This window comes from Caloenas nicobarica, chromosome 1 (assembly GCF_036013445.1).
Source record: "Caloenas nicobarica isolate bCalNic1 chromosome 1, bCalNic1.hap1, whole genome shotgun sequence".
Taxonomy (NCBI): Eukaryota; Metazoa; Chordata; class Aves; order Columbiformes; family Columbidae; genus Caloenas; species Caloenas nicobarica.
In genome coordinates this window covers 45,577,181-45,649,269 of record NC_088245.1, presented here as the reverse complement: position 1 = coordinate 45,649,269, position 72,089 = coordinate 45,577,181, and positions in this window count along the sequence as shown.

Here is a 72,089-nt window from a genome sequence, read left to right as displayed (position 1 = left end):
AAAGCTCCTGTCTTCAAATGGATAATGTAATATTTAGACTGTAGGGGAGACCCACCACCTGCGTGAGCATCTTCAGATGGGTTTTGCTACTGAAGTAGGGGGTCTTTTACAACACTGCAGTTGTTATTGCTGGATTTGCTTTGATTGCTTTTTTTTTTTACTGGCCTTTAGCTTGTTTTTTTTGGTAGCACTAGAGAATATATAGCTAAGTGGTTGTTTATTTGAATCTTGTGTTTGTCAGTTATTGTGCAAAACAGAATGTATGACACTGGGCATGAGGGCAGAATTTTTCATTAACTGTCTTAAGTCCAGTGAACCTCCCTGGATAATCCCTGTCCTTCCTGACTCTGTGGGGAAGAAAAATAAGATAACTGTGCTTTCAGTGATGTCAGTAGAAATATTTCAGAATTTAGATGAAGAACAATTGAAACTCATTCTGGCTTAGCTCTATGCTTATTTCTTCTAGATTCAATTTTCTGCTTTGTCTTGTGTAGGAAAAAGAATCTTTAAGTTTTTCCCCTGCTCCTCTCTCTTCAACACCTTCATGAGTGTCCTCTTTCCCTCTGGGTATTTTCTTGGTAATACATGTTTTTGTTAATTTTACTTTTGAAATGGGATCATACGTTTGGTGATATTGACTGAGCACATAATTAAAAAACCAACAGTGGCGTGGCTTTGTGTTCTACATTATGCAGGCAGTCTACAAAGATCACCAGTTAGCTAAAGCAACTGTGAAGTATTCCTCTAAGAGATTAAAAGGTTACTTAAAAATACGTTCGTATGATTAAGAATTTTAAATTGATGCAGCCTTCTAGTCACAAATGATAATGGAAACAGGAGTCAGGACTGATCAGTAGATTTCCATGCTCCTCTGCACCTCAACTATTTTTATTTCTAGCCTAACACATTTGAAGATCACTTTAAAGTTACAGTATCAAGATGCATCTTTTTCCACTGGGTAACCTTTGGAATAGGCCATGGCATGAAAAGATAAGCTATAAGCAGGAGTTGCCAAACTTCCGTAGTTGGTACCTTTTTCCCCCCTATTTGAATATTTTCATGGCACTGTCTCAAAATATTAGCTGATTATTCTTTCTCTGTAAACAAGTGGGTAGATACCATTTTATAATATTCTTCATTTTCTATGTAACAACATAAGTAAAAATGTGCATTCAGACAAAATGTACTTGAATTTTAATTAAATTCAAAGGTTTCTGTCTCTCCTCTAATAGCGCTTCTTGTTAATGAGATAGATGAGTCTACTTGGAGTCACAAATCTGTTTAGGAGCAGTGGGAAGTTTCAGACATAAAAGTAGCTTATTCTCAGTACTCAGCAGGTTACTGTACTTGTTTTTAGCAACAGCTTTTCCAGAAAATCCTGCTTCATGCAGATATGAAGTAGGAAAAGCAGCATTGTTGGAAAATGTGGTGAAAGGGTAATGTACATTCTTATTACATAACCAAACCACCTATAGTTGTTTTCTTCCTGTAATTTCAGTAATTCATCACAAGAGCAGCCATGCGTCTTGTACATTTTGCAGCTCTGTGGTTTTTGTTGGTTTATTCTTCAAGAATACGAACATAAATTAATGTCCTTCTAATGTGAGTATTATCCTCAAAGAATAAGGCTTCACATACAATCTGAAGTTTGAACAGCTGTCTGAAAAGTTTTGATTAAGCTGCATGGGTACCAGTATCTTTTAGAACTGTCCTTTCTGGTCATTTGCTGATTCAAGTAAGCATTGTGTCAGTGTGTGCTAGATTCACATTGCCCAAGGTACCTTTATGACTGTCAGAGTGAGGGGAAGTGAGCAGCCTGTTTTGAGGGTAATGGGATTGTTGTTTTCTAGCATGTGCAACTTTTTGCTAATCTCGGGAGAAGAGCTTTAACCCTGGTTTACCAGCAAACGGACACCAAAGCTCAAAGAGGAGGAATGAGGGCCAGAGAAGTACTTAAATGGCAGAATTGTAATGGCCTTTCACACTTTTCCTGGTGGCCCACATCTCAAGTACCTGTAAAGAAACACAGTGCATAAGAAGTAAAACCAAGGAATAAGAACCCTGTGTATCATCACAATACCTTTTCAAGGTCACAGAAATGTGGTGTGGGATAGCTCACACAAATGGTGTGCCGCAGTGGATGAACACAGACTCTTTTTGAGGTACCAGCTGGTATGATGGAACAAAGGCTTGTGCTACACACCTGAACTTGCAGAGACAGATTTGCTTTGGAAGGAGTAATAAGCTGGTCAAGATCAAAGGAGAGCCGAACATGAATGTGTCTCAGTGAGCATCTACTGCAGACTGCTTGATCGAGAAAATGAATTGTATGGAGCCTTCTTTAGAGAACAGGAGGAAGCTTGACTGAAAACAGTGTTTCTTGCAAGCAACTTTGACCTGTCAACATCTCTTTGAAGTGTCACATGGTGTGACACAAGCAATTGAGAACCCTGAATGTGTTGAGGATGTTTTCTGATGGAAATGCTGGCCCCATCAGTCAAAGGAGGTGGTCTGCTTGATCTGGTACTCATGAGTAAAGAGAACCTGGTGAAGATTGTGAAGGTCTGTGGTAGCCCTGGCTACACAACCATGAGTTGAAGGAGCTCAAGATCATGAGGGAAGTGAGGAAGATGAATAGTAAAATTAGAACCCCCAGGCTCCAGGAGAGATGACATGGCCTTCCATGATATCTTGGTGGCTAAACTGCTGAGATACTCTTTGGTTAGGCAGACTATAAGGTAGGTGGAAAACTGGCTTGACTTTTGGGCTCGAAGGCTTAGGTTCAGTGGTCTGAAGTACAGCTGGTCGCCAGCTACTGGTGACCTACTAGTTCCACAGGGCTCGGTGCTGGAGCTGGCACTGCTTAACATCTTCATAATAACCTGTATGATTCTATTGTGTGCAATCTCAGTAAATTTGCCCTATGTTACTCTTTTGAAGGGAAGCAGTCAACTTGCTTGAGCATAGGGCAGCTCTTCAGAGTGGTCTCAACCAGCTGAAGAAATGGGCTCAGAGGAACCTTGCCTTCAGCAAAGGAAAATGTAAATTCCTACAGTTAGGATGGAACAACCCCATGCAACACTACACACTGAGGACTGACCGGCTAAGAAGCAGCTTTGTATGACATCGAGACAAAAAGGGAGCTGAACCATAAGAAGCTAGGGCCTGAATTGGCTCAGTCTAGAGAACAGAAGACTGAAGGGGAAGTCTGAGGGGTGACTAGTTGCTGTCTTCAACTGTCTAAAGGGAGGTTATAGAGAAGATGGAGTAAGACTCTTCTTGGAGATGCTTATTAAAAGGAGGACAAAACAGCCAAAAGCTGCAGCAAGGGAAGTTTGATCAGGAAAAAAAAAAAATGGTAGTCAATGTTGGAAAACGCTGTTAGATTATGGTACCTCCACTTTGGAGACGCTAAAAACTCAGTAAGGGCCTCGGTAAGTTGATCTAGTATCAGAGCTGGCTCTTCTTTGGAGTGAGGAGTTATACCTTCCTTAAGTCCTTTTCAACCCAATTTATTTTATGTTTCTAATATTTTTCAGCTCATCAATCGAGTCGTCTTCATCTAAGAACCAGTTATTTGGGGGTTGGGTTTTTTTTGTCCTTTCTGTTTCTTTTGGGAAATTGGTTCATGCAGATATACTACATTAGGTCAGACCAGAGATGTGATAAACTCAGTCTGTTGGTGGCCTATAGTAGGTGCTTAGAGCAGAGTGAATACACACGTCCGTATTTGTATTTCCCCAGGACAGTCTTTTACCCCTCTGTGATTTGCAGCTCAGGGTTGTCATGTGCTAGAGGAGAATGAGTCTTTATAATACAATTTCATAGAAGTGCTCTACACAGACACTTTCTTCTTGTAGTTCTTAATACTTTGTCAACACCTATAATTTTAGCACACCCAAAGAAAGGCAAAACCAAGTTGTGACAGCAAAGGCATGGATAAAATTTAGGACTGACATTTTTGCAGACACATAGTTCCTTTTAAAAACTGAAATCTGTTAAAGAAATTGAGAACATCATATTTGTTAATCAGCTTTGTGTTGTCACTCTCCATATTTATTCTGAAACACGTTTTTATAACCATGAAATAAATGAGTAAATGAATAAATAAAAAAGAACTTGGCTGTGGATGAGTAATCAAAGCAATTCAGCCAGCTGATCCATACCAGATGTCAGCACATTTTTGTTTTAAACCATAAGTAAGGCATTTTGAACTTTACTTTTCAGATACTCTGGCTGAATATTTCCACTTTTACTGCTTCTGCTTCTTTTGCCAAGGATGTGAATCAATGTTATAAAAAATGTAAAAGGAACACAGAGGATTTCCATTTCTCTTGTGCTAACATATAAGCACGTACTGGAAGTGGGCACAGCCAGGGCTAGTGTTGAATCAGAGTTAAAGGACAGCATTGCCAGCCAACTTATTGCTCATTCCTGCATTGTTTAAAGACTTATGATTTTCTGACATTGGATAATAGGTGTTCAAAAGTAATGATGACACCCTCTTCCAGAAGACATTCTGCTTCAGAAGATGGTTTCGCAGGCAGTCTGTGTTTTGAAGGTATTTGAGATGCTGTTTTGTATGCCTGTACGTCCAATGACAATCATTAAATAAGCAGTATGCTGCAAGTGAGGACCTGCATAGAAAGCCACTTATCTTCTAGTTCTACTATTTTATTCTATATAATATTTATAGTACAAAAAATAATTCTGTAGTCCTCATAATTGTTCATGTGTGACTGTCTTGTTCCTTCATTTGTTACTTGGGCAGGCTTGAAAACAGAATAAGGTAGAGACTTCACTTTCACTCTTGCCTATGCTAAGATATACTGAAAAAGTTGTGCTGTTAGATTTTTTTGGTAGATCCTGTTAGTTGATAATTTTGGGACAATAACACAGTCTCAGTATGTTTCCTGGGGATGCCGTGATTCCTGCTCTATCTCAAAGCACTTCAGGCATGCACAGTGTTCCAAAGACAAAAATGGCAGGTCTTGTGCAAAAGTGTGCACCTCGGTAAGAATGCTTTGTGTGTTTTAGCTCTGGTGATCACAGATGCCCATCTGTAAAGGGGGAAGCCCGCTGCCTGTGTGGTCCTTACCGCTCTACTAATGTTACTGAGGGCTTCAAGGTCTTTCTGCCTGTCTGGGAACAGAGATAACTGATTCAGTGGAGCATAAGAAGAAAAGATAACAATATAAGTCCAGTGGCATTTAGGTGATGTTTAGTTTATCTCCTTTTTATGTGCACTAAACAGGTGAATTTAGCATTCCCCCCCTCCCTGCATTGTTCTGTGTGCTTGGGCATCGCCCTCCTGTGTAAGTTGGCATCTTTGACAGTGCTGGGAAGACTGATGTCATATCTTTTTGAAAGGGTGTTCCAGAAGTTTCTCCTGCCCACTTTATTCTTCCCTCACAGTCCCACAGGGGTTTTGGCTCCCAGGCTCGTGGCAGAAGGGTGCATTCAGGCAGGTGAAGCCACTCTTGAGGGATAATGGACCATAAGAGATGGGAACAGTTACAGAAGAGAGTTAAAGATGGTTACACAATTCTAACAATTCTTTCTGAGTGCTTGTGGAGAGTTGCACCACAGCTTATTTGAAACAGAAGACCTCAATGTTGAATAAAATCAGGAAATTGATTTTTTTAATAAGGAATATCAAGTGATTCAGTCATCACTAAACACTGCAAATTGCAGTAGATCTTTACAAATTGCAGTAGAACTTTGTGGAAAATGTTTGAAATGCCATCGAAGTGAGATTAAATAGGTGCTCTGACAAAATTATTTTAAAATAAAGTTGATACAAGAGAAGGTGGTGAAGACTGCTATATTTTAAGTGTAGCCTTGGAGAATTTGAGTTTTCCAATTTGTTTGCATCTCACAATTTAGATTTAAAGAGAGATTAGTGCCAAACAGGGCTTCACTCAAGCACCCTACCTACTTTCCATCTTGCAGAAAAAATCACTTCCCAAATTGGTTGTGGAAGACCAGATATAAGTTTGACATACTCACAAAGATCTAGGCTCTTGTTCTGCTGATGCAGAACACCAAGGCATCACTTTCTAGGGAGCACAACCTCACTCTGCCTTAGCTGCCAAAACTGGTGACTTAGCATTAATGATGGATAACGTTTTGCAGGTGCTGTCATAGAGTCATAAAATGGTTTGGGCTGGAAGGGACCTTAAAGATCACCTAGTTCCAAGCCCCCTGCCATGGGCAGGGACACCTTTCATGAGACCAGGTTCCTCAAAGCCCCATCCAGCCTGACCTTGGACACTTCTAGGGATGGGACATCCACAGCTTCTCTGGACAGCCTGTTCCAGTGCCTCACCACTCTCTCAGCCTATCTTCATAGGAGAGGTGCTCCAGCCCTCTGACCATCTTCATGGCTCTCCTCTGGACTTGCTCCAACAGGTCCTCATCCTTCTTATGTTGGAGTTCCAAGAGCTAGACACAGTACTCCAGGTGGGGTCTCAAGAAAATGGAGTAGAGTAGGAGAATCACCTCCCTTGACCTGCTGGTCACACTTCCGTGTCTCTTTCCTTCTTTAATAATAAACATTCTCACTTCTTAAATATAAGTATTTTAGAGGGCAATAGTGATTTTTTTTTTCTTCCTAGATTTGTATGTGCTGGCACCTGTAGCTGTAATGGGGAATTACTCAAGTGCCATGAGGCAATGGTATTGCCTCTTGTAAGTGCTTGTGTGTGGGCTGCCCACCTTGACATCCTTTTGGCTCACAACTGGAATACCGAGTGCATGAAAATGAAAATTTTGCCTAAAAATTTGAGGTACCAAAGTTGCATGAACTTCAGCTTGGGGTTAGTGTTTCTTAGTTGCTTACAGTACTGTGTGTGCATTTTTAGCGATGTATGAATAATAATTGGCTTGACTGTGTCCCAAATGAAACATCCCCATTGAGATGGTCTCCCCAGCTCTGTTTAAATTTTATTGTGTTGATTAATTCAATTTTGCTTTAAGTGAGTGTTAGTCCTAACTGTGCTGCTAATTATATTTTGTTTTCAAGAGCAGATTTGTGGTAAAAGTATGCTGAGAACTCCTCTGGTTAAAAGGAGGGCTTTTCTTGCTGAATGTTATTTGCATTTCTATTTAGCTGTTCTGGATCTTGACATATGTTTTTAAGGAGGTAGAAATCAGCATTGCTGGTTCCAAAAAATTTCAGTGAATATTTTTGTCAATCTGCATGCTTTCTGAACAGACACCTGCATTAGTGATTGAGGGCGGGCTGGCTTGTGCATGAATTCAAGTTAATTAGTCAAGTAGAGGCTGCAGTTCGTGTTGTTTGTTTTTTGTTTTTGTTTCTGTTTTTTTTTTTTTTCAGAAAATGATATTTTTTACAAAGGGCAAAAATTTTCTTTTTGAGCAGTAATCAAGGTGTGGATAGGCTTTCTATGTGTGTATGTTTATACACTGCTGTTTATAGGCTACATGCAGCTCTCCCCACTCGAAATCGCAATGTCTTGTCGTGTTAGATGTGAAGCCTTGCAATCCAAATATCCTCTTCTGAAGTCCTTCGTACAGAATTATATTGAGTAGTAAAATTTACTTTTCGTGATACCTTGCAAAACTAATCTTGTAAACATAAATTATCTAAACATTAAATTTTCAACGGCTTTTTTAACAAGAGCTTTTTCGCTTGAATGGTTTGTTAAATTTTGTAGTGGTTCTGAAATAAGGACATCCACTGGATTTTCTTAATTGATTATGAAAATTGACTACGACTTAATGTTATGTTCGAAAGAAAACAAACCTAGAAGCAACAGCTCACCCCAAGCGGTGGTCTGATGGAAACCAAACATTTTGACAACAGCTTAGTGTTATGGGAAGAGAAATTATGCTCAGCACAGTTCCTTTTGCCATGTTGACTGGCATCTGCTCTGTGGGGAGCAATTTGCCTGTCCTGCCAAGGAGAAAAAAGTATGGTAATGCACTGGCAGCTGTTAATGGCAGTGACTCAGCTACCAGTGAGATATGGAGAGAAAGCACATCTATTCTATGAGCAGAATTACATAAAGGCTCCACTCCTTTTACTTAGAGATCTTATCCTTTCCTGTCTTGAAGTGCTCAGAATCAGAAGGCACAGATAGGGATATTCTACTATTGTTTTGTTGGTATCTTCTGTTTCTGAATCTACGTGGTTATTGTGAAGACAGCTGAAGAGCAAGCTAGCTGACATTTAAGCAGAGCATATATTGACCACTGATTTTCCTTCTGTATCGCAGCTTCATGGAAATATTCCTCTGCTGCACTGTCTGGGGGAAAAGATTTAAATATCAATTCACACAGTTCGTGTCTTTGACTGCAAGTTTTTGAAGTCAATTGAATTGATAGTTATTTCTTGCTAACTTTTATCTCTCTGCCTTGTGTTCGAGCACTGCGTGGCCATAATGAGGAGAAGGTGATAAGGCCAGACACCATCTCTGTGCTTTCAGCAGAGCTGAGATTTGATTCTGCTGCTGCTGGCATTATTGTGTCATATTTTTTTTGCCTTCCTCTCTTCCTTGTCGTTCCTCTGTGGCCTGCCATGACTCAGGTGCTGCCAGTTGCTGTTAGCGCTCAGGATTTATGAGCTGGCTTTCATAGTGGGCAGCACATTCCTGACAGGAATTAGATGTATGAAGGGTCCTGGATTATCAGTCAGTGCTGGTGTGGTCATGAAAAGTGTGTGGTTGCATTGTAGGGACTGATTATTTCCTAAGTCCATTCACTAGCAAGTAAGGAGTGAGGAAACGTTATGAAAAGAAAAATATTAACAGTGGTGATTTTTCAGTTATACTTCAGAGAAGGTATTACAGTATGACCCCTCCATCAGAAAACTACCCACAAGAGAAGTCCTGTGTCACAGTAGAAGGAGAATTTTTGACTCTGCACATTTATCCAGTCTGAATTGTTATTAATTTATGCCCAGCTAATCCTGGGGATCACTTGAGCAATGTTGAAGGGAGCTCGACAGAAAACTATTAGTGTGTAGTCCTTAAAGTGACCATATTTTTTTTTAATCAGGTGTTTTAGCTTGTGTCAGACCCTTTAATTCAATTTTGTAAAAAAACCTAAAATATTCTTCTGGCTACTTATTGGTGTGTTTGCATATGTTTTTTATTTTTGTGACACAATAAAATGGACCATTTTCTGAGTATTTTGTATAATGGCAATACAGAATGTTGTGACTCTATCTACTTGGCAAAATGTCTTGCTGAGATATAAATAGATTTCTAATGACTGTCAGACTCTGTGCCTAAGAAATTTCCTTGTAGATATCTCATTACAGACCTAATATTGTTAATAAAATAGCTGAAATATTTTGCAAATGCAGGAATATTTTTACAACAGTAACTGCACAGAAAATACCTACCATATGCGTAATTTGAGGCTGATTTAAAAACTGTAATTTATCATAATTATCTACATGTTATAATGGCAAAACACACTTAATTGCTTTTGACTGGACTGGTATTATGATGAGAAAGAAAGTTAACAGCAGATGGCCCTACTGTCAAAACTGTAGTCTCTTAACCCAAAACGAAGTAGCAGACTAAACATAACGTGTTTCTGGCTCATTTTCCTGATTTTCAGCAGCAAGTATGAACTAGCATTTGGTGGGGTTGTGAATGTTTACAGAGCAATAGAAATAGTCTTACATGGGGACAAAGACAGCAAAGAAGACTTGACTAGATAGGAATCCTCATCACATTATGACTTACATACAAGGATATTAAGTTGTTTAACATATTGAACTGGAGTGGAAGACAAATTATTTCCAAAATATTAGAATCTATTATAACACTGTTTTCTGCACTTTTACCACTGTATGCGCATCTTCTACTTCCATAGAACATTGAAAAAAGTGCTTTATCTGTTATACCTGTCTGACTGTGAACAAATAAATTAGCTGGCAGTCGAAAAAACAGATAATTTTGCTGTGCTTCAAATAAGTTCAGCTTTGCTGCATCAATTGCAATATGCCTGAAGGATTTGTCTTATATTAATCACAATGTGCATGCACAGATGTGGTACTATAAAAATCCCAGCATTTCCACTCACGGAGTGCCTCAGAGAATTGAAGAATTTAAGATTACATTTGTACAAAGTTAAATTACAGAATGAAGGAGAAAGAGGATTTTTTTTTTTTTAAATGTCTAGCCAGAGAGAATCACAATAAGCAGGTGGTACATTATACTGCTGGATGGTCAATGAAAGTAAATTAGCTGCTTCAGTTGATAGAAAAGAAATGCTGATCTGATCAGCTTAAAAAAAGGTGACATGTTATTTGTGAAATAATGCAAATACTGAAACGTGGTTTAACCCCAAAGTTTGTTTGTATGTATGTATGTACATTTTGTGTGTGCTTCATATTATAGATTTGATAACATTTAATCTTCTAGACTGAAATAATAGGTGAATTTATTAGAAAGCAGAACTCATTACAGGGCGAGATTTATTATTTTCTTTGTGTCAGAATAGATCTTGTTCAGATGTGCCCATCAGTGGGACGATGTAATTTGTTCATTGTAGTAACAATGCATAAAAGGAAAACACTAGCACAAAGATATTTTGCACCCAGATGTTTTCCTATTTTATAATGCAAGCATAAGAGAAAAAATTTAGATGATAACCTATTGTTTTAAGGGCTAACTGAAATAAATTAGTAGATTTATTAGATCCAAGTTAAATATTGAGACATGAATGGTCTAGTAACAAACTGGTACAGAATAATTGTTAACAATCAGATAATACATATTTCTATATGATAATGTGTTGGGGTTTTTTTCCAATACATCATCAGTTTGTATCGTTGTTTCTGAAAACTGACAACCAGTTGCCAGTTACAATCTATCTTATGCCTATTTCAGGAGGCAGTTAGTTTTTTATTGTCTACATTTGTCCCTTAGGCTGTATAATCTACACCCTTGTTTCAGCTAAAGTAGGTACGCAGCATAATAACAGCTTTTATGGTGTTATGCATGTATACAGGGAGGAGTTGCTCAGACTTTCTATGCTCTTTCAAAACCTAAAAGAATATACTTTGGATAATTTACTACACATCTTATAAACTGTATGCAATAAGTATATAACTTTTGTCTAGCCTACTGTGTCATAGTAGACACAAAGATAGGTATTCTTGGATATTCTTAAAATCGGTTGTGTGAAAGCTTGTAATAAATTTTCTCTTCTTTATTTTTCCTTGAAATCATCCTTGTATTTGCAGGAGGCTCTCAGGATATGTTTTATTCGAACTTCTAGTAATGTGATATTTTGCTTTTACCCCATGCTGGTCTTCTGAGCATCCTCTAAGAAGGTTTCTGTGATCTGAAGTTCCGAGTTCAAATTAATTAAAATATCTCATTATTTAAGTCTGATTCATGTGTTGTAAAGGTTGTTTTGGAGACTTTAGTGAAAAATCTTCAAATTAAAATGAAAAAATGTAATGATTCACTTATCTCCTGCTAATATTTCCCTAAATTCCCTTACAAAATATTAATGCAGTACACAGAAGTATTGGAAACAGGCTGAAGAGAATAATTTAACAAGAGGTTCTAAATATTTACCTGCTAAGATACACTTTAAAATGGATGCCTTATACAATTCTGGCAGCATTCTAACTGCTGATGGAGAATCTTATTTCTTATTCCTTCTGTGCAGTTTTGCTGCACTCTTTTGCACTCTCCAAAACCTAAGCAAAAAGGTGAAATACATTTGCAAAAGTTCATTGATTTTGTTGGTTGAAAATTTTGCTTATAATGCTACTATTTTTCCTGTGGCTTCATTTTTTGTATTACATTTTTAGCATCTTTTGAACTTCTAATTCACTTTTACTTACTGTTCATCATAACGTTTTGCTCTCTCAAGATAAAGACTATATTCCCTGTATTTTTTATGAGCCAGCAGAGAGGTGAATTGTGGATCATGTGATAACTATCAAGCTTACAGAAACCTTTCTGTAAAAAACCACATTTTTTGTTTGTAGCAGGTTGACAATTGAATGCTTGAGGAATGGAAAAAGAGTAGAAACGCAGGAAAGGAATGGAAGACTAGACATAAAAATATGGAAGCATTCTGAATGTGACAATGAAACAATGAATAGAAGCCTTATAGTAAAATTAAAATAGGAAGTAAGGAAGTCACTAAAATGATGGCTTGACATTTTTAGTCCAGTAAAATGTTCTGGTGTGGGTTAAATGGTTTGATCTTACAATGATAGCTCAAGTGTAGAACAAAAGAGTAGTAATCTCCATTGGCGTCCACTTATGGGAAAGCCTTTCTTCTTCATATAACCAATTAGAATTAAGCATCCTTGTATTTAGCTTCTTCAGGTATGTATAGTCACATTCCCTCTGATTCAGCCCTGAATAGTACTCAGCTCTCTTTCTCTGTAGAATTATTGTTCTTGCTTCAAATATGAAATCATGGTTTAGTTGTGAAAGAACTAACTGGCTGTTTTTCACTGCTGCAAATTTATCAAGTTGGGTATTTTTTTATGTTACTTACACCTGGAAACAAGTGTAGGGGAAAAATGAAAATAATAATAATTAAAAATGAGTTTTAAGTTCTTAATGGCTTGGAGGTCGGCACTGTGGTGTTGCACATGGCAGCAAACCAGCAGATTTTGGCAACGTAGGAACACAATGCCTCTAACATTTTTCTTTTTTCCTGCTGGAACAAGCAGGCTCTGAAGGCCTGTGTTGACAGGTAATGAGATCTAATAAGCAAGGGGGAAAGGGGTGGGTGGGAATGAAAGAATAAGGGGATATCCATATTCATTATTTAATCAAATAAAATTCTCTTGGAGGATTCTGGGAATACTCAATCGGTGCTTCAAAAGCTTCTCTGTGATAGCTGTAAACAAATTACCTTACGAATAACTTCTTAATCAGGGAAGAGTAGAGCTGTTCTCTACTTGATCTCTCCCTTTGGGTGGTCCCAGTCAGAGAGCAGCAGCCTTCCTCCTGATGGCTTGGCTTCAGAGAAGCTATCTGGTATTATGCTGACAGCTGTAGACCTCTTTTTGTTAGGGATAACAAACATCCTGTGCTGAGGACAGCATCAAGCCCAGCTTGCAGTATGCCCAATTAGAGAAGCTAAAATCTCATTTGTTTCACCGTGGGAGACTCCGAAAGCACACCGTTTTGGCCTCATTACAGTATTTTTAACTTTACAAAAACAATTTCATTATGGAAATTAAAGAAGCTCATGTAGTCTTAGCTTTTATGCTGAACTTAATAAATTCCACATCAGCTGCCCTAGTGTGCAGGCTTTTTCTTCTTTATCTCAGTAAAAAGTTGTTTTAAAAACTATTTGCAGAGACTGTTTCATAAAGGAATGTGCAATTTTAATGTACTGGTTATTTATTATTAAAATGTGCAAATTTCTGGACTCCATTGTATTCATAGGTCATTTTCCTCATTGAACATCAGAGCACTGACCAGCATTTCCTGTGCTGACACCCATGTAAAAGGGACAGTCAAGTCTGCAGTTTTTCTCCAGATACTTAGGATATTTTTATATTTGTGATGTTCTAAAATGAAATTTCTCTCATGACTCTTAAAATCTTCAATGGTTCAATACAAATGACAAAAAGCAGGGCAGTGCTTTCCTAGGATTGCACTAAAAGACAAGGATCTCGGTTCAAAGTTGTGCAGGAAAATACTAACAAGGATTTTAAATTAGTTACAGATATATCTTCTGTATGTACCTTGAGAGACTGTACTGGTGAGACCCCACCTTGAATACTGTGTTCAGTTTTGGGCCCCTCATCATAAGAACGACATTGAAATACTAGAGAGAGTGCAGATGAGGTGATGAAGCTGGTGAGTCTGATGATGTTTTCTACTTTTTTCAGACTCAAGAGTGTGGTAATGAAATGTACCCTTTGGAATGGAGAAGTATCTGGAAAAGTTCTTAGAATGACATATTCTACTCTACTACATAAGTCAGTGAAGAGCTGGCATATGATAATGTCTTTTAGTCCCCAGCAATGCAGGCGAGGGATTGGATGTCTTGAAGAACAGCTGAAAACGTTGTTTATCCCATTAACTACATGTGAAATGCTTTAGTCTCACTGAAATGTTTCATAAACGTGAAGTAAATCAATAGAAGGAGATTGCCATAACTGTGCAGTTACTATACAGTTCTGAAAACAAACTAAATTGATTGTAAGCATCTGCTTTTATGTATTTTTTCTCCCTTGGAATATGTCCCAGTGGCTTGTTCTTTGTTAGAATGTTCCCGTTTACTTGATAAGCTATAAATATGTTGAGCTCAAGTCAACAAAGGTGTTTTCAACATTCACAGCGTTATAAATAAACCAAATCTTTTCTTATGTTTCTTAGGGGCAGCAGTAGGAGAAAGGTAATCAGTATCAGTGGGGCACCTGAGGCTTTTCTGGTCTCAGGTGCCAAATTCTTTTTTCTTGCTGCCGGTGCTGGCACTGTCGCTACCGCTCCATTTTTTTCTTGCCTTTGTAGGCAGCAGCTGGAAGGAAACAGGAGCGAATGAGACAGAGGCAACCTCATTCCACTACTCTTCATCTTTCCTCTACTGTCACTGGAGCTATCCCATCAGCTTCCTCAAATTCCCTATCTTAAGATTTATTTAGACTGGTGAGAGGTGTCTGCATCCAGCTTAACTAGCTGAGGCATTTTTCAGAGAAGTATTTGTCTAGCTTGCTTCAAAAGTGGGTGATGTTTAGCAGCCATAATAATTTGTTTCTCCTGTAGCTTGCTTTTCCAGTGAAGCTATGGCATTTTCTGTAGTTAGAATGAGTGCCATCTTTATTTGGTTTTTTTTAACTAAGGTGAAGTGATGCAAAAAAATGTGAGGATGATCCGTTTCCCTTGAAATGATTGCATTTCAGTTCTTCAAAGGTGTGTTTTTTTCCTCCTGAAACCCCAAATCTTTATGTTATCGAGAGCTGAGGAGGTGATTTCATCATTTTCCTCTCTATTTTTGGTTCTTCAGCAATGTGATGTGAAGTAGAAGCTGTTGCTTCTACTGGCTCTTTAAATAAGTGAGCATAAATGAACAATATTAAAACAGAGGATTGGTGCGAATGGTTAGCCTGCAGTTGGCATGCACCAGGTATTCTCTTAAATTACAGATGCAGAGTCTCAATCTCTCTTTGGTTCTGCTTTGGAGATATTAAAAACTTGACTGAACATGGCCTTAAGTGACTTGATGCAGCATAAAAACTGGCTTGGCTTCGAGTGAGGACTTGGTCAAGATGACCTCTACAGGTCCCATCCAAGCCAAATTACGCTGTGATTCAAAGTCTCAGCAAGGAAGGAGTAGCAAATGCTGGACATCCAGTTCCAGAGGCTAGTTTTATTAGAAGCATAATTCTTTAGCAAAACTCGCTTTTAACAGCTGGGAGAAACAGGGCTACAAATAAGCAGTGACTTGAAATTAATTCTATGAACTCCTCATGGTCCTGAGCTGGCACTGCCACCACACAGCAGTGTGCTATTCCTTTCCCTTTCCCTCTCTAGTTTTTTCTTTTGCTTTCTCCTGCTCTTCCGCTTTTCTGGGCAAACATCCCATATCCCTACCTGGCTGACGCACCAACCATTGTGTAGCTTCATTGTGAACAGATCAGGGGACTGATCTAGCTGAAAAATGTATTCGTAATGGGATGACTTTTAGTTGGACTGTAGGTTTTTTTTTTTTAACTTCTAAGGCATGTCTGAACTGCAAAAGTGTGTGATGGCATGGATGTCTTAGGGACAAACTGGACTAGGAAATTTGTAATATTTTAATTTTTTACTAAATGTGTAGTATAACAAGTAATAAAAGATGATGGTAGTCTTGGAGATCTTTATTTATTCATACAAATCTAAAAAAAGAGAATGGGATTCCTGTTGAGCCTGAATAATGGCAGTCTTCAGTCATTTGGTGTCCTCTGAGACTTACTTTTGTTCACTATGTCAAATGCCATTTTATGTGTTAGAAAACATCAGGAATCCATCTTGGATAAACTGCATTAAAAATGCAGTTTCTCTAGCTTTCTTTTGAAGCCAATTAAAGTGTAAAGCTGAAATAATACAATGTGGTTAAATTATAGATCAAGCAGTTGTGCAGATGTATCCTTGAACCATACTCAGTCCATTTTATGCTATTATAAACTACTGAAACAGTATGTTTACTTCCTTTATAAATCAAGCAAATCTTGTTTTTATTGCAGAGAGTGGGAGGTGAGGTAATAGTGGAGTGGGAGGATAATTTAGAATAGAGGTACCTGCAACATGCAGATACAGTGCTCCAGGGTATTAGGATATGTTGTGTTCCTTTTGAAAAGTTGTTTGTAATGATGGTTAATAACATCCCACAAGAGGAAGCAGACTGTAAGTATGCCGAAATCCAATGAAAGTTGAGATATAAAGTTCAGGATCATTTATATCAGATGAGAATCTTAATAGGAGGGCAATCAACAATTTTGCAGGAGCTCAGTCTGTAATCCTTCAATTTCTTGAAAGATAGCGAGTGGTCTGACCTGGCTATTTTCTAGAAGAACTGTATATTTGGTAGTTATCAGAAAATGAAAGTGCGATAATGTAGAAAAAGAGCTGGAGAAAAGATAGTAATTCTAACTGGTAATGAGGCAATGTGTTCCAGCCAGAATTTCTTTTCCAGCTGGCATATAACAAAATTAAGAAAAATGGAAAGTAAACATTTAACCTCCATCTTATTTTTCCTCCTAGTTCTATTGTGGTTTCACACACTTGCCATCCTTTAACTCAGCTCTGTCTACTCAGTAAACAAGAGGCTCCACTAGTGCCAGTGTTACTTCTGCATCAGTTATTTCATCCCTGGTAAAGAAAACCATCTACTTGGCAGAAACTCCTTAGTATGCACATATGCATTTGGTCTGATACAGTAGATAACTGCTCTTCGCAGAATCATATATCTTTCTAGAGTGGAACAAGCTGCTGTTTTGGTTTGAGTATTATGAGCTGAAGGAAGCTTTGAAAATTTGAAAGGACAGATTTTGGCAAGAGAGAACAAATGAAACTAATGGAGCTCTGTCCTCTGAAAAAAAATCTCATTGCGGGAAGTTTTTCATAGAAATCTGGTAGGAAACCTACCTATAGAAACAAATTCTGGCTTTTAAGAAATGGCTTCTAGACTCACATCTGTTGTTTTAATAAATGTTGCTTTGACTGGTTTTGGTTTCCATTAAGGAAAAAAGGTTAGCAGTGTTGCAGCAACATTCTTTTGGGTTGAAATGTTAACATCAAAATTGGTGTGAGATTTATCATGAGCATATGTATATATATATATATACACACATAGACACACACGTGTATTTATGTATCTATGTGTGACATCTGATGGCAGCGTCAATGAATGAAGGAGTAATAAAAACTTGATTTTTAAGGAATTCTGGTGCTGATTTGTCAAGTAGCTTTGAAGAAAACTGGAAAGGAGGGCAGGATTAAATGCTGAGTGGCCAACTAGGCTCCCAGTTAAAGAAATCTGGTGAAAAAGTGATGTTAGATATAATGAGCAACGGGTGGTAATAATTTGCAATATGGCAAATTTAGTGGTTTCTTGAAACAAAAGCCTTTCCTCAGAGCAGGTGTGTTTATAAAGACATGGCTTTGGAAATGAATGGGAAAATGTGTACCTGTTGTATCCTACTTATTGAAAATAGTTGCAGCCCTCCCCCTTCATCCAGTTCTTTGCTGCTCTGGAGCTCCCCCTCCCCTCCCCACTCCACCCATGCAAGTTCAATATCACTTTAATGTCTTTCCTCTACCTAGAGTGCAGGAAATTCTTACTGTTGTTGTATATGCATTTAACAGTTGGGCCGCTTATGCCAGCTTAATTGTCCCTTTTCTCCTTATGATGACTCTTTTCATTGATTATTATGCAACCAGATTAATATGAAACTGCCTTGAAGCAGTTAACATTCAAAACGAGTAAGTATCTAACAGGTTTCCCACAACTATCCTGTGTGTATGCAGAAGACAAAGTAACTTCAGAAAATCTGTACTTTCAGAGGAGTGAAGTATTAGATTATACCTTAATGTATATCAACAAATAAAAACTGGTCTTTGATTAGGACATCCCAAAGTATGCAAATTTCATATGAGAAGCAAGTTTCATTTGATATGGAGTCTCAGCAGATCCAGTGGAATATCAGTGAAAGAACTTTGGGAAATGCAACCATCTCTTGTACAAGACATTGAAATCTCTTGCAAATGGAAATAAACAAGTTCAATAGAAACTTTGACCCAAATGGATCATTAGTTGCATCCTACAGATTCTTTTTCAAATCATTAACTGCATCTCACAGTGTCTTGCAAAGAAAGAAATGGAGGCTACTGCTTAATGAGTCTTTCTTTAAAAAAGATCAGACAGCCTAGCTTCTTACAATTGGCCAATTTAGAAGTTAGAAAATAGTTTAATTTAATTCAACCACCAGGGCTTTGTAAATGAGTATATATGTATACGTGTGCTACATGCAATAGAAAAATTGTCAGATGTGTTTATATAGTTCATTTACTGTGAACTCCCAGCTGTCCTGCCTCTATTTTGCTCATTAATCTGTCATGGACTTTAACACTTCAGGCACATATTTCTAAAAAGCCCAAACAATTATCTTATTTTCTCTACCAAAATTAACTTGTCATGCGATTTTTTTTTTTTAACAATCAGGCATTAATTTCTCTTAGTCTGTGTATTTTATAGTGCTGTGTGTAGACACAACCACACAAACATGAATGCACCATTACTCCCACCTGTTGTCAAATCTGGGACAGTATTTTGTTCTGAGCTCATGACGGATTTCTGGTTTGTATTTCCCAGTCTACCAGGTTTTAAAAAGGAAAGATTTGTGCTCTGTATATATATAGAAATACACATAAGTAGGTGCACTCTATAAATTAGTGCTTGATTTTTATTTAAAAATGTTGATAGATTTGCCAGGTCAATGAAATAGGCAGTATTAAGGCGTTGTTATAAGAATCAGAATTTTTTTTCTCCCAAAGAGATATTCGTACAAATGTGTAATCCTATGTGTTTTCCTGACATTCTCAGAATTTTTTTTTAAAGTAAAATCCTTTAAAAACCTACCATATTTCATTTTTTTACCATAAAGCCACAGGTGACATTAACATAATAAAAGGAGAAATTAGGAAAAACATGGCTTTTATTGTTGCTTAACTCACTGTATAGATTTGCAGGACAGCATATCACACTTTGGTCTGGGAAAGCTACGAAGAGGAGACATGATCAGGCACATCCATCCTAGCTTCTCCCATGGTGATCATGAGGATAATGCTTTTTATCGTTTTAAACTTTGGGGTCTTGGGGAAGGAGGAGGGAGCCAGAGCAGATGGGGATGTGAATCCTGTTGCTGTGCTACCCCCTGTGTTTGGGTACTCAACACGGTGTGGAGGTCTGCCCAATTTCAAGAGTGTTGCCAATGCTGAAGTTGTTGTAGGACAACAGGGTGACTGAGGTCCCAAGGCTCCATGGGGTGGTGTCCACCATTTTTTTGGTAAGTTGGGGTGTGACTGGACGGTAGGCAAGTCCTGGCAGTGCAGGTGCCAGCTTCTGTTGGAAGCTGCTGAGGGCATCTGCATGCAGGCTGTGATCTGCGCAGAAGAGGAGCTTCAAATAAGGTTTATTTTGGTGTAGTGTTAGCTTTCTCTTCTCCTTTTTCCTGTTCACAGCCAAAATGGAGGTTGTCTCCGAGCAAGAAAGTTCTTCCACCCTAAAGTGACATAACAATGTCTGTAGTGGGGGTCAGAACAGAAGCTGGTTTATGTTGTATTGCATCTCCAGGAAACGCCAATAGCAGATGCTGAGATGGAAAATATTAACAGAACAAACTTGCAATGCTTTCCATTTCTTTACCCTCCCTTCTTCCAGTGACTAGATAGGTGGGTAGCTTCATAATGGTGTTGCCACAAGAAAAGGAAGAGAACAAATGAGGGTTTAATTTTTTTTTTTGATTTAATATTTAACTTCCTTAAATGACCCTGATGCTTGAGTCATCAGCTCTTTGGGGCAGAGTTTTTCATACTTAAATCTCATTTCCAATCATAGTTTGATTATTAGATTCATAGCAATAAAGGTGAGAGTAAGAATCTTCAAATGCATACGTTTCATTAGTCAAATTTCCCATTGAATTTTTAGATATATTTCTCCTCTGTTTTTTTTTTGAACTGCGTATTTAAATTTAAATAAAATGTTATTACTGACTGTTCAGTTGTGTAATTTTAACCCACATTTATTTGATGTCTTTTTACAATATTATCCAGTCTCAAGTACGATTATGAAACATGTGATTTAAAATTATAGAGAATTATCAAACAATGACTGTTAGAGTGGCAGTTTCATATTTTATCATTATTTTATATTTAGGATTGAATTAACAGCAATATAAACCTGGAAATATTTTGACATTTGTTTATTTTTTCCTTTGTTGGATGACTGAAATGGCATTTTGCTTTGAATGGCATTTCTTTGCAAGTCCCTGGTATGGCAACTCTGGAAGCACTGGTCAATCTGAAAATTTTAAGAGTTCTTTCAGGCATCTTTGGGTAGAATTTTATTCATTTTGATGATGACTGGAAGGGTAGATGAATAGTTGCACCATCAACTTCACTGTCTCTTTATGTCTGTAGAACCTAAACCAGTCAGCGGTTCCCTTGAATGAATGATTACCTTCCAGCCTCAACACACCACCTTTTTGGTTTTAAAACATTAACTTACTTAACGGTTTGCTTCTCTGCAAGAAAAGAATTATTTGGCACTGTGAGGAGATGATTCAGGTGCACATAAGCCCTCACAGAGGATGACAAAGTGGGCCAGGCTTCTGGCATGACAGATGGGATGGAAGACTGGGTGATCATAGTACGGACTGGATGGAGGAGGAAATGGGGGACGGGGATTTGGAACCCTCCTCAGTATGGTGAGGGAAAAGCAATGCTGTGTGCAGCTGGGAGGAAGAAGGTTGCTGAGTGGTCTTCAGGTGGAAGAGAGAAAGCGTGTCCTGCAGAGGACAGGAAAGCAGAGAAATCCCTGGGTGTGTAAAGTGACATCGCCTAGTTTTAGTTTAAATGTGGAACAGGACACAACATGGGAAATAAGGCTGGTGGAAGATAGCACACTTCACACTGGAATACTTCTGAAAAACAATTTATTGGCTTTTGAGACTTTGAAATGGTGTTGTGGTTTAACCCTGGCTGGCAACTAAGCACCATGCAGCCGCCTGCTCTCTCCCCCAGTGAGATGGAGGAGAGAATCAGAAGAGTAAGAGTGAGAAAACTTGTGGACTGAGATCAAGATAAGTTTAAGTAAAGTAAAATCCGTGCATGCAAGCAAAGCAAACCAAGGGATTCACTCACTACTTCCCATGGGCAGGCAGGTGTTCAGCCATCTCCAGAACAGCTGGGGTCCATCACATGTAATGATTACCTGGGAATACAAACACCATCACTCTGAACATCCATTCTTACCTTCTTCTCTCCCCAGCTTTATATATAGAGCATGACATCATACGGTATGGAATATCCCTTGGTTCAGCTGGGGTCAGCTGCCCTGGCTGTGTCTCCTTCCAACCTGTTGCGCACTCTCTGTCTTCTCGTCGGCAGGACAGCGTGAGAAGCTAAAAAGTCCTTGGCTGCTTAGCAACAACTAAAACATCAGTGTGTTACCAACATTATTCTCATATTCAATCCAAAACACATCACTATACCAGCTACTGGGAAGAAAATTAACTCTATCCCAGCTGAAACCAGGACAGATGCTTAGAGTAAATGAGTTTTGGCCATTTCTTAAAAACACGCATCTGGAAGTCTCTTGCTCTTTTGTATAAAAATAAATGATACTGCAGAGATCCAGCAGTGGCAGAACCACTGCTGCTGAGCTTCTCATTGTTTGTCTTTTTTTTTATTTCCTGAAAGACTTGGATAGAAGACTGTCTGGAAAATTTTTATCCAACTGGAACCTCAGTTGACTTGTTGAGACTTTTCTTTTAGGATTTGATGACATTGCTTAGCTCCAAAGTATTTTGTAGCCCTATTTAAAGCTGGGCTTTTTTACCTGTTTCAGCTCTTCAAGAAGTCTTGTGGCTCTGGCTGATATTTTTGGCCCACAGAGTTTGTGAACATGGGGTTTGTCTGAAAGGAAATGGGTATTTCTACTTTCCACTGTGTGTTAGAGCTTTGTAGTTATATTTTATTATGAAGTACAGGTTCTCATGCTTTGCATTTTCTCCCATCTGAAAACTGTCTGAAGCCAGACAGTTACTTTTTATTGATTCCCTACATCAGGTGGCCCTCTTGCTTTTTTTTTTTTTATTTTAGAAAATGCTTTAGCTTGTATAAGATGCAGTAACTTTATGGAAAATGTAGTGTGTGAAGTCAGAGTTTATGAGGAAAGGAACACAGAAATATTTGATTCTTGTGAGGTTAAAATTGTGTCAGTGTCATTTTAAAGGATCAGCAAACTTTAAGGAAATGTGTGCAGGCTCTTCAAAAGCATTATAATGTAACGTAAAATTTATCTATAGAATGTCTTTGTACTCTAAAGTTAAAAGGAGTAGCTGAAGCTTGCAGAAAGGAATCAGGAAAACACTATAACTCTAGATGCTACTGGTGGCTGTGTGTATGGGATCATTTTTAATGATCTATATCTTGCAAATAGTTGGAAAATTTTGTCTTTTACTTCACTGAAAAGAACAGCTGGCAGTAATGGATATATTTTACAGCTGCATCAAGTGCACAGTTACCAAGCGAGGATGAGAAGCCTGATAGTTTTACTTCCAGCAAAGCCAGCCTCCGAGGATTTTATTGAAGGAATTTTATTTTTTTAACAGCTGAACTGAAAACAAAATCCCTCATGAAACAGAGCCAACTCGTATTGCTAACCACACTCCTGCAAAACCACAGGAACTTCTTCGAGAAATCAGTATAGTTTAAGTTTCTGTGCAGTGTTATTTGAGAATACAGAGTACAGTTCTCTGTGTTCTAAATGCAATAGGAATTGTCGCGCTTCTCTCTCTTTTGATTTATGGATGCGGTTCTCTTTCTTACCTGCTGGTAGATATGACTTATGCATTAACCTCAACAGTTCCATGGGTTCTCAGTCTTTACTGGTTTGCAAATAAATGTCATGGCACAAGGAAAGATGCATCTGTCAAGAGTGTAGAGCACTTGTCTCATGGAAAACCAAAACATCTTTTTCCTTATTTCATACAAAAAGCCTTCTTTCCGTAATATCCTAATGTATTTTAAAATACAGGAAATTGTGTACAGTATATCAAACTTTAATGCAGAATATGGTTCACCATTATTCTTTTTTTGCCAGACTTTTTTTCCCTGATGCAGATTCCTGTGACAGGATATAGGAATGGCATTAGGTTAGTAACAGAGTTTCTATCTTAAAAATAAAACAACCCTCTCCTTCACCACCTCCCCAGGCAAACAACCCCCTCCAAAACAAAACAACAAAAAACTCCACTAAAATCCAAAACACTGAAAAAAAATGTCTTTTTTTCAGTATTATATGTGGAGTATTTATATAGGTGAAAAACAGTGTGCGCGTTGTGCAGGTATCAATAGTTTTGTATACTCAAGAGAATTTTTACTGGAAAATGTATATATGAAAAGTTACTGGATAGACACAAAGAATAAGAGTAAAAAGGGTGTTGACATGGTTTTTAGAGTAGAATCAATGAGATTTTAAATAAAATATGAAAATTAGTTTTAGTTAAGCTATCTTTTTAATGATTGAAAGATCTTTTTTAGTTCCTGAAAAGAATGAAATTCTGTAAATGAGTATTTCATAGTTCTGTCGTACATATGGCAACTTTCACCTTATCTAGGAAGTCCATAAGTAATTATACACTCATTGAAGCTCAATGCCACTCATCTTCAGTAGGGAAGAATGCAGGGAGTGCTTCCAACTCATATACCAGAAGATTAAATTTCAGATGTATTATGAAACTGGAAAAGAACTGTTATGAAGTCTGTGATTTTTGAAGTGTTTCTAGGTAATACTCTTTAAAAATGCATGTATTTTACTCTGAGAATGATTGTTTCTCTTTCAGGACATTCTGTCCCATTCCTCATATATTAATTCTTTATTACTTCCCCCCAAATTGTCCTTTGAGTGGTACTTCATAAATGTTGAATATTTAATATTATGTCAGAAGACCCCAGACTCTGCTGCTTTAGGTGGCCTCCGAACTTGTTACTTTTTGAATTTAAACTGGGAAAGTTATTCTAAGAATATTACATTACTATGGCTTGTGAACTGGGGAAAGGGTGTTGAGCATGAGTGTTTAGTTTCTGCATGTACTCTATAGTGTATGTCATACAGATTGTATTTATAGAGACATATACAATGTAGTTACCTGGAAATTCAGAAATTACATCTAAACACAATTACATGGAGGAAGGTGTTTTTTCTATGTATCATCTGTATTTTATACAAGTCTAATGCAGATAGGTAGTTATAATTCAAAAATAGTAATTGTTATTTCCAGATCCTCTGATTTCCTGTGCTTCCCTCCAACCCCATATGTGTGTAAATACCTGATAGGAAGAAGTAAAGAAGACTGAGCCAGACTCTTCTCAGTGGTGCCCACTGACAGCACAAGAGGCGATGGTCACAAATTCAAACACAGAAAATGCAACTTAAACATAAGAAATGTTATTACTGTGACATGGAGTGGGTGAATTAGAGAGATTGTGACCAGCAGGTCAAGGGAGGTTCTCCTCCCCTCTATTCTGCCTTGATGAGGCCACATCTGGAGTACTGTGTCCAGTTCTGGGCTCCTCAGTTTAAGGACAAGAAATTCCTGGAGGGAGTCCAGCAGCCAGCTACGAAGATGATGAGGGGCCTAGAGCATCTTTCTTATGAGGAAAGACTGAGAGAGCTGGGTCTGTTCAGCCTGGAGAAGAGAAGGCTGAGAGGGGATCTTATCAATGTTTGTAAATATCTCAAGGGTGGGTGTCAAGAGGATGGGACCAGACTCTTTTCAGCGGTGCCCAAAGATAGGATGAGGGGCAACGGTCACAGGCTGAAGCATAGGAGGTTCCATCTGAATATAAGGAGAAACTTCTTTACCTTGAGGGTGCCAGAGCACTGGAACAGGCTGTCCAGACAGGTTATGGAGTCTCTTTCTCTGGAGACATTCAAAACCCGCCTGGACACATTCCTAGGTGAACCTGCTTTAGCAGGTGGGTTGGACTAGATGATCTCCAGAGATCCCTTCCAACCCCAACCATTCTGTGATTCTGTGAAAGTGGTTGAAGACCAGACCAGTCTGCCCAGAGACCTTATGGCATTTCCATTTTTGGAGACATGTAAAACCCAACTGGACATGGCCTACCTGCTTTAGCTGGCCCTGCTTTGAGCAGGGGGATTCGACTAGGTGACCTGACAGCATCCCTTCCAACCTCAGCTATTCTGTGTATGAGTCTCCTTTTTCATTTTATTTTGAACAAGTTGGCTGCATTTCCTTTCTGATTCCCATGTTTCTACACTATCTTTTCAGACGAACTCAACAGAAATCTCTATGCATACTGAGAAACTGCACCACTGAGGGGGTTAGCACTGCCTCTTTCATATAGAGTGGTTAAAAGTTGCCATTCATTGAGAAATATTGTATAATAGCATAATACATATAGGGGTTTAACTGCAATTTTTGAAAGCTTGGGAGTCATAACTAACCATTCAACTGTCTGTTTTATATGTTATGCTACAAGCATGGCTAAGCTTTCAAGGTAACATTTTGTAGAGATCATATTTTTTCTCTTTTAAGGGTTTACTGGATCATTTTCAATCTGTTAACCAGCCGAATAATTTTAAAAAGTCGGTTCTCTTTGCTCAGCTAAAGAATACATTCATGTTAACAGTATCTACACTCCTTTCCAGACAGTCTCTAGTTTAGCAATTCTTAAGGAAAGTACAACTCCACTGTTTAATCCATTACCAAAAAAGAATGGCACCTCATGTATTTGAATATTTATGATTTTTGACACAAGGAAGGAGAGGCTCATTATTATTAGGATAGTAAGCTGTACCAAATTGATGCAACTGATGTTAAATATTGTACAAAAAGGAAGTGCTGCTTAAATAGTAGGATTCATTAGTGTCTATTGTAAAGGATTGGTGTATTCCCCTGGGCAATACTATATCATCTGGAAATATTTGAAATGGAGTGTATTATGATCATAGTGAAGCCTCAAGAAGTTGGAGGACTTTAAACAATAATAGCATGCTAGATAAAACACTGCACTGAATCACAATTGATGTAACAAGTGTATTATCAGATGTTTGAGGGAGATAAATATAATTTGCTGAATGCATATCTTGAATATACATACTTAAAATATATACCTTCTGCTTTGCATTCCTATTGCAATGCAGATATAAATGGCAGAGGCACTTTGAAGGGAGGTGTGGATAAGGCCTGTGAGGTTCCTATCCTTGTCCTGATTAACACATCTGTCTCATTTTTACAGGAGGAAAATGGTATGCCTCATTTTTGTATCCTCAAATTCCCATCCTGAAACCCTGTTCTGTGACATACGCATATATCATATTTTGCTTTGGCCTTTTACACTTCCTTACTCTGTATGTTAGGTAAAAGTTTGTGTTCAGTCTTTATAAAGTTTTAACATTTGAAATGCTGAATACCTTTCGAGCATTTCTCTCAAATATTGTCCCGTGACAAAGGCTGATAAACCTTCTTCTGTTGGCAGTTTGGTTTTGCATTGAAATGAAACAACTTGCAGTAGCATTATAGCAAACACATTAGATACACTTCAGGTTAGATTCTGGATTTAGCTTGTTTCATTAGGGACAGGGACAGACGTGAAGGAAATTACTTCAACTGCTGGGGTAGAGCATCCATCCATCTTTCTGTGACAGAGCCTTCAACCTTCATATACCAGTTTATCTTGCAGCAGATAGCTTTCCTGTTGAGCTTTCTGGCTGAGCTTTCTGGCATAGGTGAAGCAATTTGTAGGGTTGTGGTGGTTTTACTGTTCCTGACATTTATTCTGTGCAACAGCACAGGCTGTGTAAGGGTAGTGTGGAAGACAGTTTTGGAGAAAAAGATCTGAGCATTGTGTTGGACAAGCTGAACACAAGTCAGCAGGGCATGTGTGTCATGAAAACCAGCTGCATGGTGGGTTGTAATAGAAGGAATGTAGACAGCAGGTTGAGGGAAGTAATGCTTTTTTTCATCTTCTGTTGTCATTTGTTCATCCATAGCTGGAGTACTGTGTCCAACTTTGGGCTCTCAGCACAAGAAAGATGTTTTCCATAGAGAGTCCAGTGTGGGGTCACCAAGATGAGTGCTGGAGAAATTATATGAGGAAGGACTAAAGTACCTGGGTTTGTTCAGTCTGGGGAAGAGAAAGTTTAGGGGTGATCTTAGTGCTATCTTCAGTTATCTAATGGGAGGTTATAGAAAAGACATCTCTTAAGGTTGTGCAGTCAAAGAGCAAGAAGCAACAGGCAGAAGTTACAGAAGAAATCTGATTAGATATCAGAAGAAAACAATTTTTCACATATGATCATGATTAAGCACTAGAAAAAGTGCCCAGAGAGGGCATATCCATCCAAAGAAATGCTTAAAGCTTAACTGTATACTGCTCATCCCTAACAACATGATCTAACTGAAGTTAGATTCAGCAACAAGTTTGAAGGAGGGTTTGGGGGTATATGACTTCTGGAGACTACCTTCCAGCCTAAATTATTCTGCAATTCTATCAGTCACCTAGGCCACCAAAAGTAGGGATGTTTCTCAGGGAATTACCCAGCAAATGTTGACCTATCCCAGACAGTGTGTCACACATCCCAAATACATCTCAGTCTCTTTCCTGTCAGTGGCTTCTGTGGTATCAACAGATGAGCTCTATGTTCTTGCTACAGTAAATAACAAGAAAAACATTTTTGGTTGTGATTCAATGCTTTTTGGGTTTTTTTCTCTGCTATTATATGTATAGAATTTTCAGACTTAATATTTGTCATAAGTAGGCAAATTTGTAAATTGAATTATTTCTATAAAAATTGATGCGTAGAATGTTATATACCAAATGCTTTTCAATTTGCAGTGGTGCAGCAGTGACTTCAGCTCATTTCTCACTATGGGAAGCCCTTCTTTTTGTTCATCAAGTATAGCTTGTGCTCTTGCTTTCGGCAATTCTTTACCTGTCTTCTTCCAAAATATGACAAGAGAAGGATATATGTATATGCACAGAAAAGTATTTGTTGGTTGCTTGATAGTCACCTTCTAGCTTAGTTCAGACTTTCCCTTTCTTGGTGAGGACACTACTTTATCCTGCTTCTCTGGACTGGGTCTGTTGCATGTGCTTTCAGATCAATTGCAGATGGGAATAAAGAATCAATTGCTGTCATAATTTATACAGGAATAAATGTTAATCAATTCTTTCACTATCCCAATGCTAATCAGAAAGACAAGCCCTCACTATAATCCAACATATTAAAGTAGGTTTGAACTTTCTAGACTAAATCAATTTAGAATGACTTTTTAAAAGTAAACACAGTTCTTGGAGTGGTATTTCTTCCTCCACTCCTGTCCTTTCGGAGGAGGGGGGAAAAAATATTCCCAGCCGTCTTGATTAATCTTGATTAATTTTCCTCATTCTGCTGGTGTTCTTTTGTTTGCTTTATTTTGTTTTTTTTTCTTCTGGGAAAGCTGACAGAAGAGGCTGAGCATGTCTGTGGGTTGATACAACCTGTGCTTATTGGGAAAGACCTATGTATGCCTTCAGCAATGCAGATAAATTCACACAGTACTCTTCATAGTTCTTGGAAAAACTAAGAACCCGAAACGTGGTGTCAGTCATTTGCTGTCTTTATGCAAGTCCCCACTTTTCTGCCTTATCCATATACTTGCATAGAATCACTAGGAGTTTGAAATATTTGTCATAAATTTTTGAAGATCTTGAAGTCTGCACTCTGCAGGCATTTGAAGATTTCAAACTTTTCTTTACCTCTGTCCCAATGCATGCTGCTTTCAAGATATTAAAAATATCTTTCTTTGTATCTTTTTTGGGAGAAGTCCTATGAGAACCAAGATCGATTCAGGTAGCCTTGTTCTTTATGGTTTTTGTATTGTGTAATGTCGCCTTTTCTCAGCAGTGAAGTATCTGCTTGTCTCCACTTTAACTCAGAGACTTCATTATCTGAAGACCAGTAATGGTTTTCTGTTTCAGTAAATATTGACGAGTGGTCTCACAAGCCTTTATCTGTGCTGCCTCAACCTGGAGGATGGCACAAATACCAGCAGAAGTTTGAAGGGGATGGGAGTGTTGAAGCAGCTGGAGGCGTGAGGGTGGACAGAACTCTGTCGAGGGACTGGTGGGGCTGTGCTTTCTCTAACAGAAATATTAACAGTTTCTGGAGTCTGAAATTGCCTGTAAAAGTGGGAACATGCCTGGGAAATAGGGGGCTGGAGTATCTTCCTTTCTAAACTCACCTGAGACAAGGATGTGGCTGAGCTGTCAATTGACTTTTAACAGCTGAAAATGCCTAATTTATCAAGCTGTTGCAATATTAACATCTGCTTCTGTTTGCCTGTGCTGTTAGCCCTTCAGTGCTCAGCTTCTCCTCCTCATCTCTCAGGTTTTCTCTCACAGTCTGATTTGTAATCTCTTGTAACTCCTGCATTGCCCGCTCTCTCCCTGCCCTGCATCCCTCTGTCCATCGTCTCTGACATGGGGCCTATGACACGGGCCACATCAAGCCAGGAGATAAGACGTGACTTGGAAAACAGTTGGGTGGACAAGGTTTTCATTTCATAAATTATTGCTTTAATTTGCATACTTGTGTTTCTTTCACTTGTTCCTTTTTGCCCCAGAAAAAGCTTCCAGGTTTTAAAACAAACTCCGTGTTTTTGTTTTATGTCTGTCCAATAGAACGTGGCTCAGGCTGCTGAGCACTCTCCTAACGCCCGTGGTGAATCAGAAGTAGCACATCAAAGAGGTCTGGGGGAGGCTGTTCTGCACACCTGCTACACAGGGCTCATTACCAACCATAGCATATTTTCTGGGTGCATACATTACTGTCAGCCGGCCTCTCAAAGAGCCAAGTGAGGCTCCTGCAGGATGGCTGCTCCCAAACACACAGTTGCCCAGGAGGTATTTGGGAATTCTGAGAGTCCTTGAGGAGCCACATGGAGAGTGAGAGGTACCCACAGGAGATGCAGGAGGTACATCACTGTGCTGCCACTGAAGACTGAGAGTCTAAGATCTGGTAGGTTTGGTAGGGACAGCAGCACAGGAGGATGTTCCCCTCTCCAAGCATGCACTCTGAGAGAGAAAAAAAAAGAGGCAACATGCAATGGAATTGGTTGTGTCTTTAAGATAGTCACCGTGAATATTAGAAAAAAACAAACACCCCCCCAAAAAAACCCCAAAACCCCACAAATTAAAATGGGTGCTAAAGCCAGGTTTTACTGTGGACTTAGAAGGTTGATGAAGTTTCTGTAGAATCTTGTAAAATGATTGTATTGCAAATAAGCAACAAAATCTTGCAATACTTTTAGCTAAAAAAACTGCATCCTAAGATAAACTATTTAAATGTTTGCATAGGCAGATGTAACTGGAAATTCCGTTTATTCTGTGAACATAAACCCTTTGTTTTAGTACACCACCATCTGTCTTTAATGTACCTGTCTGCTTCAGTTTCAGTTAAAATTGTCAGGGAGCAGCAAGAGCTGGCTGATCTCTAAGGGATGGGGAGCTGAGGGCGACCCTCACCCATGGGACACAGTCCCAAGGGGTCTGCACACAGAGCTGGGTGCCGGTGACAGACTCCATCGACAGCCCCAGGCCTGAGTGATGACCCAGCTCCAGCATCCATCCAGGAGATAGGGCCAGAGGCAGGGCTGGAGACTGGCACGGCTGTGGTGCTGCTGGGGCAAAGACTGGTGGCCTCAGGCTGAGCTGAAATGTGGTCCTGGGCTGTGGGCAGGGTGGGCAAGGCTGGGCAGGGACAGGAGGACCTATCGGTTGATATTCAACAGAGTCCTGACAAAAAGAAGCAACAATACTTAGTACTGATGTTTCCTAAAGCTTATTATTGTCAATGTTCTAGACAATCGCTTTGTCCTGGTGTGATATCAGGTTACTTCAGATAGGGAAGCTGATTCCACCTTTCCCTTTCCACCACTGTGCACAGCCATTTCTCTTCAGAAGTTCCTCAGCCACCCCTCTCAATAGGCCTCTTAAAAAATTGTTTTGCATACTTACTGCTTCCATATTTTCTCCCGAACATTTGTCACATTAATTTCCCCCCTCCCAGAACTCTGATTAGTTACATGAACTGGAGTGACTTTGGTATTAATGATGCCATTATATACTACACTGAGTCCATTAATAAATTAATAATGCTGTGTCTTGTTTGTTTATAAATGAGGCTCACCAAGGGCTGTTTTCAAATGAAAAATACCACTGATTGCTTGTAATTTAATCTAGTGACTTTTTATGCATGTGAGGCAAAGTCAATTAGCTCTGAGAGATTTCTAGCTCCCAACTAGATTTTAACTTTGAGAATTATTTAGTTGAAAATAGCAACCTGGAGAAATGGAAAAAAGAAATTACCAGAGTCCTTTGGTTTTGAAAACCATTTTTAGTAGTTGTTTCTGTTTTGAAATGCAGCTGTTTTGATGCCTCCTTGTGTCTCTGAAGATAATATTTTGGAGTTTGTATGTATTCCCAAATTTGAAATTTATTTGCATTTTGTTGACCTATCCTAGCACCAAAATCTGGAATTCTCCTGTAATAAAAGATAAAAAAGTTGTTAGGCAGCACAATGTATGAACAAAAGCCTGTAAACTGCAAAGTTGTGCAAGCCTTTATTTTCTTCTTTCTTTGTCAGCTTTTTGCATTGTTGATTGATTTGCTGTAGTGCTGTTGTCAGTAGTTTACCAATAGTCTGGTAGGATCTCATGACTGGCATTTTGCCTTTTTAAAAACCATCTCATTGCTACAGTAAAGAATTTGAACCTCTAAATCAGCCATCACAGCTGTTAGCCTCCTTTTATTATTATTAATGTGCTCTTGGGAAAGGAATATTGAACAATAATTAGGAGCAAGTGCTGGAATAAGCTTGAAAAGGTCAGTCTCTAGGCAAGAGGTCTTTCGCGTGTTATCTTTATTTTTATATTCTAATCATTATTAATATAGTAACATGCATGAATTTATGTTTTTAAATGGAATTTAAAATGCTGCTATAGATCATGCTCTTAAAAAATCAGTAATTATGTGCAAACCACACCTCAGTGGCGTAGTTGATATTCAGTTTAATTCTTAACCACTCTATTTTAATGTTGTTGAATGTTTTTTGTTAAAAGTGGTAAAAAATATTATTGATATTTTTTCAAATAACTCTAGAAAAAAGTGTGGTACTTGTATTCTATAAATTCTGATTTAAAACTGTAGATTAAATGCAATTTTATTTTATACCTAAGAAACTTTAGGTAAAAAAAATGATAACGGAAAACTTTGGAAAAGTTGATACTTCATAGCAAGCAACTTCAATATGTGCAGGAAATATTTCTGTAGAAAAACCCATTTAAGTGCTGGATGATAATGTGGGATATCAAAGGTTTTTTACAGTATTCTTCAATCTTGAGCAGGTATGTGCATTGTTATGATCAAGGACCGGGAAAGCTGATACAAAGCTGTAGGAATTTCAGGTGATCATGTAAGTTTTCCCTCTTTTTAGTCCTGGGTGACTATAAAATAATGAACTTGCTTGGATATAAAAGGATTTGGTAGTTTATTGTTCTATTTATCTAATGGGAATTCTCTAACACGTTATTCTACTCACAGCTTGTAAGCTAGAGAATCAGATAATATAAGATACTTCCAAATTTTTCACTACTAAATCTTAGAGGTAGATTTTCCTTCTAGTAGCAATCTGCATATGCATGCGTTATGCATACCCGAGGTACTAGTACTGGTATATTTATAACATACTTTAGAGTCTGTACATTTCTCATGCATTCAACCCTGAGGGTCTCTACTTATCTCTGTGTATATGTGAAACAATGAAGTGTAGAGAATGTATTGGGTTTAGGCTTTTAAAGACTAATTATCTCATAAAGGAATTTGTAATTAAGTGGATTTTGTAAAATTATGGGACAAGAAAAAAGGTTCCAGACAGGAAGTTCTATAAGCTGAGAAGGTGGCAGTGAAAAGTCATTCTTCAACTGAGCTGTTTTTGTCAAAATTCTTATTTTTTTGTCAGTGTTTAAAAATTACAAACCAGCCCAGAGATCATATTTAACAATGTGAACTAGAAAGCAAAGAACAGTTGTTTTGGCTTTTTTTGTTTGTTTGTTTAAAAATAAATATTAAAAAACCCAACAATATTCATCATGAGAATTTAGATTCCTTTTCTGTCCCTGTATCTCTAAGTTGCATGCATGTATTTACATTTTCCAGGTGACAGCTGGTAACGCTTCTTGTTAGAAAATGGCAGCAAATATTGTTTATTAGCTCTGCTTAGGACTGAATAAATGCTTTCTCCTAGAATGTGACACTCGGAAAATATCATACAGTTATTCAGCTGAAGATAAAGCCAGTATTCTTCATTAACCATTTAATGGTAAATGTAAATGCAAGTATATTGAATATTATTTAGAAGTAGTGTGTGTTCTACATCTAATTTATGAATCATAGGTAGATGCTAACGAGATTTCAGAAAAGATCATTCCTTTTCATTAAACTCTTTGTACTCTTCAGTATCGTGTTGCCAAAAAGCCTGAGAAGTCTCATCTGCCAAAACTTTTAATTCAGCACAGCTTTTCTTTTCCAGCATCTAGCAGCATCACCTTGGGGGAATCTGAGATGACTGTGTAAATTGAAACAGTAAGTCTATAGGAGGTAATTTTTCTTTAGGAGCCTAACTGAGGGAGGTGCAGGGGGAAAAAAAAAAAATTCTCTCTTGAACAGGTAACATTTTGGGAGGTCACTACAGTGATCTCAATTTCTCTCTCTCCAGAGAGTAGTTTGTAGTAAAAATATTTCTTCCAGAACAATCTATTTTTCTTGGCTACATTGCTCTTTTTGTGTTTCCTTTCCCGTGGGTGAGATGGAGAGAAGAAACTGCAGTGGAGAGAATTAACAGCAGTACTTATTTTCATAAGCTTGAATTCACAGATGGCAGAGAAAAGTGGTGGATGGCCCCATTTTCACTACTGTGGATAACATATGTGTATGTGTAGGATTAACCTATGTGCATCCCACACCTGTATTATACTATAGATGTACATGGAGCAGTTTGTTTGCCACTCATTCAGCCTTTGTATTTGAGCCAGGTGCTAACTGGTTTCTAGCTCGATACCCCTATTTGGAATAAACTCTCCAAACTTTAATGGATATAAACTATTACAGGACTGTGCCCATATAAGCAACAGAAGGAAAATACTTGGGGGTAGTTCAAAATAAAACTTTCACCAGTCTGTTGGGATTGTTCATAAACCCCCGCATGTGATCTCTGTTGAAGGATAATACTTATTGCTGTTTTGTGATTTGTATTGTTCAGCAGTGCTTACTCTGTACTTCTGCGATAACTTTTTCAGGCAGGCGGTTTTGCAGAACCTTCCCACTCAAGTTTTCTGCCTTAGTACAGTTACTGACCATAATTATTTTAAAAGCTGAAGGCCATGTTTAGCCTTCATTGATGTCAGTGGGATCTAAAATGTCTTTTTAAAAATTACCTCTGTTCTATCCAGAAATTTTACAAGTCTTCAAGTCCACTCAGCTGGGAAATGGAAGTCTCTATTTTTCAGTGATATAAAAATACCCTTTGCAGACACAGAAGATCAGAAGACATGAGAACATGTGGCAGCTGGGACATGCATTTTTAAAAAAGCTGAGATGAGCAAATATTTTCAATTATGGCACTGTTGTACACTGCCTGTTCTAGACTATACCAGATCTGGCTTTTTCTTTTTTCAGTGAAACTCCTTGTCTCTGGGATATTTGTAGTTCTGAATCATCTATGAATTTGGCTTCCTGAGTGAGAAATGCAGTGATACCTGCCTAATTCCTTAAGAAGCCTGAATCAGTAACTTTGAGAAGCACAAAGAATGTTGTATTGGATGCTTGGTGATTAAAAAAAATAAAACCAAAACCTCAACCAGACAAAAAAAAAAAACCCGCAACCCTAAAACACCACTGAAAAACAAAACCAAAAACCAATCAAGATCTTTTGACTCCAAAGTGGCCATCTACACAATCCCAGTTCCCCTCTGGCCGTGGTGTTTGCTGTTTCTTTTTCTGCAAAGATTTCTGCAGGTGGGGGGAGAGAAACTGCATGTCTGACAGCAGTTTCCATTTCCAGACTTCCTTAGCTCTCACATAAGCCCAGCTGGTATTCAGACTGAGAGAGGGATTTAAACTCTCTGCTAGTGATGATACTTGTTTGTTTTTAATGGTTTGATTCTTGATGGAGATACCAGCTGAGGTGACCCAAGCACAAGAACCTGGAATCTTTTGAGTAGATTCTTACTTTGTCATCTAATGTAGGTTGTATTTAGCTTGCAAATGGGACTACATGAAGCACTTCTGCGTTGCTTTCCCCAATTCAGTCTTGTTTGAATTGAGTTAGAAAGGAGACTCACCCACAAAGGGAGGAACAAGTCTGTTTGTTTAGTAAAAATAAAAGTGTTGAATCTATTGCATATGCATTACATATGCCTCCTGCGTACCAGCCATAGAATATTTCAGGTTTTGAAAGTGTTTGAATTATGAAGATATCAAGTTTGATGACATTTAAATGTCTTTTTTTTAGAAATGCTTCTGATTTCTGTACCTTAGAATTCTAGTTTTTCCTGCATTTCTTAACATGCATTCCTCCTTCCTTCACCAGAAAGGGATTTCACAGTGTGTCTAGTCAAATGTCAGGGGGTGATGCACCACTGAAAATGTGTGACAGATCTTTTACTAAAGCTGCAGGGGGGAAAAAGCAGTTTTGTCTCATTCTCACTGTTTTTCTTGACTCACAGAAATCTGGTCTGGATCTTTGATGAACTTGGAGAAATTCTGCCAAAACCCAGAAATGGCACATAAAGACATGGAAATTAATGGTTCCCCCTCTGTTGAAATATGCTGCTGATGTGAAAAGAATTTGAAGGCAGCTACTTATGGGCAGGCTGGTGGCGGCAGCAGGGTCAGCACAGAGCCCAGGTCATCAGGTAAATTCATGGTTACAAAGGTGGGCCAAGAAAGAATCACCTTTGATGTGTCATCTTGTTCTCAATGGAAATCTCAGATTTTCTGAGTCGAGCCCTTCACTTGCCTCCCCAGCTTGGCTCTATATGGGCACTGGCATTGGTAAGCAGCTCAAAAAACTGCTTCTCTGTTGCTCAGGTGCTTGACTATGTGTTTAAACACCCAGTTTTAAACATCTGTGTCTAAAATCAGACATTTAAAATGAAATTCATGTGAAAGGCAGGAATGATGTTTGGGACAGGACCACAGTAATCCTTTGCTAGGTGTTAATTCTGGAAGGCATAAAGAGTGCATGTCTGCAGCAGGTTAGGAGGGCAGAAAACTCACAAAAGATGTTGTATCTTAGAAATTTGCTAACCACCAAATTTTCAAGGTCTTGGAAAGTGGAATAAAAGATATCTCTAATAAAAGCAAGTGCCCATCATTCTTCCTAATTGGCTTTTCTGTTTAATTTACAACACATTAAAAAAAAAGGCTGGTCTGAAGCTCAGTAGTACCATCATTTTCCTCATGGTTGCTTTGTTTTGAACACATCTCACTACAATGCAGGTAAAAAGAAATACTTTCTTTTTGAAGCTTGTGGGAATATCTCCTTTTCCTTTTCTCTCCACTGGTTCCAGCAGAGTGAACTTGATATATTTTCCCAAGGAATTAAATTCACTGAGAACTGTGGAATTTACTCTGGAGGAACTTCAGAGAATGTTTCCCCCCTTTTCTCTTGCTGATGAAAAAAATACTTGCTTTTTTTTTTGTTCATAGGCACTAAAGATCAAAGGGAGCCTTTTGTTAAAACAGGAGATTGTCCTGATGTTTTTAACCAGATTTTTCTTTTTCTCTTCCCCTGCTTCTTACTGTGACGTTGGCTGACTGCTCCTTGCCCATATTGCTAACTAAGAAATGAACATTTTATACTTTTGCTATAATGTGTTTGTAGTCTTTGGAGTGTTTTGGACTACTTCAGACTCCAAATAAAACATTTATTTAAATATAGCATTCAGTATTATTTTGCATTCCTTGTAGTATTACCAGATAAATCTAGCATTCCTTTGTCCTCTGTGTGTTTAGGGTTTTTTATATTGTCAGTTAAAGTTGTATTTTTCTTATTACATATTACTGTAACCCAGGAATTTCTGCTGTATTTTCAGATATGGTTGTTCCCTTGTACCTGTCTCAAATTGTTTTAGCATAAATAATAGAAATATTGACTTATTTGTCCTTTTGATTTCTGGTCTTATGACATTTAGTCTACTTCCTTCATCAAATTATCTTTTTCTTCAAGACTTAACAAAATGAATAGCCATTAAGTAATAAAAATTAAACACTAAAACAAAGCCACTGAGCATGGTTCTTGGCACTGACTTCAGCATGTTTCTTTGTTCTCTTCCTTTCCAGCCTTCATCCAATCTTATGTGTGGAATTAGTCAACTTAAAAATAATAATAAGAGGAATTAGAATGAGAAAGTGAATGTGTATACACTTTTGGGAGGAAGGTTTTAGATATACTTACGGTTTCTTTTTATCTTTTTACGTTTAATCAGGAAATCTGTAAATAAATGAAGGCAGTGAGTTACTGGAAGAAGTCCTAAAGAAACAAAATGCATGCTAGATGCTAGAAAATCAGACTGTTTCAGAATTTTCCATGTTAAAAAGCTGTTTTTCTGAACTTAGTGGAGGAGAAACCTTGATAGTTCTGTGCTGTGAGATTGTAGATGTGATAGGGGTATCAGGATAGGAATTTTGCTGCCATGGAATTTAAATGCTGATTCTTGTCCTGTACTGTAGTATTTGACACTTGTAATCCTAGGCATAACATATGTACCAATTCTACTTAACAAATGTAGTAGTTAAGTTCAAATCTTCTGTAGTTGTAAAAAGGTATTTTTTTATTTCAGAAAACTCAGATTTCTGTGAAAATAATGATTATGCCTTATAAAGCTAGTCTAAGGCGGGTGACTTAATTCTTTTTTTTTTTTCTTTTTTTTTTTTTTTCCCCTCCAAGACACAGAATAGTGACACCAAAAGCCTAGAAATTAACAGTTGAAAGGATTAGATTACCTTATACTTCTTTGGTTTTACTAGCATCTATTTAACTCCAGTGCCCGAATGAATTTGAAAGAAATTGTACTTTGTTAAACACTCAAACCCACCTGCTCCTTCCATTAATGTATGACTTGCAGTCTGAAAACTTTAAAATTGAGATTTGACATTGAGATGTCAAATGCCTTTAAAAAAAAAAATAGAAGAAAAACTTTAATGATTTTTTTTTTTCCTAAAGAAAATACGTCAGGGAAAAGTCCAAGTTAAGAAAATAAGCCAAAAAGTTACAGTTCTCATTTAGGAAATGTTTGCTAGGTGAAGAATTGATATTCATTTGAATAACACCATTATTTCTTTGGAGACAAGTTTGCTTTGGCAAACCATTTTTTGTGTTATGACAGTGAACATCTTAAAAATGAAGTACTTCTCAGACGGCATTCTTACAAATTTCTAGCAATGATTTATGAAGCTATTGTGGTGGTGTTAGTTAACCAAAAACTAATACTTGTTTAGCAGTGAAAGAAAGAATTTGTATTGATGGTCATTAATGCTAGTGAGTATAACTCTAAAATAGAAGAATGTTTGAATTGTTTTATTCCACACTGTTAAATGCAATCCTGATTTCTTGATTGTCTGTTTGTTTGTTTATTTAATTATACTTAGATTAAATTCGAAACAGCAGTTGATCTTAGCAGCTGGTAAATATTTACTGCTTATTTGCCAAATTCCTCAGAGCACAATTTTTCTGCTTTTTTCTGTGTCCTAGTACTTAATGAATAAGAACTAATTCCTCAAAAATTGCACTGTAGGAAGTGAGGGAATGGCATATGAAAAATATATGCAGAAATTTTGAGACCACTCAAGGGCTGGATGCTGTGTTTATTGAATGCCAAACATGTCTCCCTTGCAAATGCAATAAGACTTGAGTGAAGAGGTGCCTATTATTACCGGTTTTAAGGGGTGTACCCGTGCCCATGTTTGTTATAGCTCTGTTTAGCACAGCTTCATCCAAAAGGCTCAGTGTTTAAGAAGGATTAGGAGTATTGGAAGAGGTGGGTTTGTGTATTGAAGCAGAGGGCTTCATACTCCGGTGAAAGCCACCTGACATTTGCTTTAGAAAGTGCAGAGGAAGGACATTTACTTTTTGAATCATACATCAGCTGTTGGGTGTGTGGATGTATCTATTCTACGGAAATGTGATGGACTGTTGGTAACCAGAAAAATGTAAAATGTATTAGCTATTCAGAAAGTGACAAGGAGTATTTTTGGGCTGTTGTACAGCAAAACTCCAGATACACATGTCCCATGGAGAAGAAGTGTTTTTGAAAGGTATACAGCCTAGACTGGACAATTTTAGAAAACCATAGAACTTTAAGCATATGCAAAGGGACCTACATACTACTTCTTAGTCTCTTTTTCTTTTTTTTTTTTTTCTCCACAGAATAAAATTAATGTATGTAATTTAAGGGACTAAAAAAATTTCTTCAAGCAGCTTGTAATTTGCTTGGCTCCTGAACAGAAGAAATGTTTCAGGAACTTGAAATCTATAAACCTTTAAAAAATAATAACTTCAAAGTAGTTGTTATTACTGCATCTATTTTTTACTGCCCCTTTTACTATTTATTGCATTTTCTGTGGGTTCCCCCCCCTCCCCGCCCTCCCTACCCCCACCCAGTTACTTTCTGAGTTGGGGAACAGCTTTCAGACTTGATTAGGTGTTTTTCATGAAAAAAGTTCACTTATTTATAGTCAAGTTACCAATTATATAATGTGAACAAACTGAAAAGCCTAGATAATAATCTTCAAAGTCATTGTTAAATGTTCCTCCTCTTACCTATGGTAATATTAGATGCTGCTTTTAACACTGCTAGATGGCAATATAAAAAAATCTAGCCTCCTGAACAAAGAGATTGTGAACTTGACAGTGTTACCTGAAATTCAAGTGTGTGTATTCAAGTGGGACAGATCATTTGGTGTCTTATTAGCATCAGTTGGATTTGTGCATTTCAAGAGAAAGGTAAACAGTTGCCAGACGTTACTGTGTGATAAATAATGAACAGAGGGGACAACTGATCTCTCCTGTGGTATTTTCTTCAGTAAGGCAAGCACTGCATATTTTGAATTATTCATGAACTCTTACATGGTAGTGACTGAGCCCAACCCTCTGTCTTGCAAACTTTTTTGGTTCTCGTTACAACCTGCATCTTTTCATAGAAAGGTTATTTACTTTTGCCACAGCTCGCTTCACTCTGGATGGATCTAGCTATTTGGGAACTCAGAGGCGCAGTCATAGGGAAATGAAGGGTTACTGCCTTGGCTTGAGATTTCATAAAAGAGTGAGTTGCGTTGTGCCTCCAAGAACATGAGATTTCAGTTCGTGCTTCTAAAAACTGCTTCTACAAAGAAACTTTCACTGAAACATTCATTCGGAGTTGTTTGTTTTTTTCCTTTTCCCTTTTACTGTTTCTTTTGTAATCATATGTTAATGCTGATCCTGCTCTCCTGACTGGCATTTCAGTGCCTCAAGGCATTTGGGTATGGGTTGTAACACTAGTAAATTGCCACATATATGGAAATTGCCCATTTGCCAAGAATACTGTATCAGAGAGGCAGCAGGAGGTCCTCACTTCCTTTCATATGTGCTCTAAAGTTAATGCTTTTATTAGCAGGGAACTGTGAAGAGGAATATAGGTTTTTATTCCCAGGCTACTTTGCTGTAAGCTTTGTTGTCAACTTTTGCACTGCCTTTTGGCACAGAGTCTCAACATTCAATGATAACCAATTAATTGGCCCCTGTTTAAAAACTGGTTTTGGAGTCAAGATACTATATTTCATGGGCTATCTGAATTCATGTTCCTTGTAAACATAATATTTTCATAAATACATATACAAAATGTCAGCATGAAAAACCAGGTGCATTGACTTGCCTGAAGTAAAACACCTTTTGCTGCCATATTAAGTTCATGTTATGCATTGAATTTTTAATGTAGTAACTAGACAATACCCATGAGTTTATTTTTAAAACTGCTTTGTATTCTTTTGTATATCTTTCTGAGAAAAAACGTTCTTTGAAATGATCATTTACCAATGTTATGATTTAAAATTTGTCTACAAAAAAACCTCTCCAATTCCAGCGACCCAGATGAGTAATTAAAATTGCCTCGAGCTTTTATACAACTTGTGTGATTTTACTGCTTCAGACAAGGAGTAGCAAATCAGAGGTCAACATAAAGAACTTCATCTACATAAAAACTATGATTAAGCAGTGGCTAATGATTCATGACACAAATTATTTTCTGCTATGAAACTTATGTTTACTAGACAGGAAATATGTGATTATGTGGTGCTAATTATTTCCAGGTAGCAGAAAGAATATACGAAGGAGAAAAAGTTCAGTTATCATATACTGTCCTTACCATCTCCTTCTGATTTAACATCCAGATAGAGTTTGGATTTTAAACTAACACACCTGTTATGTACTTACTGTGTGCATCATTGGGAGATTAATAATAGAGTTTAGCAGTACCTAGCTAATGAAGGAAGGGACTTGCATTTGTGAAATACTGTTGTTAGCGTGGCAAGTCAGGAAATCACAGAGATCAAAAGGGGAAAAAGTCATTATTAGAAATGGTGGAGTGATACTATACATAAAAAGCATACTGAAAAAGAAGGAACACTAATATAGGTTAGAAAGGAAATGACAGAAGAAAAGGAAAAGATGTAAGAGTCTGAAAAAGTCTCTTGTAAATCCAGGACAAGGTGGAAACCCAGATTAATAAATCAGTTTCCCACCTTTTAAAATCTTCCACATTTAACATTAGTTAAAGATTAAGACTAATTTGTAAGTAAATAATAGTTAATTGGAGTATCACCACGTCTAAGTGCTTTGCACATGCGTACATCTTCTAAGCAGAAGTTTTCTGAGCATGTATGACAGGGTCCTTCTCGTAAATAATGAAAAAGTTAACTCGATTGCTGGAAATATGAGAAGTTATTGTTAACATGGCACCTGGAGATTTCTGGATATTGCTAATGTAGAAATAAAATTGTATCTAAGACAGCAGATTTTGTTTAATGCTTTGGAGTGCAAGTGTGTACAGATTATGAAAACTGCTTAAGTATTAAAATGTTAGATGATCTGTAATCTGAAGGAGGTTAAATGCAGCAAGAAGTAAGGTGTACAAAGAGAGAAATATCTTTTTTTCTCTTGGAATTCTTGGAAGAGTAATAAACACGGATTTAGTATGCACAACACCTTTCACAGACCTCCAGCACTGTGCAGAATAGCAGATGCTGTATTGTTAATACATAAAAGGACAAGGAAAACAACAATTGTGCTTGGATGTTGGAGTACATCTTCATATACCAAGGCAGGGTCCCTTGTAATATTTGGGCAAACACACTGCTTAATTACCTCTTATCCAACAAAAATACCAAAGCAGATAAATACTAGATTTCCTTTGTAAACAGTTACAGCCAACTTTGTGTGATTCATGTTGATGTTTGAGTCTCTTCCTTTCTGATCTACCAACTCATGCACAATGTTTAGGTGTTATTACTTTTCATCTTTGGCAAGCAGTAGGCATTCATGTGCAACTGATGGCTTCAGAGTGGTGCAGAAGGCAGTTTGTCAGCCAACATAATTGCACTCATGTAAGGGGCATCTTTGGAATAGCTATAGAATAAACTACAGGTCTCCTCACTTGATTTATTAACAACAAATAGACTAGCCCAGGGTCTGTGTTACGTGTCTCTGCTGATGTGAGTCATGGTGAGTTTCTCCCCCAGTTCCATGAATGGGAATCTTTCTTACATGGTGCTGTTGCTGTTTCTGAACACTGATGTGATTCCTGCACACTAGCCGTCTTCTCGCATGAGGCTTCCAAGTTTTTGAAAGCCAAGAGCATTGAGTGGCTGAATCAGGAAGTAGGTGTCTTGCTTCGTGTTATCACTGTTTGTAATGTCACTACTGCCAGTGCCGGAGAATTGTAATCTGCCTGGATTAAATGTTGTAAAACATCTCTGCTGCCCTCCATCAGCACCATTCTGTTACATCTGAAAACACAAACAGGAGGCATTTATCCACCAAAGACGTAACATGGGTCCAGCAGAAACAAACAAAAATAAGGAATTTACGTAGGCAAATATGCACACTCTAAACATGCCTGTGAGTTTAAACATCTCCATTCTAATAGGGCAAGCAAGTTCTTTCTGAAAGCATCATAACTCAAATAATTAGCTTGAATTAGTGAGGAGCTGATTGAGAGGCAGATCCCCAGGAATCCTAGCAACAATCCAGTTACCTGAGATATCTGTTTGATGCAATTACACAGATGTGGGTTGAGTGCAGTTCTGCAATATATCTATTCATAGGTGGGTATGCTAATTCTGGATGTTTATTGTCAGTAAAGTACATGTTCCTCTCTGGGTATAACATCTGCGCATCATTTCCTCATCTGTAAATTAAAAATGTTAATAGATGTTTTGAGGTTTGTGGCAAGTTTTTCATGTGGTGCTTTCTTCTCAGTTCCTCAGAATTGTGGCAAGAGACTTGGCTTAAATTTTAGTTCTGGTTCAAGATTATAATTTTTTAATGGAGTCAATGTTGTTGATGTTTGGGTAAAGTCTGCGTGTCCCTTTGTATTTCAGCATTGCTGAACATTAATAAACCAAATATTTCGGTTTTAGAAAGGCTATATTTCTGTTAGTTTCTTATACAGAAATGGCTAATTTTGGTCTTTTAGTATGATAATGAAGACAACGAAGTTGTAAACTATAATATTGCAAATTTACATTGGAGGCACACACAGAATTGAAATTATTTGAGAGAGTAGGTCTATTCACATGAATGATGACAAATAAAATCAACCTCTTCTCTTCCCCCTCCTCTCCTCCCTCAAAAGAGGTGAATTTTAGATTCCCAATGCTTCTTACAACTAGCAAGTCAAACAGAAGCTCATTTTGTAACTCAACTGTATGTTATGTAGGCTACAGAAGCAAGATTTGTGCTTCATTTTAATGACAAACCAAAATAAAACCGAAGTTTAGAAATGCAAGCAGGCAAAAACCTATGTTAATCAAACACAAAGGCTAAAATATTATGGTCTAGAAATAACCCATATCCTACAGCACAGAAATTATTTTTAGTCTGCTGTTCAATATATTCCATTTCCATGCAGAGCAATAGGAGCTTTGTCTCCTTGAAGAAAAAAAAAGAAGGAGGGGGAAGGGAAAGGAGAAAAACCAAAGCCAAACCAAACCAAAACCCCCAAACCAAAACAAAACCAAACCAGCAGACAACTGAGAACTTTAATTTCTGAAAGCAGAACGTGGAAGATTTTCTCCCCCTAAATCTCTGTTTTTGCTGAACTTTTAAAGGAAATAAATAGAAATGTTAAGAAATAGTTTGAATACTGTAGAAACCTGAAAATGTAAACTGAAGATATAGTAGAGCATGCTTTATAGCTGAAATTTACTTAAATTTATTATGTTTACTCTAGCAGTTATTAAGAAGCAGCAACAGAATAGATTCTTACTGAGAGGATGAACGTATTGAATTAATTTATAAATCTTAAGAGATTAGTCGATATCATTATACAATTGGTTGCAATTTTTCATTTCCTAGTGATCTTTAACAACAGAATTTTTCTTCAAACTATTCTTTATCATTTTATGATAGCAGCAGAAAACTACCATTTCACTTTTGTTTTTCCTGTTTTTGTTTTTCACTCCATTTTTTTTCCACTTTTCCAATAAAATAGACAAAAAAAGGAAAATGACCTACAAAGAAAGAATTGGCTCTATTTTCTTTCTAACATTGGGTGAAAAAAGTATTTTTCCTTAACAGTTGTAGTGCAAGTAGGGTTTCAATCAATCAGCTCTCTCTTTTCTCATTGACCAGGAAGATGAAATAAACTTTTCCTTTTTGTTTTTGAAATGAATGTTTGTTCAAACCAGGAATGGTTTTCAAAGAAGCGCGATACATCTGCTATAATGTTCCTTTTTATGTGTCTTTCAGTCTCAAATTTGAGAAGAATATGTGCTTTGTCTTTAAAGGATACTAGGCTTCTGTTTTCCTGTCTAGTAGTGTTAATATAAAGTGAACGTTCAATCTTTTATGAAGGTTTTATATTTATCTCTAATGATGACGATGACGACAATTTTGCCTGTGTAATATGTCTGCTCATTTTCACTGTCTATGCAAGGACAAGGCCAGAGGATGAGGAGGAGGCTTGGTTCCAGGTTAATGGGTGAGCTCTGCGTGACTGCAGGTTGGGCAGTGGAGTTCCGTGAGCTCCAGGTTGGTTCTTGTACTTCTTGTCAAACGCTGCACAGCACTGACAGTTTTGTCAGCAGCTTTTATGTTCTGGAGGCTTTTCCTCTTCTTTATTGGTACTTTTGAAGACAGACTTTGAGCTATTTTGATGTAGTATCAACATGTTTGTACTGTTCTTCAGATGTTCATTTGCCAGGAATACACTGTCTGACAGAAGCCTCCCCAGGACCATGGATTCTTTCGTTTTCACTGCCTGCAGACAGGAAGTGCATAAGAGTTTTAGTATTAGATAGGCTACCGTGTGAGAGAATACGAATTTTTGTCACATCCTGTTTGTCTCCCGGGTGGATACCCACAGCTGCAGGCAGCTCTTCTGGCATTATCTGAGTTCTCGGTGAATGTTTACAGCTCAAAGCTTGCAGTTATAACATGAGCAAACGACCGCTTGTTGCAAGAGTCTGTCAAATACTCAATCCCTCAATGACTCTCTATGTGACAATGTTACAGGAGCCTGATGATAAACTTGCTTTCAGAACTTGGAAGAGTTTTTGTTGCTAGTTGCTCCTGGCAGGGGGAGAAAGCAGCTGAGGGGAAGTCTGTTGGCCACTTTAAGTATAATTACTTCATTCTCTTCCTGCGAAGGCAGCAAGGTTGGCCAGATTTCACGTGTGACCTACTGGATACTGATACTAAGCTCTTGGATGACTGTTAAAAACCAGAGCTACTGATTTGGCGCCTTTAAGCATCCAGTGTTTCCAGACCTGTCAGCTGCCAAGAGCTCCAGGTAAGTGTTAGAGACCTTGGGCTTGCTCCAAAATGTAGCAGGTGATGGTTGGATTTAGTGTCACAAGGCTGGTAGTACTGAAAATGAGGCAGACATGAGACATGGACAACCTAGTTTAACTTCATTTGTGACAAACTCATTGGGAATACATCCAGAGTTTAGTCCAATGGCTTTTGCTTCATTACAGATAAATGGATAAAGTTTCAGAGTCTGCCAGAGACATTTGGACAAAGATCTTACAGAAAGCTACTCAACTTCTAATTGTTTTCCTGTTTATGACTGTTTCATTGATAGATCTTCAGCTGGCAAGGAAAATGCTCAGGATTTTCAGATGTGCTTTCATGACTCAGCTAAGTTATCCAACATAATTACCTGTCACCGAGTCATGATGCCAGTCCTGTTCCTATCCTCTTGTCTGGTCTTATATTCCAGATGAGGACTTCTACTTGTATGATACAGTTAGCAGTTTGAAAGAGCTAAAATAGTGAGGGATGGCAGTGTTGATACTGCTGTTAGTTTTTTGGCCTTTTTTTTTTTAAAGCTGCTTAATTTGCCATGCCATGAATAGATAAATGCCAGTGCTGAATGCACAGTTAGCCATGGCAGCATGTGGTCATTAGACTAGCTTGGCTGAATGGTCAAACTGCATGCATAGGTAATTTTTTTATCAGTGAAGGAAGTTCAGTATGTGATCAACACCACTGGTTTCTTAGGATAAAAAGCAAAATTTGGCTGTAATGATTATTGTACAAGGTGTGATCATTAACTTTCTTCTTTACTGGAGGAAGCGATTATATGTATGGGATACTGTGAGCTCGAGAGAGTGTAAAACTAGAAAATGAAGAAAGAAAGAAATGCTAAATCGATTGGAGACAGAAGTTTTTGTCACATACTGCAGACGTTTCCTTTTTAGTTTCTTTTGTTTTTCTCTATTTTTTGTTTTTGGCTTACTGTTTTTCTAACAGTCTTTCCTTTCATCTATCCAGCATTATTGTCTTATTATCCTAGTGTTCTCTTTTGTATCTTATAATTATCACTCTGTTGCTGTACTACTTGGCATCCTGTCTTTGGGACAGTAATTTACTTTTTATGATCTATTTCTATGTTGCTTTTTTTCTACATCATCTACTTTTACTTCTCAGCTGCCTACTTTCATATGCATCTAGTCATGTCTTAATTTGAATTCTAGTGTACCCTACCCTGGCATAAACACTCTTCTATTTAAGAAGCAGAATTCATAACTGGTAGTTTCATTCTTTTTGAATCTCTGGCTTAAGTGTACTGAAGTTTTTTGTTCGGAATTGCGATGGATTTCTGACTGACAAAACACCAATTTTGTGCTGACAGTGTGTTTTAACTAAAAAAAGAGAAAACAAAGTTCTTTATTAACTGTCTGTAGGACAGAGAGGTGTCTTACTGTTCCAGAGGAAAACAAATATGTTGTGCAGGGCTTCTTGTGGAAAGCATCCAGTCACTGCTTCCAGTCTACTTAAATCAGAGAGGTGGTAATCATTTGGATGGCTTGGTTGTGGATCTTGTGAAAACAGAGAGTAGTACCTTAAAAGAAGACAGACTCCAAACATTATGTTAAAATGAATGCTTTCTATTGCACTTTCAAAGAAATTGGAAGTTGAGTCAGATTTTCTTGAGCACAAGTATTATCCTCGTAACACAACATCAGTAAGCCAAGGGACATCTGTAGCAAGTTCTACTAATCCAGTCCATAAAAGTGATCGCAGAATCACAGAATGTCAGGGATTGGAAGGGACCTCAAAAGATCATCCAGTCCAATCCCCCCACCGGAGCAGGAACACCCAGATGAGGTTACACAGGAAGGTGCCCAGGTGGGTTTTGAATGTCTCCAGAGAAGGAGAATCCACAACCTCCCTGGGCAGCCTGTTCCAGTGCTCTGGCACCCTCACTGAGAAGAAGTTTCTTCTCATATTTAAGTGGAACCTCCTGTGTTCCCGTTTATACCCATCGCCCCTTGTCCTATCATTGATTGTCACTGAGACGAGCCTGGCTCCATCCTCATGACACTCACCCTTTATATATTTATAAACATTAATGAGGTCACTCCTCAGTCTCCTCTTCTCCAAGCTAAAGAGACTCAGCTCCCTCAGCCTTTCCTCATAAGGGAGATGTTCCACTCCCTTAATCATGGGATCACAAGACAACTCTCTTACAGCTCTTGCAAATGACTGTGGCAGTGACTTAGTATTGAGTTGAACAATTTTGAATTTTTACCCAATTCCTGAGAACAGCTTTCTAAAAAATATCTCTCAGCTTGATCTACTGATTTTACTGTTAAGGTCTAGGTAGGCATTCATAGTTCTCATGGTATTGCAAACAACAACAACAAAATCCTATCTTCATAGCCGGAGAACATAATTTTCAAATATTCTTTGTGCTACAGTCAGCAAGCTCAGGAACGGGCCTTAATTCCTACCGTTTCAGTGATATTTTTTCTTTTCTAGTGATATGTAGCTTCCCTTTTTGTTGTAGAGCGGTCTTTGGTATATTAAATCTGGCTATTACTTGTCCTGCATCTTGGGCTGAAGGGATTTTGTAAAGGTGAGGGAATAGAAATGACTCTGTCTCTGTCTGGGTTTAAGCAAGGAGAAACTTCCCTGTAAACCCTCAAAAAAAATGAAGTAGGCAACAAAGTTATGAACAAGGCAGTTAAAGAAACACCATCAGGCCAATTAACTTTAGAGCCATATGACTTATCGGTATCTATCTATCTATATATCTTAGTGAAAAAATACTGTTATAGAGAATAAAACTTTAACATGTTAGTTGCAACAGTTTGTAAAGCTTTTAATAGAAAATTTTCCCCCCAAATTTCTCCCTTGAGGAAGATGCTATAAAATTGATTTCTCCTTTGAATGGGGACAGACTCTTGCTAAGAAATTCTGTGAGGAGGTAGTGTCCTGTATTTTAGAAGTATATTGTGTGCTGTGCAAAACTGGAGGAAAGTCAGAAAAATTGGTTATTTTAGCATGATGCTGTGAGTAAGGCATAGAATATTGTGCTGTGCTGCAGCTCTGTATTATAGTGTAGGAGAAGGCTGAGAATCTTTCAGAGACTTCGTCTTTGTTTGTTTTGGGTGGCATAGTGTTCACCTGGAGCTTCCATTAACCCTTCACTGTTTTGTGAATGCTATGATCAAAATAACAATGACATTTGCAGGATTAATGCTTCACTTAAAATGTTCAAAGCAGCAGTGTTTTTACATGTCAGTAGTCTACTTAAGCATCCTACCTGAATGACTGAATAGCTAAGCAAAATGCAATCGCAGGAGCATTGTCACAGCGATCATGCTGTAACATTATCAAGCTGTTGTACTCCTGTTACCTTTCAGACAGTCATCATTACTCAGCAGGAACAAAGTGTGGGGACTGTGTGGGAATTGTGATAATCTAATAAACTGCATTTTAATGTTTGCCAGATCATTTTGGTAACTCTGAAACTCTAATTCAAATTTTCTTTTGTTATTGTATTATATCCTATGCTTTTATTCACTATTTTTTTTAATAAGAAAATTATCACTATGGAAATGTTAGTGCCATCCTTACAGGGGTGTTAGTAAGAAAACTGAAATCTTCTGGAGGTAGTTCTAGGCTTGGTGATATTTTTAAAGCTTAACATTTTGTCAGCTGTCAAGAACTATCTGATTGAAGAAATTGCATTTGATAAAATTTAATGGCTTGGAAGTCACCTTAGTAGTAATTAATCCCTCTTGCTTAGGCATTTTTCTAAACTCTATAAATCCATTTGATGAGTTTAACAACAGACATGTTATCTGTTTATTGGGGAAGTTCTGTTAAGTGTCCCTGTTTTGCATGCGTACTTTAAAGAACTTGTCTTTAGAGACATTATTTTTAAATGGGAGAAGACAGTAGGGTTTACTCTCATGAAAAGATCTCTTTTGTATTGTTTGTTCTCTCTGCAGCATGTTTCCTTTTCAAATTGGTTGGAACAGTTTGAAGGGTAAAAGCTGAGGGCAAGACTAGTTCACTTGCAGTTTATATAAGCAAAATGGCACAAGCTGATCTATAAAATAAATTGTAAAGTAATTTAATGGTGGTATTTATATAAATTCAAAACATGATATGTTCAATAAAATTTTGAAGGGTTCTCTATGTAAATCAACAGGAAAGCAATTTTCCTCCACTCCAGTTAATTTGTTCACAGGGAACATACCTTCTGAATAAACAAGCAAATCTTACCTCTTGGATTTTTTTAAAAAAAATCTATTTTTAATATAGAAATGTGTAGGAACCTAGGGTTTGGAAAATAACACCACATCAGAGAAGGGACTGAGAAGCCATGCCACGGAGTCTCATGTCTCCTATCCAGATTGAAGTAGATGGGCTGGAATCTGTAAAAGGTTTTCAAAATGTTCAGACTAACTGCTGACAGTCTTTTAAATTCACAGGGCTTCTTGAATAAGAGGACATACTTGAATTCAATCTGACCCATAGGAGTCTTTATTCTAAATGAGGTTGTTTGCACATTCTTTGATAAAATAGAAGAGCCTGCTCCAGAACAAAACCTGACACATTCTTCTGTTTTGGATGACGCACATCAACAGAAACATGACCAGTTTACTGACCAGTTGTTTTAATTCTTCTTCTTCCACAATTTACTGGAATTTGTGTCAGCTTTTGTGAACTAGTTTTTCTTCCCTTTTTGTTTGATACCAAAGAAATGTTGCATTATGAAAACTTGGTAGGCTTGTACATACATACAGGCTTATGGATACACATATATTTTCTTGACTTTTCACAGCACAGTTAAAAATACTACCTATTACCTATATAATATCTACTGAACTTGTGACTGAATTTTTCCCTGTCATCAGTTAATTCGTGTTTTCTTTCTCCCTTTCTTCAGCACACTAAATTGGCCACGTAGCCATTGTAAGATACAGTTTATTATGCGATAAATGTCTTAAAGTGTGTATTGGTAAGCTATGTGAAACATTAAATGAGACAGCAATTGTTTGAATGGATTAGACCAGTAGTGTCCCCTGTAAAGGTCTGTGCAGCCTAATGACACTGGAGATATTCTCATTTTTATTCACTTATTCATATCATGTTTCTTGTCCATTTATTACCTGAAAAAATCTTATTTTTTTTCAAACTGTCCTTAAATGTCAGAGTAATTGATATTTGCTTTTTTTCAGACTTTTCATACTTTTTCTATTCTCTACCACATAAGTTGTACTTCTCTGAAGAAGCAGAAATGAGGACACATAAAATATATGTACTGTGGTGTGGATATCATCATAATAATATAGTTCAATTCTGTAACATAATCAGAATGAAGCTGGGCAGTATTTTTATTGGCTATTTTTGATAAACCCATTTTTTGGTTAATTCTAACTTTAACGGTTTTGTAATTTAAGAGCCCATTAACATGAAGCGATGATTGAAATACTCTTTTCTGCAGCTGTTGTCAAGTCCTGTTGTAAAGTCAACTAGATTTTTTACTTAAATGTGTTCTATAGTTTTTCAATGCCTCTTGTACTTTCACTAACCTAGATAACTATCAAGAGATTTTGCTGCGTGGTTACTGCTTGCCCCTAAACTCCAGTATATTGCCTCTATTTGTTCTGAAGTTTTCTCCATTAACTTGATTTAGGTGGGGTGGGGTGAAACTAAGTTATTTTACAAAGTTAAAAATATATATACCAGACTCTCAATATTTATCCTGCAATATGAAGGAATACCATATACTTTAAGTTCAATAGGAAAATTTATCACTTCTTTCAAAGAGAGAACTACTACTCATCCTCTAAGGGTAGTGAGGAAAAATGACATCTGCTTGATTAAAAAATGGTACAAAGATGATTAATGTGATTGAAGTATTTAATACATTACCTAGTTTTACTCTAAGAAGGACAACATATTTTTGAAATAATAATTTTTTTTCTTTTTCAAGCAGAAACAATTTTCTTTCTGACTTTATGTATTGCATTGTCTTGGGATTCTTTGATTACTATAATGATAAGTATCCCAACTTTTAGACTAAGGCTCTGTTTGGGTAGCCTCTTACAATGCCTGAAGAAAGAGAAGGACTTTCCCCTTAAAGGGCTAAAACACAGGAGGCAGTCATTTTGTATGGTAGAAGAAGGTAAGGAGGCAATGGGATTATGCTACTGAGGATCATAGGCAGTGGTGATGAAACCACTTGTTTTAAATATGGATTTAAAAAAGCTTTCATAGGTTAGCTTTATGTTTTCAAGTCTTGTACCAGGTCACAGAATCACAGAATGTTAGGGATTGGAAGGGACCTCAAAAGATCATCTAGTCCAATCCCCCTGCCAGAGCAGGAACACCTAGATGAGGCTACACAGGAAGGCGTCCAGGCGGGTTTTGAATGTCTCCAGAGAAGGAGACTATACAACCTTCCTGGGCAGCCTGTTCCAGTGCTCTGTTACCCTCACTGAGAAGAAGTTTCTTCTCAAATTTAAATGGAACATCTTGTGTTCCAGTTTGAACCCATTACCCCTTGTCTTATTATTCAATATTTTCATCAATGACTTGGATGAGGGAATTGAGTGTACTATCAGCAAATTTGCTGATGACACCAAACTGGGAGGAACGGCTGACATGCCAGAAGGCTGTGCTGCCATCCAGTGAGACCTGGACAGGCTTGAGAGTTGGGCGGGGAAAAATTTAATGAAATATAATAAGGGAAAATGTAGAGTCTTACATCTGGGTAGGAAAAACCCCAGGTTCCAGTATAGGTTGGGGAATGACCTATTAGAGAGCAGTGTAGGGGAAAGGGACCTGGGGGTCCTGGTAGACAGCAGGATGACCATGAGCCAGCACTGTGCCCTTGTGGCCAAGAAGGTCAATGGCATCCTGGGGTGTATTAGAAGTGGGGTGGTTAGTAGGTCGAGAGAGGTTCTCCTTCCCCTCTACTCTGCCCTGGTGAGACCTCATCTGGAATATTGTGTCCAGTTCTGACCCCTCAGTTCAAGAAGGACAGGGAACTGCTGGAGAGAGTCCAGCGCAGGGCAACAAAGATGATTAAGGGAGTGGAGCATCTCCCTTATGAGGAAAGGCTGAGGGAGCTGAGTTTCTTTAGTTTGGAGGAGACTGAGGGGTGACCTTATTAATGTTTGTAAGTATGTAAAGGGTGAGCGTCACGAGGATGGAGCCAGGCTCTTCTCAGTGACAACCAACAGTAAGACAAGGGGTAATGGGTTCAAGCTGGAACACAAGAGGTTCCACTTAAATTTGAAAAGAAACTTCTTCTCAGTGAGGGTGACGGAACACTGGAACAGGCTGCCCAGGGAGGTTGTGGATTCTCCTTCTCTGGAGACATTCAAAACCCGCCTGGACGCCTTCCTGTGTAACCTCACCTAGGTGTTCCTGCTCTGGCAGGGGGATTGGACTAGATGATCTTTCGAGGTCCCTTCCAATCCCTAACATTCTATGATTCTGTGATTCTGTGATTCTGTCTTACCATTGGTTGTCACTGAGAAGAGCCTGGCTCCATCCTCATGACGCTCACCCTTTACATACTTACAAACATTAATAAGGTCACCCCTCAGTCTCCTCCAAACTGAAGAGACTCAGCTCCCTCAGCCTTTCCTCACATGGGAGATGCTCCACTCCCTTAATCATCTTTGTTGCCCTGCGCTGGACTCTCTCCAGCAGTTCCCTGTCCTTCTTGAACTGAGGGGTCAGAACTGGACACAATATTCCAGATGAGGTCTCACCAGGGCAGAGCAGAGGGGAAGGAGAACCTCTCTCGACCTACTAACCACCCCACTTCTAATACACCCCAGGATGCCATTGACCTTCTTGGCCACAAGGGCACAGTGCTGGCTCATGGTCATCCTGCTGTCTACCAGGACCCCCAGGTCCCTTTCCCCTACACTGCTCTCTAATAGGTCATTCCCCAACCTATACTGGAACCTGGGGTTTTTCCTACCCAGATGTAAGACTCTACATTTTCCCTTATTATATTTCATTAAATTTTTCCCCGCCCAACTCTCAAGCCTGTCCAGGTCTCACTGGATGGCAGCACAGCCTTCTGGCATGTCAGCCGTTCCTCCCAGTTTGGTGTCATCAGCAAATTTGCTGATAGTACACTCAATTCCCTCATCCAAGTCATTGATGAATATATTGAATAATACTGGTCCCAGTACTGACCCTTGAGGCACTCCACTAGACACAGACCTCCAACTAGACTCTGCTCCATTGACCACGACTCTCTGGCTTCTTTCCTTCAGCCAGTTTGCAGTCCACCTCACTACCCAATCGTCCAGTCCACACTTCCTCAGTTTAGCAGCGAGGATGCTGTGGGAGACAGTGTCAAATGCTTTACTGAGGTCAAGGTAGACCACATCCACCACTCTGCCACCATCTAGCCACCTATTATGTGATTATGTCTTCACAAAAGGCTATGAGGTTGGTCAAGCACAACTTCCCCTTGGTGAAGCCATGTTGACTGCCCCTAATGGCACTCTTATCCTTGATACGCCTTGAGATGGCACCAAGGATAAGTTGTTCCATCACCTTCCCAGGGATGGAGGTGAGGCTGACTGGTCTATAGTTACCCGGGTCCTCCTTCTTGCCTGTTCTGAAGGCTGGAGAGACATTTGCTTTCCTCCAGTCCTCAGGCACCTCTCCCGTTTCCCAAGACTTGACAAAGATGATGGAGAGCGGTCTAGCAATGACCTCAGCCAGCTCTGTCAGCACCCGCGGGTGCATCCCATCTGGACCCATGGATTTATGGATGTCCACATTGCTTAACTGGTCCCTAACCCAGTCCTCATCAACCGAGGCAAACTCCTCCATTGCCCTGCCTTCCTCTGGGGCCTCAGGGGTACGGGGCTCCTCAGGACAGCCTCCGGCAGAGTAGACAGAGACAAAGAAGGCATTCAGTAACTCTGCCTTCTCTGTATCTTCTGTCACCAGGGCACCCACTCCATTCATCAGTGGGCCTACATTGCCTCTGGTGTTAGTTTTATCTGCCATGTATTTGAAGAAGCTCTTCCTGTTGTCCTTGACCCCTCTCGCCAGGTTTAACTCGAAGGAGGCCTTAGCTTTCCTAGTTGCCTCCCTACATCCTCTGACAAGAGCCTTATATTCTTCCCAAGTGGCCAGCCCCTCCTTCCATGATCTGTAAACTCTCCTTTTCCACTTGAGCTTGCCCAGCAGTTCCCTATTTAACCAAGCAGATCTCCTGGCTCCCTTCCTTGACTTCCTGCGCGTCGGGATGCTCTGATCTTGAGCTTGGTAGAAGCAGTCCCTGAATGTTAACAAACTATCTTGGGCCCCTTTACCTTCCAGCAGCCTTGCCCACGGGATTTCCCCTAGCAATTGTTTGAAAAGGCCAAAGTTGGCCCTACTGAAGTCCAGAATTGCAATTCTGCTTGGTATTCTGTTCCTGCCACACGAAATCCTGAACTCCAGCATCTCATGGTTGCTGCAACCAAGGCAGCCCTCAACCTTTACTGCTTCAACCAGACCCTCCTTGTTAGTGAGGATGAAATCCAGCAGCGCTCCTCTCCTAGTTGGCTCCTCCACCATTTGCATCAGAAAGTTATCGTCAATGCACTGGAAGAACCTCCTAGACTGAGGCTGGCTGGCTGAGTAGTCCTTCCAGCAAACATCAGGGTAGCTAAAATCCCCCATGACAACCAGAGCCTGTGACTGCGAGGCCACTCTCAGCTGCCTGTAGAAGGCCTCATCCTGATCTGGTGGCCTGTAATAGACTCCCACAACAGTATCACCCCTGCCAGCCTGCCCCTTAATTCTCACCCACAGACCCTCAACTCGCTCCTTATACGCCCCTGGACAGTACTCAATACATTGTAGTTGCTCTCTCACATAAAGAGCAACTCCACCACCTCACCTGGCTGTCCTGTCTTTCCTGAAAAGGACATAGCCATCCATGACCACATTCCAGTCATGTGAGCTGTCCCACCATGTCTCTGTGATTGCCACCAGATCATAATCTCCTGATTGAACGCAAGTTTCTAACTCCTCCTGCTTATTCCCCATGCTGTGTGCATTGCTGTACAGGCATTTCAGGGAGCGAGCCAAGTACACCGATTTCACCCTAGGGGTGTGGGAGGCCTTCCAGTCTTCATCAATTCTAGAGTGCTGTCCCACTGATGCAAGCCCAGCTACAACCCCATCCCTCTTCGAATCTAGTTTAAAGCCCTCCAAATGAGCCCTGCTAGTTCCTGTCCCAGCAGTTTTCTGTCAGTTTCCTGTCAGTTTTCATCTTGCCTACCGGAGCTAATATAAAGCCAACAGAAACTTGACATTGTGTGATCCTGCTAATGTGGGAAAAAGGAGATTGTGTGCTGATATTTAATCTAGATCAGATGTGTACTGTTGAGTGAACCTTTAGCAGAAGGATTTGTGGTGTTGGCACATGAGTACAGGTTATTTCGATTCTTTCACTGAGCTGCAGTGTTCTGCTACAGGGGGCCAGGCTTGGGAGAGTTTTAAGAGAGAAAGTAAAAGAGGACAGTCCTCTGGTTCTGCAGATATTTTTTGGGAAGTCCTCACACCTGCGAGGGCATCACAAGATAGATCATAAAGATATCTGCCTGAGAATTTAACAAATTACTTGTATGGGGGTTGTCCTGAGCTGACCAGATGTGGAAAGCTGCCATTTTGTGGTGAATGGCTCTGGAAGTTAGAAACACTGTTTTTTGGTGTGTTGGGTTTTTTTTTGTGTGTGGTGTTGCTATTTATAGTTTCTAAAATATGCTTATTTTGTCTGCTTTCTAATAATCATGGCTTATTGGAGGCAAAAGTATTCTTTTTATGACGAAAAATGTTTTGCTCAGTTTTTAATATCAAAGTGTATTGAAGTCTTTATTTCTGTAAAGCTTCTCAAGTCCTTTCAGCTTAGCATACCTCTCTGCTTGCCCGTCCCATGGTCAGGAAGTGTGGAACCACTGATTTTAGCAGCATCAGACTCTGGATACAGAGCATGTTCTGTCAGCCCACTTCAGGGTAGAAAACTTCTGATTGTTTGTCTTGCTCGTGTATTTTGGCTTCTGTCTTATGAAGGTATAAGGTGACTTGAGCTGATTTAATGTAAGTTGAAATATGTAATGTTGAATTTCCAGGGAGCTGGTTTTACCCAGTGAGTTAGTTCTGTGGCTACACAAAAATCTTCCATGACTGAAGAAATTTTGCTGATTGCAAATATTAATTACTAATCTAAAAGTCATATCTCTTTTTGTAAGGATTTTTTTTGTAGATGGTGCAGATCCCTATACTTGGTTTCAGAGGCAGCAAAATTAGGTATAATACATATACCGTGTCTTGGCATACGGCCTTGGCCTTTATTAACCGAGGTACTGTGGCTGTCATGCTACTTAAGTGAAAGTAATCTCTTACATCCAATTTTAAAGATACTGTTATAGAGTACTTGTTTTGTAATTATACTAGAGCAAGTCTGATCCCTTCCAGTACTTGTAGCAAGTCCAAGCTACTGCAAAATTATTTCACTGTTTATAGTTTCCTTAAGAAACAAAAGGCATTCTGAAGAGTGGTCACTTTGAGGTATTTAAATGTTTAAGATCTGGTATGTGTGAAGGTTTTAATAACAAATGAACTAATGTACTAGGGTTGACAGAGGGGAGAAAGGCAATAATTAATTACCGGCATAAGACGTTTGATTTAACACTGTAATAAGTAACTTGTGTCTGACAGATGTGATGTGTTACGAAAGTGTGCCAGGTGCAAAGTCTGTCTTTCATCAAAATTTTACTTTTCTAATTTCCAATAAGCGTACTCATCAGAGGAAACAGAAATTCAGGGTTAATGTGAGGAGAAATGAACAGTAATGAGACTTCAACATGAAATTTTTCTACTTGCAATGTTCAGTTTATAAATGGCCTTCACTGATTACCTCTGAGGCAGGTGTGCTGGGAGTTTTTCCTGTTCTTGTTCTCCAGTATAAAATGTATATAACAAGTTTTTATTTTTTTAAAGCGAATATAAAAACTATCATACCTAAATTACAGCAAACAAGCAAAAAAATCCAAACAACCACAGTCCTCAAAATTATCTCTCTTTCCATGTCCTTATGCTGTTTACATTAAGAGTGATTGGATGTAGAACTTTGATTTCAGGATAAGTAACTGGCAACTATACTAAAGTTTTTTTGGTTTTGTTTTTATTTATCATTGGCTAACTGACATACCCATCACTCAGTCTGATCTATGCAAGCACATCCTTGCACAAACACAGAATTTTGCAGGTCCAAAGTGGTGGAAGCTTCTTTGGCATAGAGCAAATTACAGAATCCAGAGTTGTCTTAATAATGTTAAATCACTTGCAATAAATCTTGTAGTTAGCAGTGTAAGTCTGTATAAAGCATCTTGTAAATCTAGTAGTTGATTTAAATATTGTATCTGGAACTATTTTATTTTCCTCATGAGTTTGAAGAAGCTTGTTTTTTTCTGAGTAAAATATGCATATGGATTTTTTAGAGGGTGTTTAATAACTTACCATCATTGACAGTAACACAACGATTACTCTCTACAGGATTCTAAGAGCAGGAAAGTAACGATTAGAGGCTGAATGTTTTTAAGGTGCTTCAGATGGAGTTTTATTGCAAATGGTAGACAGGGAAAAAACCCATTTTTTTCTTTGGCTTGCAATGGAATTTGATTTATTTGATAAGCTACGACCAGTCAAGTGAAAATCTGTTCCCTCCCTGAAACTGCCTCTATTGACAGTCACTTGAGAATCTTCAAGTTGTGTTGGAAGTTCGGACACTTGTCCACGTAATTAACCATATTAAAGGTTAAAAGCACATGGATTTAAGGATCTGTTTGTTCTGACAGGTTACAACAGATTGCTCTTGCATGACTTAGTGATAACATAGATCTTGAACCTACGTTATTAGACGTGTAGAAACATTACTCCATGGTATAGAATCACCAAATCATTTAGGTTGAGAAAAGACCTTTAAGATGAAGTCCAACTTCTAACCTAGCATGACCAAGTCCACCTCTAAACCATGCCCCTAATCACCACATCTACAGGTCTTTTAAGCACCTCCAGGGATGGTGACTTTAACCACTTCCCTGGGCAGCCTGTTCCGATGCCTGACAACCCTTTCCATGAAGAAGTTTTTCCTAATATCCAATCTAAACCTCCCCTGGCGCAACCTGAGGCCATTTCCTCTTGTCCTATCACTTGTTACTTGGGGAAGAGACCAACACCCTCCATGCTACTATCTCCTTCCAGGTAGCTGTAGAGAGCAATGTCGTCTCCCCTCAGCCTCCTTTTCTCCAGGCTGAACAGCTCCAGCTCCCTCAGCTGCTCCTCGTAAGACTTGTGCTCCAGGCCCCTCGCCAGTATTGTTGCCCTTTTCTGAACTCACTCCAGCACCTCAATGTCTTTCTTGTAGTGAGGTGCCCAAAACTGAACACAGTATTTGAGGTGCAGCCTCAACAGTGCCAGGAACAAAGGCACAATCACTTCCCTAGTCCTGCTGGCCACACTATTCTTGATGCACACCAGGATGCCATTGGCCTTTTTGGCCACCTGGGCACACTGCTGGCTCACGTTCAGCCGGCTGTCAACCAACATCCCCAGGTCCTTTTCCACCAGGCAATTTCCAGCCACTCTTCCCCATGCCTGTAGCACTGCTTGTGGTTGTTGTGACCCAAGTGCAGGACCTGGCACTTGGCATTATTGAACTTCATACAACTGGCCTCAGTCCATTGATCCAGCTGGTCCAGATCCCTCTGTAGAGTCTTCCTTCCTTCAAGCAGATCAACACTCCCACTCAACTTGGCATCATCTGCAAACTTACTCAATCCCCTCACCTAGATCATTGATAAAGATATTAAACAGAACTGGCCACAGTACTGAGCCCCAGGGACCAGCACTCGTGACCGGCCACCAACTGGATTGGACTTCATTCACTGCAACTCTTTGGGCCTGGCCACCCAGCCAGTTCTTTACCCAGCAAAGAGTGTGCTAGTCCAAGCCATGAGCAGCCTGTTTCTCCAGTAGAATGCTGTGGGAGACAGTGTCAAAGGCTAAAGGTAAACAACATCCATAGCCTTTCCCTCATCTACTAAGTAAGTCACCTTGTCATAGAAGGAGATCAGATTGGTCAAGCAGGACCTGCCTTTCATAAACCCATGCTGACTGGGCCTGATCGCTTGACTGTCCTGTATGTACCACATGATGGCACTTGGGATGATCTGTTCCGTGACCTTCTCCAGCACCAAGGTCAAACTGAAAGGCCCGTAATTCCCTATATCCTCCTTTCAGCCCTTCTTGTAGATGGGTGTCACATTTCCAACTTTCAGTCAACAGAGAGCTCCCCAACTATCCAGAACTGCTAATAAATAATTGAAAGTGGCTTGGTGAGCACTTTTGCCAGCTCCCTCAGTACCCTTGGATGGATCCCATCTGGCCCCATAGACTCGTGTGTGTGTAAGTGGTGTAGAAGGTCGCTAACCATTTCCTCTTGGATTATTTGGGCTTCAGTTTGCTCCCTGCCCCTGTCTTCCAGCTTAGGGGGATGTATACCCAGAGAACAACTGGTCTTACTATTAAAGACTGGGGCAAAGAAGGCATTAAGTACCTCAGCTTTAACCTCATCCTTTGTCACTATGTTTCCCCCGCATCCCATAAAAGGTGGAGATTCTCTTTAGCCCTCCTTTTGTTGTTAATGTCTTTACAGAAACATTTTTTGTTGTCTTTTATGGCACTAGCCAGATGAATTTCTAGTTGGCCTTTGGTCCTTCTAATTCCTTCCTGCACAACCTCATGACATCCCTGTAGTCCTCCTGAGTTGCCTGGCCCTTCTTCCAAAGTTCATAAATTCTAAACAGCGCAAAGTCTGCCCTTTGGAAGCCCAAGGTAGAAATTCTGCAAATCCCTTTCCTTACTTCTCTGAGAACAGAAAATTCCATGATTTAATGATCACTATGCCCAAGACAGACTCCAACCATCTTATCACCCACAAGTCCTCTGTTTGCAAACAACAGGCCCAGTGGGCGCCTTGCCTAGTTGGCTCACTGACCAGCTGTGTCAGGAAAGTGTCTTCAACACACCCCAGGAACCTCATAGACTGCTTCCTCTCTGCAGTGTTGTTTTCCACCAGACATCTGGTAAGTTGAAGTCCCCCACAAGAACAAGGGCTAGCAATCATGAGACTTCTCCCAGCTGCCTGCAGAAAATTTGGACTGCCTATTCATCCTGGTTGGGTGGTCTATAACAGACTCCCACCATGCTGTCTGCCTTCTTAGCCTTCTCTCCTGATTCTTACCCATAAACTTTCAACCCTATCACCACCATCATTAAGCTCTAGACAATCAAAATGCTGCCTGACATGCAGGGCTCCTCCACCTCCTCTCCTTCCTTGCTTATCCCTTCTGAAGAGTTTATAGCCACCCAGTGCAGCACTCTAGTTGTGTGAGTCATCCCACCATGTTCATGTGATGGCAACTGTATCATAGTTTTCCTGCTGCACAATGTCTTCCAGCTTCTGCTTGTTCTCCATGCTATGTGTGTTGGTGTAGAAGCACTTCAGTTGGGCTATTGATCCTGCCACCTTTTTGGGAGGAGAAGCCCTAATTCCTACATGGCTATTCTCAGACACTTCATGGTTTCTAACACATCAATAACCCTTGCATCTTTGCTGCTCCATCCCCTACCTACACTGAGATGGCAGACTGAAGGGCCTTGCTAGCACATCTTCCCTCAAATTTTGGCATGCTGCCCCCAGGCTTATCTCTAGAGATCTTGATTTAATCCCTTTTCCCCTCAAAATCTAGTTTAAAGCTCTTTCAATGAACCCTGCTAACTCCTGTGCAAAGATCCTTTTCCCCTTGTGAGACTGGTGTACCCTGTCTGTCACCAGCAGGGCTGGTGTCGTGTAAACCGACCCACGATCAAAACCCACAAAATTCTGCAGATGACACTAGGTTCAGAGCAAGGTATTAATCTGTTGGGTCTTCATGTTTCTTCCCTCATTGTTCCCTGCAACTGCAATGACAGAGGAGAACACTACTTGTGCTCCTGATTTCTTGATCAGTCATCCCACAGCCCTGAAGTTTCTCTTGGTTGACGTTGGACTAGAAACTCAGCTAAGTGTATGTAGAAGCTTGTAGTGGCTCAGCTGGCTGGTGATAACCCATTCAGGTGTTCTGCTTGGCAGTGTTTCTTAACTCGAAGTCCTACCAGATTTCAGTTAGAGTTGAGATCCTATGCATCTAGATAATTTTTATAAAAATAGAAGTTTAGTCTTTAAATCATTGAAACCTTGTAATATTTGTTAAAGGAATACTAATTATCCTACAAAACTTGGGGTTTATTATGTTGGGTCAATGAACAATATGTGTGGAGGAACCCAGAGATGAGATTCTAATACCAGGGTGTGCCAAATGGCAAGCTGGAGTGCAGCAAGTAACACTTTCTATGCCCTTTGTTTCTTTTGGCAAAAGTAATTTTCAGGTATGAATATTCTGTGCTTTGCTCATCTTGAGATTCTGCTTTTGCAATGAAACTTAGGAGGCTGCTGGTTTTAATTCCACTGGGGATCTTTAGGGCCTTTAGAGTCAGTACTAACCAAGAAAAAATATTCTAGCTTTAAAAAGCCCAAGGAACTGCAGCACCCAGAGCATTGTTGTTTAAGGGACACTTGCTTGGAACAGTTTGATACACAAAGGGGTAATTGGTCTGGTAGTGCTCCAGTACTACTGATCTATCAGTATCTGTGGAAAGTTTCAATATACTTAGTCAGTGTGGCCTGACATACTGAGTCATATGAACAATGGTCTATATTTAATGCCCCTCACATTGGTAAAATATCCAAAAAGGGTTTTCATTATTTGTGTTACGAAATTGAACACTGATGCTTCAGTCCCTTCTGCGACCCCTGTGGGGCTCCCCAAACTTGCAGAAGCGTCATTGAAATAGAGTTCAGGGCAAATCTGGATGAAATTATTTTTGCCTTTTGACAGACTACCTAAGCTACTGTGCAGATTTTGCTCTGCAAGAACTTGCCATTAAAAATGCATTTAGTAGGCTGAGACATATGGAAGCTATAATACATCTGGTCCCTAAAGCCAAATTGTGTATGAAGCAATATTGGTCTTTTTTTCATTCCTAAATGTTCTCTACTCTGATGGTAGATTAAATGGTTTGTAATGCTTCCCAATATGTTGACGTTCGTGTAAATCAACACATAATCTATCAGCATTGTATCCTTTTGTCTAGTGATATTTCTCACTATTGATTTTGTATACGATTGAATGCAGACTACTGGAGAAGTGATTACCTTGGTTCACCACTCTTGTAGTTTTAAAACATGAGATAATTTTGATAAATTTTTTAATATTTCTGGTTTAAAAACTCCATCCCCCAAAACAACAGCTGACAATCTTATTAATGAAGACTTAAGACTTGCACAGGTGTAAAAAGTACCTGATGATATAATGTTCCCCAAGCAAAGCATTGCTAAGACGTAAGAGGTGATCAAAATGCAAAAGATAAACATAAAAGACAATCCACAGAATTGATATATGGATATACACTTTCTCTCACCTGAGGCAATCTACTAAGTGAAACACCGAGTAATTGTACTATTCCTCTTCTCAGAAAAGATGATATTAATAATTAGCTTAACTTTCAAAAACGTATTTCCACCTCTTAGCTAACTATGGAAAGCAGACCTGAGGCTATTTGGGACTCCAAAGGCATGTTCACCCTGCACAAGAGAACATGTGCAGATCTCTCCTGAGCTGACAGCAACCACTTAACTCCAGACCTAAAAGGCAGTGTAGCTGCAGCAGGAGGATGTAGCATGTGAGTTTTCTCTTCCCATCAGGCATTCTGAGGGCTTCTGATGCAGTTGTAAAATGTTTCTAAGCCGTCATGACACTGACAGATTTCTGACCTTGTTAAATATTTCTCAAGAGCAGATGTAGCACATGGGATTTGAGCTTGTCATGACTCTAGGATCTTATTGACAACATGGGTTTCCATCTCTGTAAGAGGAGTTATTTAATTCACTTGTTAATTAAATCATAATTAATTAATTTAATGAAAAGACTGTGGTTTGATGTTGTAAAATGTTCTGGCAGGACCATATTGATTTTGCAGCTGCCCAACGCCCATTCTCACTGTCAACCATTCAGCTGTATTGGCAGAAGTACTGGTGTGGCCAGTGCAGTAACCAAATTAAGAGACTGATCCAGCTGAAAAACAACCCAGTGAAATTGAAACAAAATGTTCCCCATCTCTTGGCATTTCTTACCCCAAACGAAGCCAGATCCCTAATCTTGTATGTCCTCGTGGAAAGTTAAGAAATTATGAGAGGCAGGATGAAGCAATGGGTGGAGATTTCAGGAAGAGGATTTTGTGATAACAGACCACAACTACAGATGGCAGGGACTGCAGAGCTTTATTCCTAGCTCTTCCACTGCATAGTTGAGTGGCTTTGAATTTGTCATTTTCCTGCTGTTTGTAATTCTTTTAAAATTCTACTGAAAGTTGAAGGAAATAATTTTTAATTGGAAGATTCTGGCTCAGAGAAGTGCAAATATTTCAATTTTAACACACTTTTGCTAGAGCATGTGTTTTGCTGCAGTGTCTGGTGGGCTACATGAGGACTATGGTCTTCCTTGACTTAGCTCAGTGTCTGAAAGTCATCAGCACTTGCTCTTAATTATGGTCTCCCAAAGACTTTGCATCTCCCTGTAATGCGGGAAGCAGCCTGAGAACCCTGGGAATCTGAGTTTTACCAAGAGGCTTTCAGAAACTCTGTGCCATTTCCCTTTCAATCAGGGAGAAAAAGTTATATTCATGTGAGTCAAAGCAGAATTTTCTAGCATTCAGCTGACTGGAGAAGGTATTTCTTTCAAAATATTTGACTTCTGGTAATAGAAGCTCTGTTTTGATAATCATTTTTCGTGCTTTTGCTTGATGCCTCTATCTGGCTTAAGCATGCTTTTTGTTTGTTTATGTTCCTTCACTTGTTTGTTTTTAGCACTCTTTCCTGGAGGATGTCATATAAAGATGAGTTCTTTAAGAGTACATTTGAGTAATCTTCTTTCTTCACCCTGCGAATTATAGTTGTTTTGGGTCATCAGTAGAGTCCTTCCTTTCCTTTAGCTGACATTGACATGCTTTAGTTAGTCTCAGTACAATAAAGATTCTTCATAAAGGAAACATTTTTTTTCTCTCAGAAGATCATTTGTAGGTTTCTGTGACATTCCTCTAGCTAAGATATTTTATTGGGGGATTATTTCATAGTGTAAATAGATAACTGCAACCACATTTAACAGGCTGCAATTTGACAGAGGAAATCTGCTGTGTGTGGTATTAAAAAAAATGTTTGTTCAACATGATATTTTTTTCTTCCTTCTAATTTAGTGCATCTACACACTGATTTAGTAAACCACATATGAAAGGAGGGGTGTGATCAGTCTTCGTGCCTGTAGGGAGATCTTGGACCCTGTCATGCCTTATATTGACCTGGAGATCATCTAGAACATACTTATTCTGGAGTAGAGCAAGAAGGTGGAAGTAACAGACCAGGGACCTGATGTCATGGCTGAAAATGCCCTATGTGTCATGTAGCCATGATGTCCAGTGCTTGTTTCTTAGTTATGGCATCCCAGCTGAGATGTAGCATCTGAATGGGAAGTTTTCGTGGTCTGTCTCAGAACAAAGTGAAACAAGCCCTAACCACAGTTGGACTGTTAGGATATCTGTCAATGTTCTGATGCAGTCTAAAAATGTTAGTTGATTTGTTCTGAGAGATGGTTCAAAAGCTGCTCTTCATCATTCTCAAGTGTTTGTTGACCTTCCAGCTGAGATGAGAAGTGGTATGGATCCAGGGAACACAATAACAGGTCAAGTGTGAATGTAAGACTGATGCAATAGCAGTTTTCCATGGAGAAGGCCGAGATAAAGTGCATATTCAGGTAGTACTACAGGAAGATTTTCATGTTGTTTGGAGCTTGTTTAGTTTGTCTAGTAAAGAGCTAATACTTTTATTGCGTGAATTTTAGTGGGTTTATATTTGAAAAGTCTTGTAGTAGGATTACTGCTTTTTTGTGCTAAGGAATGGTAGTAAAGACTGTCTGAGTGCTGCAGTGATTCATACTTAATTTATGTAACAGTTATCAGCTTAAACTTGAGGCTGATTTATGCCACTTGTGAACTGTGAGGTATGATAAGCTCCTTTTTGTGCAGAATGGGTTATGTGTTGCCTATGGAACGAAACAGATCCTTTGTGGAAAGCGGGAGGATAACTGCCCAGGCTGTTTTGTGCAATGATTGAAGATGTGCTGGTTTATCACTTTGAGGGGGTGAAGGGGGGAGAGGGGGAAATGGATTTTTTCTTCTTTTTTTTTTTTTTTTAATCAACACATAACTCAAAACTGGCTTAGTGTAAAAATGTCAAACTTACTTTATAATCTTACTTTCATCAACATCACCTTGGCTGTCCAGTATTAGATTGACCTTCCAATAATACATCCTGTGTGGCCAGTTGAGCTTGATTGATGATGTGTGAATTTTCAGCAGTGACAGGGACAAGTAGCTACACATAACTGGGCAAGAATTTGTTTAGTATTGAAAACAGTAAGAAGAGGTATATGCACAGTGTATATACACATTTTCCTGTGGAGTGCAGATGCTGAATTTATCACTGTTCCAGTTTATCACAGTTCCAGTTCAGTTTATGATATTGACATCACAAATAAATTTAATTTACCATTTTATTATTTAGTATATTATTATTTAAGGTATCTGAATACACTCACTTGTGTCTGGTTTTATTACTACTACTGTAGATTTTGGCTTGAAGGGGAAAATTAAGTTAGTAAATTTTCCTTTTTTCTCTGTCCCTATCAGTTGTCTCCACCTTTTCTGCTGGAGTGTTCCCAGTATTCCCTTGATGCATTTTTGTTCCTTTTATTATTTTTTTTTTAATCTTTGTTATCTAGCATCATCAGAGTACAGCAAAGTGAGTTGCTTTACATTTCTACTGAATAGAAGCAAGGCTTCCAGGTGGTCATATATATTTACAGAGAATGCTCATGAGGTAACTTTGATTTTAAAAAGCAATTCTGCTCTGATATGTGATCCCACAAAGCACTTTATTGTCCTCTAAATGTGTTGGTTATCTAAAAATCATGATTGTATCTGGATGCTTTAGTTTATAAGAAAATAAACATTAATGAAAAAGGCAAAAACACTGTAGCAATGCAAACAACAAAGTTTGTCATACCTTTGGCTGTCCAAAGCTAAGAATGAGGGGTAACTGAAAGCAAGCAAGCTAGATTTTGTTCATTTGTGGTATATTGTTTATTGATATTATATACCTAGCTGCAAGCTGTCCCTGTGCAAAATCTTTGGAGGCTCTTTGGTTGTACTGGTAAAACACAGAATACAGTTGGAAGATGATGAAATTACTAGACAGCTGCACCAGAGTGTCATCTTTGGAGATGAGTTTCTTTTTATTGCTGATGATAATTAATGATGCAAGGAAGGAACTGCCATTCTGCATAAGATCCTAAGATGAACTGAAGAGTCTTGTGCTTAATTTTTAAGGAATACTGGATTTTCATTTAGAAAAAATGAATTCTTAGGAGGCAGAAAGCACAGAATCCCACCCTTGATGGTGCTATTCTTTTTTAGAATTCCTATGGGAAGTGCGCTTCCAGACATGGTACCACAAACAAAACTGCACATCCTGTAGAGATCTGTAGCGGTGTATATTCCCTGAACAGTTGTTTAAGCCCTGAAAGCTGATCTTTGGCAGGATTCTTAACTCCATAAGATCTTACATTGTGATTGTTCTTGTTTTCAAAAGCTAAGATCCTTATTTATTTATTTTACTTGATGCTTTGAGCTAGGCAGCCTGGTGATTTCTATAAGCTGCACTGCTTATAATGTGAAGACCATGATATTTGTGAGGCTTGGAACCTACAGCTTATGGTTTTTGAAGTAAGGTGTATGGTAAGTTTGTTTAATCCTTTTGGTTTTTAAGCTGCTCTGTGGTTGGACTCCTGGTTTCCTTGACTCAGGGCATCAAAACTTTTTGCTTTCTTCTGTGTGAACAGTCTATCAGTGGATTGGGATAAAATTGTTAGCTTTCTGCACAGTTAGAATGGACTTCCAAGTTTAGCTTAGATCAATTGTTTTCCTGGCATCTTGCAGACCGCTTTTGCTTCCCTTTTTTTTTTTTTTTTAGCTTCCCAGTCAACTTAGTAATATAGCCTCAAATCTTTCTCTACATCTGAACTTACTTGCTGCTTCTAAAGTTGTCAAATTAGTGCGCTGTACTAAAGTGTCTCTGTAGTGCTTTTAAATTTAAGTGTTAGTCTGTAGCTATAAAAAAGCACTTTTGTGCCTGCCTATGCAAGAGATGAGCAGAATTAGTACTTCACTGATTGCTGTGAAAGGCTGGATGAAAAGCTTCTATTAGTTGTCTTCCTTGCCCCTCTGGCCACGGCTAACAACATAATCACTGATCCTTTGGACATGGGCTGAAATTACACAAAGTGACCAGAGTGATCTAATGTCTTGCTGCTGCCCAGAGTGGCTTTCATGTATACTGGGCCTCTTACCAGTAATTGTGCCCTTGCTGGTACTGGCGCTCATCTGGTCCTTGATGAATCACTTCAGTTCGCTGCTCTGTTAGATGGAAAGAGGGGAAAAAACTGAATTGCTTTCTCCTGTTTAACAGTCTGAACCATTTTGCTTGAGAGGAATGGGCCAAGGAGAGATCTTGGCTGTGTTTCTGGGAGCTGAGGAGCACCAAGGAAGGATGGCCCACCCCTGTCATTGACTATGAGCTATATGATCAGCATTAGTAAAGACCTGCTCTTAGTCAGTAGATGCCTAACATGGCTGATATGTCAAGATGGGCTGGGGCGATGCTACCTACATTTATCAGGTACTTAGGTTTGGCACATCACTTGCAGTGGCTTTGCTGCCTGCCTGATTTTCTCTGATTGCAGGTAACCAGACTTACGGCTGTGATTTGAGAACAGAAAATCAATATCTCCTAACACAGTGGGTTGGAGTGCAGAACTCTATGCTGTGCCTGTATGGTGAGAATATATTCTTTGAGCACAAACATGCCATCTCTTTGAGAATAGCCAATGAAAACTGGCAGCAATCTAAACTGCATTAGGCAGATTTTTAACAGTTTTTACCCACCATGGTAAAAATCCAGAGTTCAGTAACATGACAATAAAGTATCATTCAATGTTTTACTAAATGGACAGTGAAACACTTATTCCTACTGGGCTAAAAAGAAGCCAACAGTTGAAATCTTTAAGCCAAAAAAACTTAAAATTGAAAATGTTTTGCTTAATATTATGTACAGTGCTATGATCCAGTCTAGAACTCTCTAGTTTGTCATTTTGTTTCTCAGAAATACAGCTCAGAAGCACTTCCTCAATTTCTAATACTCCAGTGTTATAAATCTAGGTTTAAGAATTGTATATGCTTTTATCTTAACAGACATCAGCATTCCTGCTATCTGCCTTCTCTAATAAAAAGACCAAAGACCAGTTATTTTGTCAGCTCTGTGTAATCCTACCAGTAACTACACTAACAGTGCGACCTGCAGGCTGGCAACCAGATGATCATCACTTAAATCCTAGCTTCATTTTACCACAGGCGCTCAGTCTACCCTATTTTGACATACTTTGGTATTAAACTTCTGGAATTGACCCTGTTCGCTCTGTGGATTGAAGCAGAGGTTTTTACTTCCCCCTCTGAAGCTTTACAATTCTGGTGTCTGCTCAGCATATGCCAGCACCATATGTGAGCAGGGGAAGTGTTAGCTTTTCCCTTCTCCCTGTGCGTGACCTGGGAAGCTGTGGGTGATGCCTTGCGTACGTGTGAGCAGAACCGAAAGCAGTCCCTGTGTGATCGGAGCAGGCTGAACTTCTGTGCTGCAAACTCACAGCCGTATAGATGGTCTAGCTAAGAGTCTGATCCTACTGTCTTCTTCCTTGATGAATGTTGTGTTTTAAAGTTGGGGTTTTTGTTTTTTTTTTTTTTTGTTTTGGCTTTTTTTTTAAGTTTATTAGACTGTGCTTTGAACTACAGTCTTATGTTAACTACACAGTACTCACTTATTAATACAGAAGTGGCTGAGAAATCAGCCTATAACGATTCAAAGCAGATGTCCCTCATATTTCCTTTTTCTCTTATTGCTGTACCTCTCCATATGATATCTCATAAAGGACATTTTTCTTTAACTGAGATGGCAATGCAGAAGAGAGAATGAGTTTTGGGGGCAGGAGTGGGAAAAGCATGGTGAAAGGGATGAAGTTGCTTCAGCGGGTGTTGCTGAAAGAAATGTCTATCCCCTGCTCTGGGAGTCACTGAAGCGGATCATCCATTTGCTTAGCAGGTTGCTGGCACTTAATGAAGAAAGTTCACAAAGGTGTGAAAGGGCCATTACAGTGTCATCTGCACCGAAAGGCTATCACTCACTCACTGGGGGAACGAGGCATTTGGCTTTTGAACTGTCTGTTGAAGCCTTGAATTCTCACCCCATCCCAGCCTGATGCCACCACTGGAAGAGCATGGGGCTTTTTAGTTTTGACTTTTTGGTTAAAGAGTTGTCAAAATGCTTGAGAATTTTTTTTTTCTTAAATAGGAGGCACACTTTCTGAGTAGGGATTCCTTCTCCTGCTTAGAAGCAAGTGGAAAATGAAAAGTATGGCTTCTAACAGGAGAGACCATGTCTAACGTGTCCTCATAGGGCAGAGGAGAACGCTTAGGGGATGGGGCTGCCATTTGTGTGCATATGTGCTCATTTCTTCCCTTCAATTTTTGTTCAGGCTTTGAAGTGTAACCATGTGTAAGATTTTTTTTTTCACCTTAGAGCTCACATAGCTCACAAAGGCTTTGAAGTTAATGATTTATACACTTTGTTTGTTATACAGCTCTTAATTTCAGGAGCTGCATAGATGCACTGTGGTTAATTTTTTCTTTTTTCTTTTTTTTTTTTTTTTAAATTAACTAAACTTGCACAATCTAATAAGCAGGTAAACTACCTCAAGTATTACTGTTTAAATGTCTTTGGTTTCCCTACACTACCAGGCTTAAGTGCAAATAGTGCTTGGGAAAGTATGTAGTAAAGCTTCTTTCAAATAGATCTTATGAATGATTTGACAAGAAAATCTCTGTCTCTGTGCCATGGAAACTCTTGACTTCCATCAGTGAAAACTGTGAAATGATTATAATTATCTGGAACTTTTTGGCTGTGCCATAAGAGAATGACAGTGTCACCTCACTAGTAATTTTATTTGCAAGCTGATGATGGGCTTTATAGACAAAGATATATCCTTACCATACAATGCATGTAATGTAAATGTGCATGTGCAGCTATCCAAATATCTTTTATACGCCCTGAAATTTGATATAATTGAGAAATGTCTGTTTCACATTTTGGAAAAAAAAGCATGTCTGTTCTCAAGGTAACTTAGATTCTAATTAAAAGATTTTGATATTCTTAACAAACCCCTACATTCATAAATGAAAAACTCAATAGAAATATTTTTTGTGGGAGGGAACCATGATAAAATGAGGATAGTTTTGATAAAAAGGATGATGGATGTTTTTCTATGAGAGTATAAGAATGGGAGAAGCTATAAAAGCCTAAGAAGAATGGCACATCACAGCACAATTACTTTATATATTTTTATATATATTTTTTTATATATATATATATATAAATTTTT